This window comes from Vigna unguiculata, chromosome 9, assembly GCF_037176805.1.
Source record: "Vigna unguiculata cultivar grain cowpea cultivar isolate G323 ecotype 2 chromosome 9, ASM3717680v1, whole genome shotgun sequence".
Classification (NCBI taxonomy): Eukaryota; Viridiplantae; Streptophyta; class Magnoliopsida; order Fabales; family Fabaceae; genus Vigna; species Vigna unguiculata.
The window spans coordinates 9689644-9761732 of NC_140800.1; the positions used below are offsets into that span (position 1 = coordinate 9689644).

General features: G+C 33.3%; 5 protein-coding genes and 1 long non-coding RNA gene across 8 annotated transcripts in view; 2 read left to right on the forward strand and 4 right to left on the reverse strand.

Moving 5' to 3' along the window:
* The window catches only part of LOC114164093 (E2F transcription factor-like E2FE), a 6738-nt gene extending 3610 nt beyond the window's left edge, over positions 1–3128 (forward strand). The window contains exons 8-10 of one of the 2 annotated variants that reach the window (XM_028048607.2): positions 1–47; positions 195–611; positions 2848–3128. The exon at positions 1–47 is cut by the window's left edge and continues 15 nt beyond it. In XM_028048607.2, coding sequence (XP_027904408.1) covers positions 1–47; positions 195–611 — 464 coding nt within the window. In that variant the 3' untranslated portion in view covers positions 2848–3128. The remainder of the gene's footprint in view (positions 48–194; positions 612–2847) is intronic. The other variant, XM_028048606.2, reaches the window with a different exon arrangement.
* A 4067-nt stretch (positions 3129–7195) lies between these two features.
* Positions 7196–11552, reverse strand: LOC114162225 (uncharacterized). Its single transcript, XM_028046043.2, has 15 exons — positions 11300–11552; positions 10795–10892; positions 10583–10683; positions 10407–10485; positions 10196–10256; positions 9988–10034; positions 9801–9893; positions 9600–9690; positions 9377–9425; positions 8754–8870; positions 8527–8674; positions 7959–8051; positions 7816–7884; positions 7632–7674; positions 7196–7504 (listed from the first exon to the last, which is right to left on the reverse strand). The coding sequence occupies exons 1-15, from the start codon at positions 11355–11357 to the stop codon at positions 7404–7406; spliced, it is 1248 nt and encodes a 415-aa protein (XP_027901844.2). The 5' UTR covers positions 11358–11552; the 3' UTR covers positions 7196–7403.
* A 5061-nt stretch (positions 11553–16613) lies between these two features.
* LOC114164863 (aminoaldehyde dehydrogenase 1, peroxisomal) lies at positions 16614–20611 on the reverse strand. The gene is made up of 15 exons (XM_028049635.2): positions 20401–20611; positions 20115–20257; positions 19696–19776; positions 19454–19602; positions 19271–19363; positions 19068–19191; positions 18907–18972; positions 18764–18830; positions 18523–18599; positions 18243–18356; positions 17856–17933; positions 17622–17773; positions 17403–17463; positions 17207–17313; positions 16614–16900 (listed from the first exon to the last, which is right to left on the reverse strand). Exons 1-15 carry the CDS (start codon positions 20507–20509, stop codon positions 16810–16812), a joined length of 1512 nt encoding a protein of 503 aa, XP_027905436.2. The 5' UTR covers positions 20510–20611; the 3' UTR covers positions 16614–16809.
* An 11594-nt stretch (positions 20612–32205) lies between these two features.
* On the reverse strand, positions 32206–32672 carry LOC146883507 (uncharacterized). The gene has a single exon (XM_085666436.1). The coding sequence runs from the start codon at positions 32615–32617 to the stop codon at positions 32405–32407; it is 213 nt and encodes a 70-aa protein (XP_085522562.1). The 5' UTR covers positions 32618–32672; the 3' UTR covers positions 32206–32404.
* A 6889-nt stretch (positions 32673–39561) lies between these two features.
* Positions 39562–55668, reverse strand: LOC114163275 (alpha-N-acetylglucosaminidase-like). 2 transcript variants are annotated; one of them, XM_085666467.1, is made up of 19 exons: positions 55317–55668; positions 55138–55214; positions 53913–54127; positions 53700–53821; positions 52833–52921; positions 52461–52555; positions 52206–52278; positions 51895–52001; positions 51757–51787; positions 45219–45336; positions 45029–45076; positions 44540–44650; positions 44222–44323; positions 43402–43500; positions 42459–42569; positions 41392–41618; positions 41021–41258; positions 40861–40939; positions 39562–40065 (listed from the first exon to the last, which is right to left on the reverse strand). In XM_085666467.1, exons 1-19 carry the CDS (start codon positions 55533–55535, stop codon positions 39797–39799), a joined length of 2430 nt encoding a protein of 809 aa, XP_085522593.1. In that variant the 5' UTR covers positions 55536–55668; the 3' UTR covers positions 39562–39796. The 2 variants fall into 2 exon arrangements, with proteins under 2 accessions (XP_085522593.1, XP_085522592.1); XM_085666466.1 differs by having other exon boundaries at positions 52206–52287.
* Positions 50738–51562, forward strand: LOC146883508 (uncharacterized). The gene is made up of 2 exons (XR_014984572.1): positions 50738–50976; positions 51058–51562. It is a non-coding gene; the product is annotated as an uncharacterized LOC146883508 (long non-coding RNA).
* Positions 55669–72089: the final 16421 nt, after the last annotated feature.

The window sequence follows — 72089 nt, forward strand, 5'->3', positions numbered from 1 at the left end:
TATATGATATTGCAAATGTGTTATCCTCCATGAACCTAATCGAGAAGGTGATATTCTCCTCGGTTCACTTTAAATTTCCTCTTAGAATCTTAGAGAAGGAGTGTTTTACTTTTTCACCATTTAAAATTGGCTCTGCAGCTTTCTGTATTCCAATGAATTACAGTAATCTTAAGATGAGTTTGCTATGGATGCAGACCCATACAACAAATACAAGAAAACCAGCATTTAGATGGCTGGGTTGGAGAGGGAAAGCATGGAGTGAATCAGTTGACTTAGGTCACAATTCAAATTTCAACGAGCCAGGGAAAAGAAAGTTTGGAACTGACATCACAAACACAAGTTTTAAAAGGAGCAAAACTGATTTTCTCTTGGATGGCCACACCTGTAAAATGCAAAATCAACAAGAAAATATGAGTTACAGAGTACAGCCGGAGAGAAGCAACTTTGAAAAAGATGCAAAACAGACTTCAAAGGGCTATCAGTTTGGTCCTTTCGCTCCAGCTTATGTGCCAAAAGTCGGAACCTCTGAAGATAATAGCGGGAATCAGGTGCATGACTGGGACAGCCTCGCCCAGGTTCATCGTCCTCAGTATCAAAACCAAGGTATCTAGGTAATCCTCCCCTGCTTAATAGATATGGAATTTTGTTTGGTATATAGTTTGCATGAGAACAGTTGTATTAGATGTTAATTTATCCTTCATTTGTTACGGAAAAAAATTAGTGGACTCTAAGTGTAAAGTTGCAATTTTATTAGCTAATGCGAAACAAAGACTGCACCTGGACTACAGTATTTAGTTTCTTCTGAAATCATGTTCTCTAGTTTCTCATAATGTTAAGTAAATCTACTTCCATATTGGAGATTTACAAATCATAATTGCACCCGTACCCTGCTTATCCTCTGAAATGAAAACTGATTTTTATATATTTACTATGTTTATAAGAAAAAAAATCTAAAATATTTTCTGTCCCTTTGATTTCAAAATTCAAGTTAGTAGGTGAAAATTTAGAATGATTTGTATTTAACAAGTTCATTTATTGGCTGTGTTAATTATAAGCCTTTTTGTGGAAAAGAAAGAAAAAAATTAAATATTTGTTTCAGTTTGCACGTTTACCTTATAGGCAACCCTATTTATAATTTTTTTTAGAGGGTCAACATGTGTGGTATGCAGTGGGTAGATGTTTGCAACTTGCCAGTAGGTAGGTGCCTCAGTTCCAATAGACTTAAAGGGAAGAGCAGGGCAGGTGTTCTGCAATGATAGGAGTTCGATTACTATGGTTGTTCGATGGTCCACCATTGAGATCCTGATAGGGACCTGAATACTGCTCTCATCAACCAATTGTTTTGTGAACCCAAAGTATGGAAAGTTTAGAATAGTAGGTCCAAAGCCAGTGCAAATTTACAGACTGCGAAGAATGATGAGATGGTAGGAGAGATTTTTGGCACAGTTAGTGACGTGAACATCATTTTAGAGGGGCATTGATAGATTGGGTAGGATGAGTTTGTTGCAGTAAGTATCATTTTTGGAAGGGTGTGGATAATTAAGTCGGGTGCCCAATGATTAAATCAGATTTATGTAGGATAGAACTAAAATATTATATTTTAAATAGTTCATTTTATTTCCTAACTTTTACATTATTAGGTTTGTTATGCAAGGTTTGCATTGTATTGAGGTATTGTCAATAAAGAATTGCCATTCCTGTTCTTTTTATTATCTCTTTAGTTTTCTTCATAGTTTTGATGGTTGATTATTAGGAACAGCATAATTCCACAAGGATTCACCCTGTATTCCATGTTATCGCCTTGTATGATAGATACCTACTAATTAGTATTTTATAGGGAAGAAAAATTAGCATGCAACTGATTTGGTCTAGTTCATTTCTTTCTAACAATTAAATTGACAAAGCCTACAAATTACACTACAGAGGTGGTTTGTAGTTGAAGAGTCTGAGACCTTGTAAACTCTACATTAAAATCTCGTAAGCTTAATTTAGGAAGTCCTATAACTTGTAATAAGATTCTAATATCCTACCACTAACACTATCAATAAGATTCCAAATGATTTACATTTTTTAATGTTATACGGAAAGTCCATTGATTGCATAGTTGTCAAACTAATACAACATTATTGTTTAGTTTGGAGATGTGTCGTACGCATTAAATATGTGTACATGGATAAAAATTTAATCCATATCCCTATCCCTATCTCATGCAATTCAATTAATGATTGAATTTAAGATCAAATATGATTATTTCTTTTAATCGGTTTGATTTTAACTTATAAACTAATTTTTAAATTGGTATCAAACCATGAACTTGTTTTTAGGGAATGAGTCGAAGATGTCATAAATGAGAAAACCGAAATATACATTAGCAGAGACCGCGTTAAAGATATTTTAACTTTGATCAAGTTAAAAATATCTTGACTTGAGATTGAACCATATGTCTTGGTGTAGACTGAGTTGAAAATGTGATGCTTGAGTTCTTATTGAATATGACTTGACCAAGTCTAAATATTGAGATGCTTTGTTCGAGGTGAAGTTTAACATACTCATCAAGCTATCATCAAATTTGAATATGTTCAGGTTGAGTTGAAATATGGCCCGGTTGAGAATTTTACATTATGTTGTGATTGAAGCTAGTCATAAGATGTTCCAGGAGACCATTCAATTAAATAAGTTAAAGTTTTGATGTAAAAGTATAAATGTCTTTGATTTTTTATTTTTATAGTATTATCGAATTGGGTTACAACAATTGGCAGATTTCTGCTTTCCATTTCAATGTACCGTAATAGCAATTTTATTTTTGAAAATTAAATTTATTTGATGTTTGTGTTTCTTGTGATGCAGCTTTGAGAGACCTATTCTCTCACTACATGGATGCATGGAAATCATGGTACTCTGAAGTCGCTGAGAAAAAGCCAACTTTATAATTGACATGTCCGAAGGTAGTAAAAGATTGTGTAGCTTTCTCAAGTTGGAATGATCATTTAAAGAATCCATGTTCTCCATGTATTAAATGACTGAAGTTAGTCAAATTATTGTAGTTTTCTCAAAATGGAATCCATGATTCCCGTGTATTAAATAATTTTTAAAGTTATTAAATTTTTTGCAGCTTTCTCAAAAAGAAATGTCCTTTAAAGAATTCATGTTTTTCATCTGTTAGCATGTAGGTTTGCGTGTTGATTTCCCAGTTGCCTGTTATGTTGTTTAAGATCAATTAACCATTCTTGTAGATTGTCTGAAACTTTTATTTCATTTGTTGTTTATTAATCAACTATAATATATAAGTGAATATGCTTACATAAACTATCAATTTATATTTTCAATTATTAAATTTAATAATTGCACTTTTGTTACACATTTACTTAAACTAAAATATACCTACGTAAATTACCAGTCTCTTTTCTTTTTAGTATTTCACTTATTTACTTAAATTAAAATATCCATGCTGAAATTCAAAATAGATGTAGCAGCTCAAGCCGAACGATATGCATCAACATAAATTGAATACATTGAATCAGTGGGGTTTCTTCCTGCACCATCTTATTTTTTCTTCTACCCCATAAACCTGTAATTCTCAAACTATGTCATTAGAAATATAGTAGAAACCTAAACCCTGTACCTCATTTTCTTTTGAATTTAAAGTTTCAAAAAGTATTTCTAAATTCGTAATATATCTTTAGAAACACTTAACTCAGAATATATTTTTGGCTTAATTAATTATTTAGTCTTTTAATTTGTTATTTTAATTTATTTTGGTCATTTTATTATTTTTGGATTCAATTTAATCTTCATTATTTTAAAAAGTTCAATTTAGTCCTTTGTCTATTAAAATGATCAAATTTTGTCATCTTTAACTTCAGAGCAAATTAGTTATTAAGTTTAATTACAATTTATCTATACATGTTAAAATAATTTTTTTAAAATTTAAACATCAAATTATTCCACCTAATTTCAAGTGTAAAAAATTACAATAGAAAAGAAAAAGATAATATGAATATTTAGGGGATAATTTGATGTGTAAATAATAAAAAAATATTTTAACATGAATATATAAATTGTAATTAAGCTTAATTACTAATTTGATCTCAAATTGAAAAGGACAAAATTAAATCATTTTAAAAAATAAAGAAAAGAGACTAAATTGAATAAAAATTTTAAATAATGGAACTAAATTGAAAACAACCAATGATATATTGAAACATGACATGACCATGATTTGACACATGACATTTTTTTTAAATTAAAAAAATTTAAATAATTAAAATTTTCACGAATTGACACGTCAACGATCAACGTTAACATAAACTTAATGAAAAAGATTAAATTGAACTTTTTTAAGAAATTAGAGAACCAAATTGAATCAAAAATTAAGAAGAGGACAAAAATGAACCAACCTAACAAATTACAAATTAGATGATTAAATCACTAATTAAATCAATAATTTTTAATTCCTTTCGGAAGTTACTTCTTGATCTAAAAAATACTTTCTATAACACCAAATTGAAAGCATATTATTTTATACTGAGTATTCCAAAAGATATTTTTGGATTCAAAAGTAAGACAACATAGTGGTTGCAGAAGACGAGTCACTACCAGTCTTGAAGGTACATGGGGGAAGACGAAGCTGGTTGGAGTGAAGAAGAGGATTCAAGGAGTAGAAGAAATGGAAGATTCTCGAATGTTGTGAAGATGGAAGAAACTAGTGATGGGTGTTGATGATGATGAAGAAGAAGAAGATGAAAGAGGTGAGGAAGTAGCCAAACATGAGTCAACAAGTGCCTGCATAGGCTAAAGGAGGTTGGCGGCTTTTAGAGAGAGATTCTCCTCTCATTCCGCTCATGAGATCACAATGGCTAACATAAATGGAGGGAGACGTAGAGAGGGAAAAAAGAAGGGGGAAAATATGAATTATACCTAGATTTAGGATTTTTAATATATTTTTAATCAAGGGTAAAAGGGGATATTGCATTTTATGGGAGTGAAGAAAGAAAACAAGGGGTGTACGAAGAAATGTACTTGAACCATACCTAGAGGTAGAGGTGTCAATTGAGGCATAGTTCATGTCCAGTGATAATTCATTCTTAAATAAGCCCCTTTTTATACAACCATCAAATGAGTAGGAAAAAGAAAGCCCTAGCCCTAAAGTTCCCCGGTGTAAATGAGGTTATGATCAAAGCCAAAATGGGTTTAACCCCACTATAATACTTTGATTAACTTCTAAGTACCACCTTTGGTCTGAGTTAATAATCGAGTTGAGTTGTCTTGGTTTTAAGGTCGACTTGAGTAGACTCAAATTGAAGTTAGAGTTGAATCAGTCTGAGTTAAAGTTCGAGTCGAGCCGAACAAACGAAGGTTGTGTAAAGTTGGCTAGGTTAAAGGCCGAGATAAGAATGTCAGGTCTAAAGTCGAGATAGGCCAACTCAAGCAAATGGTGAAAGGTTGAGATATGTCGACCTAGGCCAAGAGTTGAGTCAGCTCGACCCAAGTCAAAGATTGAAAAAAACTAACCTTAATTGAAGGTTAAGATAGGTCAATCTAGGCTGAAGGTTGAGATAAGTCATTCCAATTCGAAGGTCGAGACAGACTGGCCTAAATCAAAGGTCGAGACTACTCAACCTGGACAAAATGTCAAGACGGGTTGGCTCGGGCTGAAGGTCGTGACAAACCATTTGTGGCCAAAGTTTGAGACATATCGACTTAGGAATAAGAGAAACAAGCTGGCTCTAACCAAAGGTCGAGATGAGCCGATCCAGGCTGAAAGTCATGAGAGACCAACCCAAATTGAAGGTTAATACATGTTGTCATGGTTTCGAAGGTCAAGATGGACCAGTTCAGATCGAATGTTGAGACAGGTTGTCCCAGACTGAAACTCAAGACGAGCCAATCCAAACAGAAGGTCAATATATATCGATCTAAGTTGAAGGTCGAAATGAGTTAGACATACAAAAGGTTGAAAAAGATTGACTTTGAATGAGGGTCAAGATAGACTGACCTAAACTGAAGTTCACTATGGGACAATATTAGTTTGGAGGTAAAGATTGACCTGTATAACTCAGTAAATTCAATAAAATGTTATCCAAAAATAAACATGGAATGTATCACAAGATTGCCTTGTTTATGAAAGAACACTAAATCCTAGCATTTTTCTTCTTTTTCGAATCTTCATCTTTTTTACATATCTTCTCTTTCTTCAAATATTGCGGTAGTCACAATGCAAGAGAATAATTAATTCTCACCCTAAACAATTAGTGTTAATAATTTTTTATTAACTAAAAATATTTTTAAATTTTTTATTACAAGATAAAGTAGATAATAAAAGTGATAAAATTGTTAGATATTTATCCGATCAATATTGTAATGTTTTATATTGATGGATAAAAGAATCTAACATAATACGGTTGTTTTTTCTTGTTGCTATTTTTTAGTATATATAATGTTGATAAACAATTAATTAAACCTTATATTTTGTTTAAGAATTTTATCTTATAATCATTTAAAAGTATCATAATTAGTTAAAAAAATATTATTTTTTAAAAATTATTTCTAAAAAAATAGTTTATTTTTAAATTATGGAGGTCAATCCATTTAATTCATCAATCTTAGGTGATCCATCCAAACCAACATTTTTTTAGTTCTCAAGATTAACCAAATTATATTAACGCAATTATTAAGTGAATAAACCCAACAAATAAACCTAATTTGTTTTTGACAAGTCTAATTAAACACACCAACCTATTTTAAAATCTCTAGTTAAAACACAACAATGACACATTGTAACGAAACAATCCAAAAGAAGCACAAGAAATAAGAAAAAAAAATACTCATCACAACAAATAAGTTTTATTCTTATTATCTGGGGTTTTATATCCATTTTATAGGTACAAAACCTAATGAAGCAACACATCCCGTTCCTAACCATAAATTTTTTTACCAGTAATTATTTCCATTGTATACCTACTTATATTAATCATATTATTGAAATGGAAGCTTCTTCTTTTCTTTCTTTTTTCTTTTTAAAGAACGGAATACTCTATAACTCTTACTACTATTGGTGGTCTCACTTTTCATACAATTCTCTAAGACAAAACATTAGTATTTCTGTAAATTGAATTACGATTAAAGCCCTTTAACATTATATCAGAGTTAAAAATAGAAAAGAGAAAAGAGAAAATGAATCAATGGTAGTGTCAAATGAGTATAAAAAACTTTTCCATGTTCTTATTAAAATACCAAACATTAAAGTGTGCGAATACAACAATGAATATATTGCAATTTTGTGACAAAATGGAGTATATCCACTGTTTTGATCAGTTTCCAAAATAGATATTAAATTAAGCACAAGTTACTGCAAATACAACCACAAGGGAAAAAAGAAGGCAGCAATGGGAGCCATAGAAGTTCTATAAAAGAATCTCATCTTGAACACCCACATTTAGGGTCTTATGTGGCAGAACAATGCTATTAAAAACCACCACCTCATCCTCAACTGTTACAGATTCACCTGGTCAAAGCAAGGGAACAAGAATTCCACAGTTCGTAATTTAACTTTACCTTCACATAGCAATAAATAAACAAAAGATAGGGTAGAAAAATAAGAGACAAAATGTAGACAAAGTTAAGAGAGGTACCAAGTATAGTTACTCCAAGCTTTGCATTGTAATCTCCACTAGCCTGATTCAGTGTATTCAATTTAGCAAACAAATTGTGAATGCAATCACATGTTTACTCAAAAATTGTGAATGCATCATTATAAGTGTTTCTGAGCAATTATTTTGAGATTTTTAGATATGTTGCAAGAAATTTTTAACTTGCCTGGACACGTGCCCATAGTCCAATAGAGGATTTCCATCCAACAATTGCATGACTAACAACAGCATTTTCCTGTAAGATGAAATATGAAAACATTGAGTTCCAAAAACACTTATGCAATTCAAACCAATTAACTGTACACCTACCTTGATCTCTACATCATCAAGGATTATACAATGTTTTAGCCTTGCACCAGCTCCAATACGAGCATTTGCAGATATTGATACACTTGGACCAATCTGTTCAATAAAATTCACACAAGTTATTTTCCATATCAGTTTGTTTCTTCATGTCATCTAGATCTTCTCTTGTTCTTTTTTCATTTGGGTGAGCGCTACATGATGTGAATTGAATAAAAAGTCTATGTTCATGACTCCAATCCAAAGGGGCAAAGTTATACAATTTGTAAATAAATGTTAAGTGAATTTGAAGTCTAATTCAACCCTACAAAACTGACTTGTAAGGTGAGGTTTGCACCTACTTATATATTATAACTTGTTTTATCTCTAATCAATGTGGAATTTCCAACAACAAAGTGAAATATGAATACATATTGATAGGCAAATTACATCTATCATGCATCAGAAGGAAACATAATATCCTTAAACTGTTGAAAATTTAAAAACCATCATGTCTATCAGGCTGAAACAGAGAAACTGAGAAGATTTTGAAAGCCTTTGATCAAGTATCAAGGGAAAACAGGTGAATATTCACCTTAGCAGATGGATGCACTTTTGCTGACGGGTGAATATAAACATCACCAGTGATGCTGGCTTTCTTAATACCATCACCATTTGCTAATAGATGTGGAGAGGTGTGACGAAATTGTGCAAGATACAAGCTAGAACATTTTATGGACATTCTGCAAGAATTAAGTCAACATTTATGGTAATCGCCATGGAAGAAATGACGAGAATGTGTAACATAATATGCAGGCTTACCCTGGAGTTTTGATTTGTTCCCAAAAGTCATTGGTTTCATAAATATATAACTGCTTCTTCCCTGCAAGAGGTGAGAGGATATCTTGATCCAATCTGACATAATTCGCTGGAAGAGTCCTGCAGAAGAACTATTCAGAATCAGATGTTACAGTAATTGTAAACTCTGCATAATGTAACTTTGGCTTTGAAATAAGAACTTCAGATGCAGGAAAAGCAGCATGTATCCCAGGTATGCAAACAAGAATTATAAAAGCCTCATTTTAATAACTTTTTTACAACATTCTTTGGTAAGAGCACAAGTTATGGGACTAATCCTCACTAGGGCGTTAAATACCTTGTTCTGTGACAACTGATGAGCATAACCAAATAAACTGATTACTATTAATCAGCGATTCATCAAGTATTTGTCAGTTTCAGTAAATGTTACAACTTCATTTTATGTAAAAGTTAAGAGTATCATACATTGTATAAAACAAGAAAATAGTAAAAGAATGATATCTGATTGCTAAAGTAAATACTTAAATAAGCAAACTGCATGGATCCTTGACCACAATATAAGTTTTAGCTCATTGCATGAATTTTTGTAGCTGATGTTAAATCTTTTAACTTTCATAAGTACAAACCTTGGGTCTGGCTGCATTGCTTCAAAGCTGGAAACGCGTCTTAGGTTAGCTGCAAGTAAAATGAGTTAGTTAATACACACGAGGACAAACTACATTATCTCCAATTCTGTATGGCCAGAACAATAAAATAAAATGAAGAATTTTACATTTTGATATTAAAGGTGAAGTTTTTCTTTTTTATCTAAAATAATCCATATGGTTCAGCCTAAAATATTTCACTGACCTCTGTCTTTGCGCTGAGTAGAAACACCCTCTATGGCTGTAAAGATATCTGGTGTAAATATGTACACACCACAGTTTATTCGATCACTTACCTGCATTCAAGTAAGGTGGTAATGTAAGAAAGTAAACAAAAGTGTGGAGGAGAGGAAAATTTTCAAATTTTATTTCAGCAGTTCAAGGCATAAGCACATGATGAACATACAAAAGTTTCAGGTTTCTCTGTATAATGCAACAGTTCATTAGTTGTTGGATCAGCAACTAGTTCTCCAAACTCGCTCGCTGACTCTGCAGAAACCTTCAAAAGGAGGAAGAAATGAAAAATATCAGATGCTAATCAACAAAAAATAATGATAAAAATACAGTGTATGCGTGTGTGTGAATTCTCCAACCTTTACAACTAGTATTGTTCCCATCCCACCATATCTTTTGTGAGCATCTGTAGGCATAGGTGAACCAAAAAGCAACAATTAATTGTTGTCACAGCCACATAACAGTTAAAATATACCAAGGATGCTAAAATTTACTATTCTGCAATGAAACTAAAGCATCAAACAGTTGCAAGTAGAAGAAAATAGTGTATTTCAGAACAGAAATTACCTAGCATTTGTGGCAGTGGAAAACTGCAGCATACATCACAGTTCAGCAAGAAGATATGTGACTGCCATAAAACATGGTCAAGACTATTAAAACGTGTAACACAAGCACTAGTGTATTAAACATTAAAATAAGTGAAATAGGCAAACTTTCTGAACACAAAAACAAGTAGATAAAATCAAGAATGGACAAAGTCATAGATAAAGATAAAAACCGGATCATCTTCCATGATCAGATCTCTAAAGTGGTAAAGGCCACCAGCCGAACCATGTGGTCTGTCTTCCTTCAAGTATCTAATATTACAGCAAAAATTACACAATAGACCAATCTTGTCTTAAAAGAAAAAAATTAAAGGTTACAAGAGATGAATAGAAAGAAAAGACAACAAACCTAACAGGGACTTTAAGCTCATTTGAGATAGAAGATACATATAAGGCAAATTCACGTTCTTCATAGAAACCAATCAGATAAATCTGAGCCAAATTAGGAATCTGGGACAAAAATAACAGTTAGGTACTTGGCAGATTATACATAAATACAAGATAAGACATCATTTATGATTATTATTAGTTTAAATTTTCACAATTGTCTATGGTATGTACCCTTTTACAAGCAGAAATTGGATGATGAACCATTGGTTGTCCTGCTAATGGAAACAGTGGCTTGGGCACGTTGAATGACAATGGCCGAAATCTAGTACCTGTACATGCAAACATAACAAAAACTATGGAATCATTCTCCAATACCACATTATACCATGATTTTAAGTAAATCTTCACAAGTTCAGTTCCACATCAAGGAATTGATTCAAGGTCCAGAAAGTTGAAACAATTTCCCGCAGCTTTCTGGGTTGGATCAAAACTTTTAACCGAATTACTAACTTGCTTTTATGGCGAAAACAGCAAACACAAATCACTAAACTTCAAAATATATTTGTGATAGCTTGGTCAAGCAAACATTTAATACAACTTGAAAAACCAATGTGCGTGGTCTCAACTTAAGAAACTAACAGGAGAAATTGAAATCAGTGAATAGTGAAATGGTGAAGTGGCATTGAGTGAATAAAAATTGTGGTGTGAATGAATGAAATGGAATGGAAGGGAATACCTTTAGTGGGTCCTCCAACCATGATCACAGCGACGACCCTCTCATTTGCAGTTACCATATTGGCAAAAAGAGAGAAACTTTGATGCCCTGAAACAGTTAAGACGCTAGAGAAGAAACAATAAGGTCTAGTTTCAGAGTTCAGACAGAAGAAAGAGAGGGAGAGAGAGAGAGAGAAAGTACGAACAAAAAATGTGAAATTGCAATGTAGTTTCGGGCCTTAGATTAGATGAGGTTGTCTTGGATTTGTTTATCAGATCACAAGTTTCGTTGTCGGTACATATAAACACACAACTTAGTAAATTTTACTTTGTTGGATTATTTCGTGCACTGTTTTTATTTTCTGTGAGTTTATTTATTTTGACTATGTTACAGTTAGGACAATATTAGTTTAGAAAGAAACAATCCGTTTATATTTAATAGGTTATTGGAAAATGTTAATCATGACACTGATTGAGAAGCTAATAATTAAAAGCATTTATGTATTATTTAATTAATATATTAAATACTGATTAACTAATAATGATGAAAACTTTGTGAAATATTAGTACAAAACAAAACTTTGTGAAATATTAGTACAAAACTTCGCATAGCAATGAGGATCATTTAATGACATATATTATCATTTTATCAATTTTATTTTAAACTGTTTTTTTTTTTCACTTTACTGTGATATTTTCTAAATTTTCATGTTTTACTGATATACTAAATATGAAACAACTGATGTCACAGAAAATAAAATAAAAAAATATAGTTTATTACAATTTTTAAGTGATATTATTTTATTTTTTAAACGTATTTTTTCATGGTGATCACTTTGTTAAATATTTAATAAATCGGTTAAAATATAATAAAATATTATAACAAAATGTAAGATAGTAATTTATAAATCACAATAATTAAATGATAAAATACAAATAATTTGTTGGAAAATGTTAAATTAAGAAAATAATAAATAAAAGTATGTATTATATTAATATTTACATCTTAACAATTATCAACTAACTTTTTAATAAATAAAAATATGTATCATATTAATATGGATTATGTTATGTTAACATTTATATATTAAAATATGGATGTGCATCTTCAAAATCTTTCTGTGCTTAATTATCAAGTAAGCTTTTGATCTCGACTCATAGAATTAATTATTTTAAGTATAATGTGATGATTAGTGAATTTTTTTGATGAATTTGAAAAATAGAAATCCACTTCTCGTCAATATTATGTGGCTTTAGAATTCTTTTTACCAATGTCTCCCGATAGTATCAAATGTTCGTAAAAGAAATTTAAGTTATCAAGAAATTAATATTTAAATTAGCCTCTAATTTAAAATTAAAAATAAATTAAAAATTAATAATAATAAATAATTAAAACTTTGATAATTTTAGAAACCAATTTAAAATCTAATTTATAAATTAATTATAATTTTTTATTTACAATAAAACTATTTTAAGTATAATTTTTAGTTTATAAAAGGTATATAACTTAATTGATATAAACTCTTAAAATTAATTGCTATTTAATAATTTTCTTGATATATTAATCGATTTATCTCATTTTGATTAAATTAATTAAAGTATAAGCCAATAGAAGTTGAGTTTAACCTAACAAAAGCATAATTGCATTGGCTGAAATTTTGCTATGAAATGACACAAATGATGAGGACAACAAAAGCAATGTAGAAAGTGGAAAATGAAAAAGTAATTAACTCCTTACCTGCTAATAACCCTAATAACATGTTCATGCATTCATCTATCATAATTTCAGACACAGGAAACAAAAACAAACAAATGAAAGACAACGTTATATATGTGTCGGTTGAAGTGAAAAAAGTAGTGAGAAAGAAAGGTTATAAGAAAACCAGATTGTTAACGAAGTTGCTTTCATGAGATCGGAAAAAGGGAAGTGTGGATTCTAAATCCTGAGAAAGACAAATTGGTACACCAATCATGTGACATTAATACCCAACCACACAATCAATTACTTTTACATCAAGATAGTGGAAAAGTAGAGATTAAAAAAACTTCCAAATATTTTTCTCTTCTTCATCAAGCAACCAAAATGCTATGGATTCCATTCTCTGCATCAAACAACGTAGCATTCATTTTTGTGGGTCCAAAGACTCTAACATTGTAGTAATTAATTAAGCAATAAATAAAGTGCAAATTGCATCTTCACTTATAGATGCACCCTCAAAAGGAACGACATTATATTCTAAACTACTTTAAGGAACGATTTTATTATTCTAGAAGCTACACAAAATTGTGTGTCTCATAAATTAATTAACCATTGACTTATAAGACTGCTGGATGTAAGTTCACCACTTCCACCAAATATCTACAAACTCAAGAAAAATTTAATCTACTTTTAGATGTAATTTGTAAATGAATGGACGAATCTTTAGAATAATTTTTTTTGAATAAAACTGAGGCCACATATTATTGATGTTGTTTTGAATTTTGTTATGTAATTTTATGTTTAATATACTTTTTGTTTGGATTTAAACTTTTTTATTTGAATATTTGCTGGTTTACACAATTTTTTATACTTGAAATGAGTTTAGTGATTATATTTTAATTAAAAAACAATTCTTTTGCCGTTTGTATATGTTGATTCATCTGTTTCATGTATTGTAGGGCGAACTTGATTTTAACGAAGTAAGGTGAAGCACATAGTGAAAACACAATGTAGTTCAGAATATATTGAAACACAATTCATCATATATATATATATATATATATATATATATATATATATATATTTATAAATTAAAACATAGAAGAATTTATTTAATTTTAACAAAAAGATTTCTAAGAGTGAAAGAGAAAGAAGAAATGATACAAAACTGAAAGCATAAGGGAAGTCTTTAAGTTGTTCATTTACTATGTGAGAAACTTCTTTTTCAGCAAAACCTATATTTGAATCTCTCGTGCACAAACTGCTCTAAAGAGTCTTAAAAAATCTATGCTCTCAAAAAATATACGCTTAGCATGTCTCACTCAACCTCTAAAATATGCTGAACTTCAATATTCTCAATATTAAAAAGGATACGTTTGACTTTCAAACTAAAAAATTGCTTTCACAATGAATTTGATTTATCCTTCAAAGGTTTTTCTACTTCAATTCTTCCTTTCTTTTTTCTGAAAAAATAATATAGAACCAAGAAGGTATTAGACCTCAATTATTACCAGAACCGATATCTAATACCCATTTTATGATTTGATTTGGGTTTTAACCGAAGCATAAAGTAAGCGTTTTTTAAATATATTATTTGTTTTTGTTTCTTTCTACATATTGAACCTGCAGAGAATATACCAGAAAACTAGCCCAAAAATAGAACATTTTATTTATCAAACCAGAATAAGTTACAATACTTAATGGACTATCATTACAATAAGATGTTATCCTTACAACAAATAAATGTACTAAATACTATTATACATTTGTATAATGTATTTTGTTTAGGCTATCCTTAAATACTTAATGGACTTATTAGCGATCGGTGTAGGAGGCAATGTGACAGCAACAAAACATTGTTTTGAAACGAAGGAGAAGAAGAAGACGACACAAAAGAAGTGGCCACCTCTGCAAACATTTCGCGATTTTGAGCCTTAGAAACACCTTTAGGTCTCTATTAAAAATCGAAGCCTAAAATCAAATCTGCTTCAGTTTTTTATAAACTCGAGGCCTAAAAAGGTGTGGCTAGTGACAATTTTGAAATGAACTTCTAAACCTCAATTATGAATGAACTAAAACATATATTGTCATTATGTCTCGATTTTGTTGGAACGAAGGTCATTTCGCATATAAAATAATTTATAAAATGACAATTTTGTGAAGCAAACTTATAGGTACCAGTTTTGAGTAAATCGAAGCAAAAACTTTTATACTTCATTTTTTGGGGAATCGAGACCTAAACCTCTATGCTCAAATTAAAAAATTAGAAAATACCAAAAATATTAAAAAAAAAAATTGTGAGTTATTAGGCTCAGGTTCTTTATGAACCGAAACAAGAAGGTCTTTATACTTCGGTTATAAAGATAGCTGAAGCATAAAGTTTGCAAAATTGTAAAATTGCAATCGCGTCCCTATATGCTTTGTTTTTGTTAGAACCTAAGCATATAAGATGATTTTGAATCTCAACTCTACACTAGTGATAATGATCATTGTTATGGGCAATAATTTGAAAACAATTATAGAGATGCAAAAGTTGATATAGATAATTTTTGAAGGGTAACTTAAATTCAATACATTGATAAATTTTAATTATTTAAAATCATTTATTAATTAACATTTTTTAAAAAAAAAAATAGGTTAAAGAAAAGTTGGGTAAGCAAGAAAGTCTATGACTAATGAGGTGAGTCTAAGGAATTTTTTTGTTCTTAAGCAATTTAATATTAACTGAGCTTCTTATTTGTGACATTTGAATAAGAAAATAGAGCCTTATTTGCATTATTAGCTAAATGTAAAGGAAAACTACATTTCAGTACATTAAATGAAAGGTTGTTGGTGTAATTTGCTTTTCACCATAGTTTTCATTCATAAGAATCATGACTTGTTATTTTATTTGTTTTTTTGTTGATTCTATATAAGTAGTTTGTTTCCTTTGTTTTATTTCGTTATATAAATTGTTTGTTAATGAACTCTATTTAATCAACGTTGTTTGTTAATGAACTCTATCTAATCAACGTTGTTCAAGGAAAATTAATAGGAAAAAGAGAACCTAAACCTAAAATTCATTTTGGTGATACTAACTTGAGTTAATTGAAAGCAGAGAAATCTCAAAAGAAGCATAAGTTTGCTGTAAGCCTTTTATTAGATGATAATAATGGTTTGGTTAAAAGCAATATTTATGCATTTGTTAGACTATTTTATCAATGTTAATTATCTTAATTTATGATTGTTAGATAGTCCTCATACATTGTTATCCTCAAATTAGTTGAGGAAGTGGTTTGAATAAGGTGTGAATGTCTTATATCGGATACATTGTTAGATAATTTTCTTTCTTTTGTTGGTTTTTTATATGAAATTTGTATTTTTCTATCCTTTCCTAGGTGTATTGACACTTGTCATTGTTAAATTGAAAGGATACAAAGAGTGGAAAATAGTTAATTTTTTTACATTGTTTTATTTCATACTATTTATTTTTCTTCAGAGAATAATATTTCTATTAGTAAGACACACGTGAATGTTTCTCCAAATTGTTAGTAGGTGATATTGGACCCCTCATTTTTCTCTCTTTTAACAACTAGACCACCTTTTATTTAAGTAAATTTTACTAAAAGGATCTGGTAACACTTTCAGCAACACTCAATTGATATGTAAAAATGTTATTAAAAATCATTAATAACAACACAAATTATACGTAACATATGATATAGTGTTACTAAATCATATTAGTAAGTATTTTTGTAATTTAGTAACATTGTTTTTATTGTTACTAATAACTTAATATGTGAAGTGGTAGCCCACGGCTTATTTCATGACAGACTTTAGAACTTCAATTTACTTCACAGCTTTGAAGGAGATTGATACCAGCCCCACGGTTCATCAGATATGTACTTGGTCACTTGCTTCACACTTAAATAGTTCTCCAGACCCCTGAAATAATAAAAAAAAAAAAGAAAAAACTTAGACCCAGATTCTTAGATTATAAAACAGTCTAAGATATAGCCTAATCAATATTTGTATTTGAGAAATGCACACAAGCAGTAAACAAAAAGATATAACTCTCATTCCCCATTTGGCATGTCTTATTCATAAACTAGTTTAATCCAAGCATATTCCAGCCGACAAAGAAAGTGTATTGAAAAGAGTATCAGAGTTTTGGTTTTTTCACATTTCAAAATATAGTTTTGAATGCAGTAAAACTGACCATAGTGATTTAGGAAGAAATAAGGGTCATACCATTCTCCTAATTCACGACCAAAGCCACTACGTTTTATGCCTCCCCATGGTGCTTGAATGAAGCTTGGTTGAGCACAATTTATCCATACAATTCCAGCTTTAATAGCCTGCACAAAAGTAATATAAGTATACAACATTCAATTACAGAAAATCCATATGTTTTGTCTGTTCTATGATAACAAAGGATGAATCTCACCTGAGATATACGTTCACATCTTTCTAGATCTTTTGACATTACGGCAGATCCTAAACCGTATCTGTGAGTAATAATTCCAAATAAGATATGTTAGGCATCAATCAATATGATCGATGAAATAAAAATTCATACACAACATTGATTAACATCTATGTACAAGTTAACAAGTAGTTTACAAGTGAAACTAATATACAGTTTCCAGAAAAATAGTCCACTCACTGGGTGTCATTTGCTAGTTCAATAGCTTCTTCTTCGGTACTGAATGTTTTCACAGAGAGTACAGGTCCAAAAACTTCTTCTCTCCAAATTTGCATTGAGGTAGTCACATCAGTGATGATGGTTGGTTCAACAAAGTATCCCCTTTTTAAATGCTGCCATAAAATTTGACATTTCAATCATTTCTGAGGACAAATCAAGAAATACAAAAACAGGACACATATCGTATAATCATACCTCTGGACGAGACCCTCCTGTCAAAATTGTTGCACCTTCACTCTTAGCTGTTGAGATGAAATTCAACACCTTTTTGTACTGAATAAATAATATAAACCATATTATTAGATACATCATCATCTTGGTAAAAGACAAGTTCATAAACAATGTCAGGATAATGGAGAATGCATTTGAATAAACACAATCAGAATTCAGAAGTCTACGTTAGCAATAGATTTCAGAAATACTTAACTTCAAACACTATCTTAAACCCAAAACGTATTAGGGGAAGAAATGGAACAAGGTGTAACAACCAAAAATTCACATATCTTTGTTAAAAGCAGAAGGAGGAGTCAGTAATCTAAGTTAAAATATAACAAATGCAGAAGTGATAAACATTACACATACCTGTCCTTCACTAACAATAGGGCCTAGCCTGCAGCCTTCTTCCAAAGGATCTGAAATTTTGATGTTTTTGGCCCATTTCACAAGTTTATCCACAAATTCTGTTGCTATACTTTCCTGAAACAGTAAAAGCATCTAACTTGGTCAATGTTCAAAACTCAGCTAATGCCGTTTCTACAAAGTTTACAGACAAAATGGTTCCACTATCAGAGTATATCTAAACCTTCCCATTTATGCAATAAAATAAGCAAACTTAGCTACAAATTCTAACTGTTACACTTACATGCACGATAAGGCGAGATGTTGCACTGCAAATCTGACCATTTGTAAAGAAGCAGCCAAAGATTGTCCATTCAGCAGCTGTTTGAATCAAGAAAAATACAAAAATAAATGTTAGATGGTGTATGACTCAGTATTGATTCTGTAATCAGTTCTAGGCACCCAAAAAGTTTACTCAACTACAAACAAACAATGAGTTTCACAGGAAATAAAGTTCCATAATGCAAAAAAACATAGACACGTACTCTTGTCAAGGTCAACATCCTCAAAAACAATGATTGGGCTTTTTCCACCAAGCTCTAGAGAAACAGGCTGCCAAGAAAAAACCAAAAATTTTATATTCCATGATCTCAGAAAGAATTTGCAGATAAAATTGATCACAAAATACCTTGGTTTGCTGTGCTGCAGCTGACATAATCTTGCTCCCAGTTAGAGAGCTTCCAGTGAAGGCAACCTGTTGAAAAATTAAATATCAGCCACAATTCAGCACTACCTCGCCAAAATCATAGACAGCACTTTAACAATACTAGAAAGAAATAGAATTAGAACCTTGTCTACATCAGGATGAGAAGCCAAAAGAGCACCAGCATCATTGCCTAATCCAGTAACAACATTTAATACCCCTGGGGGAAGGTTCACTTCTCTGCATATTTCAGCCAGCTCCAAACAGGTCCTAAAATTGTAAATGGTGTGCCAGCATAAGATACCAACACAACGAAAAATGGATGTTGAAATAGTTGTTTTTAACATACACAGATGCCAATTCAGATGGCTTCAATATTGCAGCACAACCAGCAGCCAGAGCAGGAGCAACTTTCCATGTAGCCATTAAGAGAGGATAGTTCCTAGCACATAACATAAACCACATCATTTCATCTGCTATAAGCAAGTAAATGCATAACTAGTTTGTGAAGAAACAGAAGCTGATCAGATACCATGGAGTAATTAATGCAACAACTCCAATGGGCTCCTTCAGGATATAACTCTTGAAAGTTTCCATAGGGAGGGATACAGGAGCCTTTTGCTTTGCATCCAACCCTTCTGCAAGCTCAGCATAGTAGTTAAAACATGCAATAACATCATCCTACAACATAGAATCACATATCCAAATAAGCAAAAAAGACTCATGAAACATCAGTTATTGCTTTTTTCAATGCAAATCAATGTCACCACTTACCACGTCTGCCAGTGCTTCATCTAGTGGTTTTCCACTATCGATTGCTTCAAGCTTTCCCAGTTTATCCTTTTTCTCCGTTATCTTTGAGAAAGAAAGCCACACACAGAAAGGTGAGACAACTCATGCACTTCTGAGTCAGTAGTATCCATGATTTTTATTGACCAATTTATTTTTAAAGGGTTGAACAACATCTTGATTATTTGTATTTAGTTTTGTGAAAATTAAACAAATATAATATATATTATATAATAAAAACTGTTTATGTAGCAGTGAATATTAAAATAAACTTATTCAACAAAAAGTCAATCTGGGTGTTGATGGAACTCGTAACTTCGATGTTTTCCCTCTCTCTTTACATGTCTGAGAAATGAAAACACATATTTAATCGATTAAAGCAAAAGTTGAATTAAAATTCCAACCTTTGAAGCGATGGCTCGAAGATAACCAGCACGAACAGAACCAGAAGCTGATGACCAATCTCTGCCTTTGTTCCGGGACAAGGCTCTTTTAGCAGCATCCACAGCAAGGTCAACATCTTCCTTGGTACCCGCAGGTATGTCCCCTGAACACCAATTACATGAAGCCACAACTTAGAAACACAAGTGCTTATGTAACTATGCGCGTGTCATGATCATAAACATTAAAAACTCCCATGATGTCGGAAAAGCCGAGACACATAATTAAGGAGAAGAAAGAAGAGGGAACCTATGATGTCTTGGGTTGCGGGATTGATGATCGGAATCCGGTTGTTGTGGACGGGGACTTTCCACTCTCCATCAATGAATAGTTGCCTACTGGGTACTGAGATGGCCATTTTTCTTTTTGCTTTTTCTTTTCTCTATTCTCACTCACTCTCTGCTATGTATTCTTGGCTTGGAGAGCAATGATAATGCTTCATGAGGTGGTAACATATGTTATATATATAATAATAGGATTGAAGCTGCATCTTGGTCTTCTGGTTGATGACTCACCACAGATCCTTTTCTTTTTTATTTTCTCTTCTTCCTTTCGATTTTTGCTTCTTTGTCGGTACCAACTCTTTTCCTTGTGCTCTTGGTTTGGTTTGGCTTCATTTTACTGTTTGGAAACATGTTCTGTACACATTCTGATGTAACCAGATTTTATAAGCTTGTGATAGTTACTTGTTTGAAATGGCAGGTTTGCTTTGTTCATTGTTCTACCTTTCATAATTCTATTTCGATAAAAGATAATAATTTATAATTATAATTATTATAATGTCAAACCATGAATGCATTATTATGAAGGGCATTATGATTGGCCCGCATAACAAAAAAACCACGGACCACGTTTTTTTAGGTCATATGAAACCAAATCTCCGTCACGCTGTCAGACAATAAATTGGAAGTTGCGTGTGTACATAATATCTCCCATGCCATAACTTTTGATCATCCGCACCTTCCAAAGTTAAACACGGAAGCTAAAATCTGCAATGCAAAGTGTTTATTAAACTTCTTTATTTTTAGTGTGCATGTTCTGTCGTTTTCGTTGCATATTCATTGTAATCCACACATGTTGTAAATTATTTTAGTTTTATAATAATATTTTAAATTATAATTTAAGTTGCAATAATAAAAAATTTAAAATAGATTCAGATTATTGAAAGAAATATTTTTCAGGTTACTAGAAATATTGCTTGAAATATCCTTATGTACGTAATGATGAAAGTGAAAAGAGGGAAATCTCCACGTTATAAATTGAGGTTTTAATCTAAAACTTGAAGTAAAAACATTATTATGTCATTATAAACGGGTAACGTGTACAAATATTGAGGGCAGATACGAGTATTATAATATTCATATTTGTGAATATTCGTACCCGTTATACTTTAATTTAAATTAAAAAAAAATTAAAAGAATATGATTAAAACATTAACACATCGATTTTGAATGGGTTGATTTTTATCAATTGATTTTAAAAAATCTTCATTTCTTTATAAATTGTCATTGAACACTATTTAAATGGATTATTTGCATTTTATTTAAAATATATGAGTATTATGCATTATATTATTTTTTTTAAATTATGGTTAAAATATATAGTTAAATATTAAATTTTTCTTTCATAAATATTTGCAGGTATCCGTAGATATTCGCGGATATTAAAAAAATATGCAAGTACCCCATAATAAATATCCGCACGAATATGGATACGAATACGAAATGAATATTTATTTAACGGATAAGATAATAACAACTACTAAATGTACCTTACCCGTCATGTTGATTTCATACTCGTGCATGTCATCTGATTGATTTTGGATTTTAGTTTTGTAAGAAAACAAAAAAACTGTGTTGGTTTTAATTCTTTAAAAATATAATTTTCTGTTCTTAGTTTGTTGTATGACTTTACTTCTTCTGCATATGTGACCTTTATTCCAAATTTCTACTGTTCAGAAGGAAAGAAAAGTTGTTTCCACATTTTTACTGTTCACAGGGGTAGTGAGTAGAAAGAAAGAGAAAGACAGCTATATGAATTATACCTTACGCTATTGGCCTTAATTTAATTTACTCTGCATTTGCATGGTAATGTACCGATCCCTTTCTCCATGGCAGAGACTACTTCTAATGACGTGAAATATAGATGAACTGTTATCAAAAGTTTATTATAATGAAGATAACATTTGTAATTATTGTAATATTTAAATATTGTAAGGATGAAAATAATGTTGTCTTCGTTCCCATCTGAATGTTCTTAATCTTTACGCGTCATCTTCATGTGTTTCGGAATAGTTCAAGTATGAGTTAAAAAATTTCATATTGAATAGAATAAATAAAGTTAAACACTATATAAGAATAAAGATCCATAACACTATTGTCTTAAGGTTTTGGGGTTAAAGTGGTGTCAAATATTTTATATGTGTAAGACTATAACCATATATGAAAGAATATATAACCCATCATCATGATCATCTACTTCATGATTATGTATTATGTTTGGGAATGATAGATCTAGAATCTTAAATCAGTTGGAATAACTAAAAATTATTTAAGTTTTAACCAAACAATTTTTTAAATTAAAATCGAAGAATTAAGAGAAACAAAATTGAAAGAAAAAATATATAAAATTAAAAAGATAAAATATTTTTTTAAAATATTTAGTAATAATTTTAACAAAATAAAAAAAAAGAATTTGTTCTCGTTCAACTACATGTAGGACTGATGTTTCCAAATTTTCGTCAATTTTGTTCAATTGGATCTTTTTTTACTAACACGGTTTAAATCATGATTTTATTTTATTTTTTTTAAATGTCCACGTGTCAACCCAATAGCATATCACGTGTCAAAGTCAATGTTCTATATTCAATTTGGTCCCTATATTTGTTATTTTTGTTCAATTTAGTCTTAATTTTGTTTAAATTTAACTAATTTTGTCCCTATCGAAAATGTGACCAAATTTAATTTTTATATCAAAGTTATAATGATGTGAATTTTAATATATTATATAAAAATATTTAATAAAAAATGTGAATTTTAATATAAAAATTAAATTTGGTTTCAATTTGGAGAGGGACAAAATTGGTTCATGTTAACAAAAATTTGAACTAAATTGAACAAAAATAAAAATATAGGGATCAAATTGAATATAGAACATTGACATTGACACGTGATACGCTACTGGGTTGACACGTGGACATTTAAAAAAATAATAAATATAAAATCAAATCAAATCAAATCAAATCAAAAAAATAAAAAAAAAACCACCACTTGCCAATCACTGTTCATGACTATTAATAATTTAATCGGTGTTAGCAAAAGAATACCAAATTAAATAAAAGTTACAAAAATTAGAACCTATTTGAACAAAAATTCAAAATTGGGACTTATTTAATAAAACTTGACAAAAATTGAAACAAAAAAAATATTTTATCCTTAAATTTATATCCAATAATTAATTGCTCTACCATCCAAAATACTTAATAAGTTATCCACCCTTCCTAGTTAGGCAGGGTAAGTTACCTAAAATCAGGAGTACTTCCTTAAAATGTCACATTAAATTTGTGGTTACTATAGTTCAAATCGGTTTTGTGAGATTTCAAGGTGTTTTCTAATAGGGAAAAGGGTTTTTATGTGTAAAGAATAGTTAACAGGATGTAGAGAAAATATTACAAACAATCGTATTTTGCAGTAGTTAGTTACACATACCAAATACCTTTTATTATGTAAATTCAAATTCATCGTCAGTCTTCCAACACACTTGCATCTTGGGATACGAAAGACTAATCTTAACATGTGAAATGAACTTCTTAACATTTACATATTAAGTCGATTTTGGGGAACTGTGACAAAAAATTCAATGACATTTTTCTTAAAAGTTTGATATGGCGTGAAGTGATTCATTTGTTTTTGTACGTGTTCAAATTCATTATTAGAATTGATTTTCTAAAACAATATCATGTAAATCAATTAAAAGATAAAAAATTTATATTAAGTGAGAAACAATTGATTCTTATTTCTACACTAAAGAATTGATTAAACCAAACACATTTGCAAGTTAAGTGTAATTTCTCTCGTAAATTTCATCAAAGCAACAAATTCTTTTTCCTATCACTGCTGTTCTTCTGTTCTCCTTTTAAAACCTTTACCTTTATTAAAAGATACATCTAATAATTCGGAATGCATTTCTTATTTTTTTTATTTTATATTTTAGATTGTATATCAAAATTGTATTTCAAATTATACGTTCTAAAATATTGGTTAATGCGTGAGATTAATCTGAAACTAATCTGAAAACGTCTCCAAATTAAACAATCTAAAATTGAAACTGAAAATTTAAAATCATAAAATAATTTGAAATTTATAAATTTATGAAATTGCGGGTCAGAATTATGGGATGCAGGAAGAAATGAGTTTTTTTTAATTGGAAGTCCATTATAACTCGAATTTGTAAAAAATATCCTTCGAATCTTTTTTTTTTTTTTTTGTGAAACTGGGGCCAAGTCGTTATGGGAGAGAACGACATTAAAGGTGAAGTCGTCCTCCCCCAACCGGTTTCATTTAAAAAAAAATGATGTCGTCAGGGACAAGTCCATTTCTGGTGGGTGAAGTCATCTTCATGGTTGACGACTTCACTTTTAAGTTTTTGTTTTTTTTTTAAATTTTTTTTGGAACAATAAATGGTAAAAAAATAATAATAATGTTGCTAGGCCAGTAAATGCATCAGTGAAACCTCACGGTTTCAGCCAATAAATGTTGCTAGGTCACCTCACGGTTTCAATTAATTGAAATCAATTGATGTCGTTAGGCCACCTGATGATTTCATTTAATTATCAACCAAAGTCATCGTGACATACACCGATTTTAGTTAATTGAAGTCGTTTGCATTAAATACGGCTTCATTGAAAATTTTACATTAATAAATAAAATAAAATAAAATTGTTACGTAAAAAAAAAATTGAAACAGCTTCCATTATGACGACTTCAATCTCAGATGCATAAACCGGCCTCCACCTTGACGACATCGCTTCTTAAAAAAAAATGAAACCGGCTGGGGGAATGACGACTTCACCTTTAAAGTTGTCCTCTCCCATGACGACTTGACCCTATTTCATAAAAACAAAATTCAACAGACCCTACTTTACAAATTGATAGTCAAAAGGACCTAGAAATACAAAAAAGCCGAAGAAATGCCACCCCAATTAACTCCAAACTAGTAAAGTCTTTGGTATAGATTCAATTTAACCTTTTATTGCTATATCATTCATTTTAGCTTAGCAAAATTAGGAGTGACAATATGGACCTGACCCATCGGTCGACTTGCATGCCCACAAATATAACGCAGGTCTAGTCAAGATAGTGAACCTGCAGACTTGTATTGGTCCGGCCCGTAGCCTGAGTAGGCTGACCCATGAACCCACATGAAAAAAAACTTGTATAAGAATTATGTATTTTTTAATGTACTAAAATTAAAAAAAAAAATACATCTTGTATGTCATAATACGAATATATATGTTGAAAATGTTAAATTATCAATTCATCATTCAACTCCCCCAAAGTCTTTACTTAATTTTGCTAACTTTTTAAAGTTTTTTAATTTTTTAAACATTAAAAATTTTATCATAAGAATTAAAAAAAAAGTGGCTGGCGTACATACTCAGTTATGCGGGACAGGCCAATCATTTCAATGCACAGTTGAAATGCGTAACGGGGTAGGCTGACTCGCATTGTGCAGAACAAATACAAGATAGATCTAAACGGATTGGACCAGCCTGCATTGTCACCCCTAAACAAAACCCAGTTAAATTCAACTTCTAGACTAAGTTACACCCAAATCCAAGTCCCAGCTGTATAATTATAAATATTTCATTCATAACAATTAAATTGTCAATTAAACTTTTGGTTATAAAATAAAGGTAATAAAAGAGAGAAAAGGAGAGGAAGAATAGAGAATGAGAGAGTATGGAGTAACTTCTGTTTGTATGTGTGTCTTATTACTGATAGGACGAGTTTTATTTATAGATACAACATGGTAACCCATAAAGGATATAAAATCAAATAGTAAATACAAAATATTACATAAAGAGTAATGAATTATACGATTATCAATCATATGAGTAATTGTATCAAATCAATGGACGACCATTAATTCATAACACTCCCCCTTGGGTGTCCATTGATGAAAGAATGTGTCTCGTTAAAACCTTCCTAGGAAAAACCCTTTGGGATAAAAACCTAGTGAAGGAAAAAGAGTACATCATTCTATATAATATTGTTTTTTGCATCTTCTATTTCTCTCCCTCATGTAAACTTACATCATCAAGATGACGGAGTCCAATCTTGTGAACCAATTGCTCAAAAGTTCTCCTTGGCAAAGACTTTGTAAATAAATCTGCTAGATTTTCACATGAGTGAATCTTTTGGATCTCTACATCACCGTTTCTTTGAAGATCATGAGTGAAAAAGAATTTTGGAAGAATATGTTTTGTTTTGTCTCCTTTAATATATCCTTCTTTCAATTGAGCAATGCATGCACTATTGTCTTCATATATCGTTGTTGGTTTCATTTTTCCTAAGGATAAACCACAAGTTTGTCGCACATGTTGAATTATAGACCTTAGCCAAACGCATTCACGACTTGCCTCATGTAATGCTAAAATTTCTGCATGTTTTGACAATGTTGTTGTTATTGTTTGTTTCACAGATCACCATGAAATCGTTGTGCCACCACATGTGAACAAATACCCTGTTTGTGATCGACCATTATGAGGATCTGATAAATAACCTGCATCTGCATAACCCATTAGATCTAATTTTGAATCATTTGGGTAAAATAAGCCCATATTCATAGTGTCCTTAAGGTAACAAAGTATTTGTTTTACTCCATTCCAATGTCTTCTTGTAGGTGAAGAACTATATCTTGCTAACAATTTACAGCAAATGCTATATCATGTCGAGTATAATTAGCAAGATACATTAGTGCTCCTATAACACTAAGATATGGTACTTCAGGACCAAGTAATTCTTCATCTTTTTCTTGAGGTCTAAAAGGGTCTTTATCAACATCTAATGACCTCACCACCATTGGAGTGCATAATGAATGTGATTTGTCCATATAGAACTTTTTAAGCACTTTCGTTATATAAGCTTCTTGATGTACAAAAACACCTTTGTTGAAATACTCAATTTGTAATCCCAAACAAAACTTTGTCCTTCTAAGATCTTTCATCTCAAATTATTTCTTTAAACAATCAATTGCCTTTGTGAGCTCATTAGGAGTTTCAACTATGTTTATGTCATCTACATGAACAACAATTATGACAAATTCATTCTCGGATCTTTTCATATAAATACAAGGACAAATAAGGTCATTTTTATACCCTTCCTTTAACAAGTACTCACTTAGACGGTTATACCACATACGTCCTGATTGTTTCAATCCATAAAGGGACTTATTCAATTTTATTGAATAATCCTCTTCAGAATTTGCTTTGTTGGGCAAACTAAATCCTTCAGGGAGTTTCATATAAATATCATTTTCCAAAGAGTCATACAAATAGGCTGTAACAACATTCATGAGGTGCAAATTCAGACCTTCTTGTGCAACAAGGCTAATTAAATATCTAAATGTTGTTGCATCCAATACTGGAGAATATGTCTCCTCAAAATCAATACCAGGTCTTTATGAAAAACCTTGAGCAACTAATTGTGCTTTGTATCTAACAATTTCACCATTCTCATTTCGTTTTTGTACAAAAACCCATCTGCACCCAATAGGTTTTACACCCTCAAGTGTGCGAACTACAGGTCCAAAAACATTTCGTTTAGCAAGCGAATCTAATTCTGCTTGGATTGCATCTTTCCATTTTGGCCAATCATTTCTTTGTTGAAAATCTTCAATTGTCACTTATAACATCCTTTGCTACATTATATGCAAAAACCCATCAATATTTACTTTATTTCGATTTCATATTTTATGATTCATGACATAATTTATTGAGATCTCATCATTTTCAACAATTTCAGGTACCTGAGGTTCTTCTGGAACCGAATCATTAATTATGTCAAAAGAATCTTTTGGGACTTTTACCCCCTCGATTAGGCCATCTTGCCTTTTTTCTCTTTTTCTCACCCAAGAATTTTTCTCTTTGGAACCAGCAGGCCTACCACGCTTCAGGCGTGTTTGAGATTCATTTGCTATATTAGATTGTCCAACAGGAATATCAATTCTGATTAGAGCATTAGCAGCGGGTATTTGCGACTTAGTTACCCTTTTTATGTCAGTAAAAACATCTGGTAATTGGTTGGCCAATTTTTATAAATGAATTATCCGTTGAACTTCTAGTTCACATTCTTTTGTACAAGGATCAAGATGAGATAATGATAATTCATTCCAACCAATATCCTTTTCCAGTTTCTTTCTTTCTTCCCCTAACGTTGGAAAAACTGATTCAACAAAATGATTATCAACAAATCGAGATGTAAATAAGTCACCTGTTGATGGTTCAAGATATTTTATTATCGATGGAGAATCATATCCAACATATATTTCCAAACGTCTTTGAGGACCATCATAGTCCTTTTTGGTGGGAAAATTGGGACATATACAACACACCCAAAAATTCTTAAAAGAGAAATATTAGGTTGCTGACCAAAAACCAATTGTAAAGGAAAGTATTTGTGATAACTTGTTGGTCTGATGCGAATCAATACTGCAGCATGGAGAATTGCATATCTCCAAGTAGTCATTGGAAGATTAGCTTTCATAAGTAAAGGTCTTGCAATCAATTTTAGACATTTTATCAATGATTCTACAAGTCCATTTTGAGTATGAACATGTGCTACTGGATATTCAACTTCAATTCCATCTGACATACAATATTCATTAAAAGCATGAGATGAAAATTCACCAACATTATCAAGACGAATTTTCTTAATTGGATAATCTGGGAAATGGGCTCTTAACTTGATCAATTGTGCTAATAACTTAGCAAATGCTTGATTTCGAGTTGATAGTAAATAAATATGTGACCATCTAGTGGACACATCAATTAATACCATGAAATATCTAAATGATCCACATGGTCGGTGTATTGGACAACAAATATCACCTTGTATTCGTTTTAAAAATGAGATTGACTCATTTCTAATTTTTTCTGGTGATGGTCTTATTATCAACTTTCCCTGCGAACATGCAGTATATGAGAAATCATTGGACTGAAGAAGTTTTTGACTTTTAAGTGGATGTCCACATGAGTTTTCAGCTATTTTTTGCATCATGATATATCCAAGATGACCCAACCGATCATGCCAAACAAGAAATTCATTCTTATTTGTAAGCTTTTGGCTTACAATAACATGCGTCTCAATCACATTAATATATGTGTAGTACAAGCCATAAGAGAAGGCTGATAATTTCTCCAATACACATTTTTTATTTGACTCAATTCAAGTGAATAAATATATTCAATATCTCCTTCATTATTTGTCTCAATATGTTATCCATTTAGACGAATATCCTTGAAACTTAATAAGTTTCTATTGAACTTAGGAGAATAAAATGCATTTTTAATATGTAATCTTGTACTTCTTGGTAGAAGTACAATAGCTCTTCCAAAGCCTTCAATTATATTTGTAGTACCAGAAATAGTATTAACATTGACTTTTCGCATTACCAAACAAGAGAAAAATTTATTACTCTTGAAAATTGTATGAGTTGTTGCACTATCAGCAAGGCACAGATCCTCATCATTAGTGTTAATGCCAATATTCATTCTTCATATAAACATAAATATCAATATTAGAGATTACTTTGTAAGAGGAGAAGAAAAAAAAATAAAAATAGAGGATTTATTCATAAAACCATAAAAACTTATACATAAAAAAAGCAACATGAATTAAATATAAAACATCGTCTTAAAATTTAATAACACAATATAAAATAAAATAAAACTATTTTCTAACACTCCTATCACCAATAAGGTGATCAATGCTTCCATCAGGTTTAGAAAAGAAATCACCAATATCAAGATGAGTAGTATTCATATGGCCATAATCAGAATCACCATCTTCATAAGCAAAATGTGTTTCTTTGTTCTTCTCATTATTTGTAAGATGCTTTGGTGTACAATAAGTACAACTCAAATGACTTTTACCACTATAATGATAATATAACTTTGATATTTTTTTTTCAATATTTTCACATTTTCCTTTTCCATTTTTCACAATATTGTGTCACTTTTGGTGACAAAATGTGTCTTTGAAATTTTCTTTATAACCATGCCCATAATCAATATCACGATCACGATCATGAAAATATAAATCAAATGTTGCTGCATTCACTTCTGGGAATGGAGTAGAACCAAGAACCTATTGGACATGCTTCATGATTTTCTATCAAAAGCTCATTGCTTTGTTCAGCCATACAAAGTCATGAAATAAATTCATAATATTTATTGCTGCATTCACTTCAGGGAATGGAGCAAATTAGGCAGATCTCATGATTTTTCATCAAAAGCTTTATTGTGTTATCCAGCCATATAAAGGTATGAAATAAATTCATAATATTTGTGAAATCTCTATTCACAATATTGTTCTGTTCTCGTAGAAACAAATTAGTTGTTCAAATACTTTATTTCTTTCTTTAATAGCATCACCCATACCCATTGCATTTAGATGAATTTCAGCATCTAAAATCCATGATAAATAATTCTTCCCCGACATATCAAGGATCGCAAATTCAACCTTTGCAATATTTGATATATTTTAGAACTAGCATATAAAATATTAATATAATCAAATTTCATGTATGAAATTACTGAAATCAAATAATAATAATAAGAAGAAGAAGAAAGAGAAAAAAATCAAACAATTATCATAAAAAAAAAATAAGATAAAGTTTGTGAATGAGAACAAGATTAGAAAGAACCTCGGTTGAGGAATGTAGAGCGTTGAGAAATGTAGAGCGTTGTTCTTATGGAAAAAAAAATGTGTTTTCACGCTCAGTTGAATAACGCTCGTTCAAAATATTACATAAAGAGCAATGAATCATATGATTATCAATCATATGAATAATTGTATCAAATCAATAAACGACCATTAATTCATAATATTGACAACTTTTTCTCGACAATTTTTTTTATACAAGTTAAAATAACACTTTATAAGTAAAAAGTAATTAAATTTTAACAATTTTTTTTTTCTGTACACTTAAGATGACGCATTTTAAATGACTTTTTATTTTTCTATTTTATTTTATTTTATTTTTATGTTTCAAAATCATTTAAAAAATATTATTTCAGGAATTAAATATATTAGTAAACCCTACTGTGTAAATCACGCAACATAAGTCCTTAACTAATCTCTACGGTGAACACCGCATCATCTTACCTTCACTAGATAAACAATATATACTTCCTTTACAACTAATCTCCTTTTGTTTTGTACTCAAAATAATCCAACAGGAAATTTCCAGATTAATAATACTTCCTTAACTATGTTGGACCGACTCATAACATCCTCATGTCTACTAAGCTATTTCCAGTATTCACATGTTCTCTCCTATACCAATTGATTTAATTCAGATTCATTTCTAATCAATGTAAAATTGTATTTTAAAATACAGCAAGCAATATAATTTATTTAAAAATCAAGCGCAATCGTGGCATTAAAATGTATTGATGACATCTTTATTATATTAACTTATATTAACTAAATTAAAAACGCATAATTATATCATAAATTCTATGCATTATAATTGACAAATGTGATTCACAGAGATTGTAAATCAAAACTAATTTACGTATTCAATTTGATCAGTTGGATAAAATTTCAGCCAATTTGTTTAATTCAGATTATTGGGACGGTGAGATTGATATGAATCATTGTAACTTCTTCCAAAAAATACTGTCTATTGAAAAAAAAAATTCTCAGTGGATTCATGACAATTTTATGGTAAAAGGAAGTATGAAGAGGTTGTTTAATCCCAACTCCAAAACCATGAAAACAAGAAAAAGCAGGAATTTGAAGGGAATTGAAGGGAAAGAGAGAAACACAATTAACATAAAAAAAAGAATAAAAGATTCATTATTTAGAAAAAGTATATATACATACAATCCAGCTAATCCACCAAACCTAAAACACAAGAAAGATGAGATGTATATCCATCAATGGTACAAAGTAAACACATGTTTACGTAAACTAATCTAATATCTCAACAATAAACAAATAGAAAAAAGATGTAGAAGGAAAGAAAGCTAATGTTTCTGAGTGGTTTTGTGGTACTTGGTCTTTATCCATTGGAGGCCAACGGAGGTACCCTCCTTCAACTTCTTGACGCCGTTGGATGCCACTGCCTTCGTCTTCCCGAGAGCGTTGTTGTTGCTTTTCTTCTTGGATTCATTGGACCCACTCACTGGATCAGGCCCATTATCCCACTGGTCAGCCCAAGATGATTCATAGGAAGCCATTTCTTGAGGGAGCAGAGACTTGTGTTGTTAGTGTTGAGAATGGAGAAATTGTGAAGGCTTGAATGCGGTTTTATAGGAGCAGTGGTAGTTCTAGAAGTTGGAAAAAAAGAATCGACCGAGTCCTAAAGCAAAGGATTATGCTTATGTTTTCACGTGGACTTTCGCACACCAAACCGCATCTGCAAGAAACTCGTTTTCCCATTGGTTCTCCGCTGGAACCTTCTGGAAACCGTGGATTTGTCTGAGTGTGTGCTATCTACTTCGCATCACGACGCGTGCGCTTACGTACCACCGCCACCCTTCACTTTTCTTAACCTCTCTAACACGTATTTTTAACGTACTTTTTATAATTAATGAAATATTTAAGAGAAAAAATATTTATAATTTTATTAAGTTTGAATTATTACAAAAATATTCGTTGGTGATGTGATCTCTCTCGGATATCAAATATTCCACGTAGAGTTATAAAAAAGGATAGTGGAAAAGTCAAAATAGAGGTAGACGTACTGCAGAATATAAAGTGGAAACGACTGCGTTTTGTTGGCGTGTGGAATAGTGGGATTCGCGGCACCACCATGGAGTAGCCACCATGGTTCCTGGGCTTTACACGTGTGTTGATTCCGCGGTTGATGTTGAAAAAGAAAATTATTTAATGATTTATGACAAAAGTTAGATGGTCCTTACAGATTATGCTTTCTTAGCTTTCTTTTTATTCAAAAGGTAACTTTCCTGAAAAAGATAAAGACTAGTTATCTGCACTTGTGAATTTTTTTCTTAAGATACATTCATTTTCTAAAAATAAATTATTCAAACTTATCTTTTTTTATTGTAAGTAATTAATTTTATTTAAAAAATAATCAAATATAAATAAATAATTTAAAACGATAAAGTGGTAATATAATTATTTTAATATAAAAATATTAAATTTAAATAACAATTTATTTAAAAGGTAAAAATAAGAAAATAATTTTTTAAAGCAAAATTACAAAAAGTTGTATACAGCAAAATGATAGAATCCTATTTATTGATTGCATGAATTAACTCATCTGAATTTAGAGTTTACATGTTTACAATTCGGTTCCAAGAAAATTGTGAATAAAATAGTCAAGTTTTTTTTTTTTTTTAATTAGATCAGGATTCAGTTTCATGAGAACTGGATTACTTTTTTGTAAGAGTCGAAAAGAAAAAGGAGTTGTAGATGTTTTGTGTTGAGAATTTAATATTTAGAGAGCCAAAATATGTATGTACACATCAAAAAAATGTTTAATTAATAACTAATTTTAGTGATTAAAAGTTGCTAATCACTGTAATAATTAATTTAGATACTAATTTAAAAAATAAAAAATTATTAGTTATTAAAATAGTTTCTATTATAAATAAAAAATTATAATTAGTCATTAAATTGATCATTAATTAATAAAGATCAATTTAGATATAAGTCATTTTGATAGTCAAAACTTAGGTAGTTAATTTTTAGTGACCAATATCCTTTGGTAGCCAAAACCATAGTAACTAATTTTAAAGACCAATTTAGTAACCAATTATAATTTTTTATTCATAATAGTGACTATTTTAGGAATCAATAATTTTTTACTATGTAAATTGGTATCTAAATTGGTCACTATAACAACTAATAATTTTTAGTCACTAAAATTGATTACTAATGATATATTCTTTTGTAGTGATAAACAATAAAGAGTATCATTTGAGACGTGAAAATATATTTATTTGATTTTTTTTTGAAATAAATGTATTTTGAGGGAAAAATCTCCACTTGAGTGATTATACAGCAACTAATAATATTACTGACGTATTATGTTCTTTAAAAAATAATAATATTCTCAAGTATTGTTTATATACATAGTTGTTGTAATAATCCATTATTTGTTATGTATTTGAGTTACTATTGGTATTCGTTTTATATTTTCACATTTTTTTATCACTTCCTAATTAAAGAAAATGTCATTTCACCTTTATTTGTTTTTATGTTTAAAAGCTTATTTGGTGGTGGTAGTTGATTAGCAACTGATAACATTCTTTGAACCAACTTCTCTATATATTTAAGTGTAGGTAAGTGGTCATCAAAGTTAAAAATATGAGTTAAATATTTTTAACTTTTGATGAGAATTGAAATTTGTCTTTTATTGAAACTTTAATATATTTTGATCTCAAACTCTAAAAATGAATGAAACTAATTACATTAATTTTTCTTTGACATGTCAAATGCATTTTATAATAACATTTGATTTATTTACATCATTTGACAAATTTTTGTCTCAATTCAATTAGAAAATGCATTTGACACGTTAAAAATATTTAATGTAATTGAGTTAAAAAGATTATATTCATTCATTTCTTAAATTTGGAGGCCAAAATGTAAAGTTTCAAACATGAACGAAATCTAATTTCACGTCAAAGTTTAGGAAGCACAAAATATATTTAATCCTTAAAATATTAATGATAGTTCTTGATATTAGTTTTAACTTTCTAGATTTAGTTCTGGAAAAGTTGTCTAGATGATTGGTTAGGGAGAGCCTTCATTCAGATTTGATCTTTCTCAAGTTTTTGGGTGTGCTTGGTGGTTTTGCAGGTCTGCAAGTGTGATCTTGTGCTGTGTTGAGATTCTTATGGGATTCAAGAGTCTTGGTTTTTGTTTTTCCTTATTTTGAAAGTGTAATCTCTTGAATTGTGTAAATCTTTTAAAATAGTACAAGTCATGCTCAGATTGTCTTGAAAAACTGGATGTAACTCAGATTTGAGTTAACCATTATAAAAATTATGTGTCCTTGTGCTTGATTCTCTCTCTTCTCTCTTGGTTTGTGATTTAAAGCTTCAAGAAATTTGATTTCAACAATCTTTTAACTGTTCTTGATTGATTTTTGACACAACCTGAGACTTTGTTTCTATTTGTACTTCTTATTTGAATCAATCTTGATAAGTCTTTTAAGTTGTTTCTGAATTTAACTTCAGATTTGAATTTGTACAGAATTCCCAATATTTCAATTGACTTTATTAATATTTTGATATGTTGAATTATGCTACTTTGTTAACAGTTTAATGAAATCAGTCTGTTATATATTTTTAAATAATTTAAAAATAATCAAAGGTTTTTATCAAGCCAATTCAACCTCCATTCTTGACTAATCACCCATTTCAATACTTCCAACTTAATGGATGATACCTTGATAGGATGATACTTGATCATCATATTACAGATCAGATGATACTTGATCATATTTAGAATAATACTTGATCATCTTTCTCCTTTAGGACGATATTTGATAATCTTTTTACTAATCTAATTATACTTGATCATCTTAGGATGATACACAATCTTTTTTCCAATTAATGAATCTTTCTCCTTTTAGATGATACATGATCTTTTTCCTTTAGGATGATACTTAGTCATCATTTCACTAACCAGATGATAGTTGATCATCATTTAACCGATCGAATGATTCTTGATCATCATTTGGGATGATACTTGATCATTTTTCTTCTTCAGGATGGTTCCTGATAATCTTTTTACTGATTGGATGATTATTGATCATCATTTTACCGATTGGATGATTCTTGATCATCATTTGGGATAATACTTGATCATTTTTTACTATCATAGGTTTCCTTTTTACCTTTGTTTAGTAGCATAAATTGTCTTATGTCACCCTTTTTCTTTATGAGCACCTTAACAAGTTGCCTTTAATCTTCTTTAGGCACTTTAAAAAGTCATCATTTATTTCTTTTTGGGTGCCTTGAAAGGTCGCTAATAATTCTTCTTGGGCACTTTGAAAGGTTTCCAATATTTCTTCTTGGGCATCTTGAAAGCTTAACAATTTTTTTAGTTCCTTAATAGGTCACTAGACGTCTTGAAAGATCACTAGACGTCTTGAAAGGTCATATAGATTTTTGAGTTTAGTGCCTTGAAAAGTCCCTTTGGTTTTTGAGTTTAGTGCCTTGAAAATTCGCTTATATTCGTTCTTGGATGCTTTGAGATCTTGCACCTTCGCCTGACGGTTTTGAACAATGATCTCAATCACCATGTGGAAACTCTTCCAATCCTTTGCGGCCTTCTTAGAGATTTCTATTTTAATGTTCTTCGAAAAGTCTTAATGAAACAAATATAATTATATTAGTTATTAATTATATAGATATTTTTATTAAAATGATGTAAGATGTTAATTCATGGTTGATCTCCTTGAAGTCGATTTCCTAAGGATGATCTCCGTACGACTAAGTTCGATCTCCTTGTGGGTGACTTCCTTGACCTCCTTATGGCAACTTCCCTAACCTCATTATGTCAGACCTTTTATGCTCGACCTTTGTGTGCAACCTTAAGGTCAATTTCTTTAAGGTTGGTCTCTTCGAGGTTGAGCTCTGTGGCCTACCTCTATAAGGTAAAGATTTGACTACGATTGATCTTTTCAAAGTATAACTTCTTACTTCTTTCAGTGTTGTTTTATGTTTCAATTTTTAGATTTAATTTCTCGATGCTTCCTTCCTGTCACTAGATCACCGTAATTTTTCATTACCAAAGCATGAGGGTTGGTTAACCTCAAATACAAATAAAAATATTTATATTTATATTAATTAGGAAAATAAATTAATTATTGTACCCTTATTCAGTGCATTTATGGAATACTTTTTCTTTCTTTCCTAAAGTATCTTCATTAAAATTTAATTTATATAAAAGAATAGTATCTGAAAAGTATTTCAAAAGTTAATTCAGGAAAAAATTCAATAAGAACATGGTAGCAACTTAATTGTCAGGTCCACAGAATTTAAACAAACCCATCCATATTCTCAACAATAAGACATGGCTGTCTTCAAAACTTCAAGTCCATTGGTAGCATATAGGGATGGCAACGAGGCGGGACGGAGACGGGTTTCGCTATCCCATACCCATCTCCACACAAAAAATTCATCCCCATCCCCATACCCAAACCCAACGGGTATCAAACTTTTGTCTCATTCCCATCCCCACCGGGTAACGGGTATAATCTCGTACCCATACCCGTACCCGTGTTCTAACAACTTCAATATTAATTTTTATAAGAGAAAAAAATTATGGTAAAGAAAACATAATATTATCAAATATTCAATATTAGGAGGATGATTCTTTTTTCCATATCAAATACTTTGAAATAAATTATAATTGTCTACATTTTATATTTGAATACCAAATAAAATTTTATGAGAACCAAAACATTTATTAAATTTGCAAACTACAACATTAATGAAACTTATTTGATAAAATTAAAAAATATTTCAAAAAAATATAAAAGGAAAAAAAATATTCAAATTAAAATATATTTTAAATGTTTGTTTAGTTCAATTATTTAAATTCAGATGAATATCTTTTTTATACACTAATAAAAGTTATAATACATCACTTGATCAAAATGACACAAAGAACAAATAATAAACACAATAATAAAATTTTGACATAGATTTTGTATCTTTTGAACTTCAATATATGTTGGATACTGACAAAAAAATATTCATAGCAATTACATTAAATTTTTATATTGTAGTAAATAAAAGTTGTTTATACAATTAAAGTGAAAAAATTATAGTATGATTAATAATGAGTTATAAAATAATAAAAAATAGATAGAATATATCAAAATATTATTCTACATGATGAAAATAAACAATAAATAAAAATATTAAAAAACTAACAAATGTGTATTTTAAAAATAATTTGATAAACTATAAAAAGAAATCACACAAAGGAAATCAAATGTATAATTAAGGTATGATAAGATGAAAAATACCTTAGAGAACAAATGATTAAATTATGTTTGAAGTGGTTAAAATTAAATAGAAATATCATTAGTGCCCAAAAAATTTGTCACTAAATTACAAATAAATTAATAATTAAATTGGTCACTAAATCAAGTATCGATTCAATCACTAATTTAATCACTTATTTAGACAATAAATCAACTACTACCACCAATGACGAAAAATAGTGATTGATATGAGTTATTGACTAAATCAATCACTATTTCATGTTTTTCTTGTAGTGAATTATCATACATTATTCCTAAATATCATTATATATATATATATATATATATATATATATATATATATATATATATATATATATATATATATATAATTTTAACCACTTCAAACATAATTTAAAGTGAAAAAATTACAGTATGATTAATAATGAGTTATAAAATAAAAAATAATTATATAGAATATATCAAAATATTATTCTACATGATGAAAATAAACAATAAATAAAAATATTAAAAAACTAACAAATATGTGTTTTAGAAATAATTTGAGAGAATATCGAAAGAAATCACATAAAGGAAATCAAATGTATAATTAAAGTACGATAAGATGAAAAATACCTTAGAGAACTAAGAAAACTTCTCAAATATCAACATATATACTCAATAGTTGAAAAATAACAAAAATTATTTTAATGAAACAAAAAAGTTCTTCAAATTAAACAAAAATTAATAGTAATAAGTAAATAATTCTTTTTATATTACCTTAAGTATAAACATTCTCATGTGAAAGGAAAATATATAATAAATAAAAATATTAAAAAATAATAGAAATATTCAAATGTGAGGCATAAAAATATTTTAATGAACATAAATCATTTTAACATAATTACATAAAGGTTATGATAAGATAAAAAATATATTGGAGATGCGAATGAGTTTCATGACAAACCAAATAATTAAAAGAAATAAAAAATAGAAAGTATATATATATATATATATATATATAGTTACTTAATTAATTATGAATATTTTAATAATTTAAATAGAGACGAAGATATGGCAGGGACGGGTATTATGGCGGGGATATGTACATCCCCATACCCATTCCCATACCCAATTGAAAAAGTCGGGGATTCCCCATACCCATACCCATACCCAGTCAATGCGGGGATTCCCCGTTAAAACGGAAATGAGTTCGGACAATACCCACGGGGACGAGTTTATTTGCCATCTCTAGTAGCATAAAGGAATAACTGGCACACTTGCCTGATGTTTTGCAATTTGCAGGAACTGGAAAACTATAGTTTCCTTTCCGCATTGGCAAAGTAAGTTTGAAAAAGAAATTTGGCAAGAGATTATGGGAATTGAAAATCTGGAGAAAGTCTTGGTTTCTTATACATGTAAGAATAGCTTGTTGAGATTTTATTGTTTACTCTTGTATAAGCTTTGTTTCAGGATTGGTGAGGTTCAGGTATTTGTTAAAGAGCCACCGAGAAGTGATTAGAGCATCTCCCTTACTTTCCACTGGAAAAATATTCCTACTCTTTTGCCATTCATTTGTAAGGTTTATCCACTCCCTCCTCCATTCAATTAACTTGAAATCTTCATCTCTCTCTAAGCTTTCTCTTAAATATTTAAAGTAAATAGCAGCTCTGGGGCCATAGTAATCATGCAGAAGCCCGCTCCAGTACTTGTTTCCTGCGTTGATGAAGGTTAAGTAACATTACTATACATAACATTTCTATTAATTGATTTATTTCCCTTTTCTCTGTGGGTTCCAGAGAAGCTCTTCATTAAGAAAGGGGAGTGCTTACCATTTACAAAAGCAAAAGCAAAAGGTATACAAGCCTTAACTTTATAAATCCTATCTGTGTAATCCTTTGTAGAAGTACTTATACGAAGAAAGAAAAAAGAGTTAAATATGTTTAGACCCTAAACTTTGACGCAATATTGAAATTTGTCCCTGTTTAATATTCAAACTTTAAAAATGAATAAATATAATCTCCTAACCCAACTGCGTTAAGTTTTTCTGACATGTCAAACAATATTTAGACCGGAGTTTGAGCTATTTATACCATTTGACACTTACCAATTCAAATGCTAACCTGAAATGCCATTTAATACGTAAAAGAAAATTTTAAAGTTAAAAGGACTGTATTCATTCATTTTTAAAGTATGAGACTAAAGTGTATCAATGGGACACGGACGAATACCAATTCTTCGTCCAAGTTTAAGGATTGCAAACATATTTAGCCCAAAAAATATTATAAGTTAAAATAATTCATGTATAAGTTAAAAATAAACTTTTGAATAAATAAATGACAAATTTCTATAAATTAATAAACTCAGTTAAATTTAGAAAAGAGATTGTTCATGTTTTGTTTTCTCTAGTTTATTCAAACATGGCAAAATGTTGCTGTAAAAAAGGCTAACACATCCTACCCAGTGAAGCAAGGTTTAATAGCATAGCAAGTAATTAATTGTTATTCATACCGTAGTCACGAAGCAGACTGGCTTCTTCCTTTGTGTTGTCAAACCACATGGTGATTTGCGTTCTAGCATTCCACTCAAACTACAAACATTTAGGTCACATCAATAGAAGAATAGAACAAGGGAATTTTCAATTTTTTGTGCCAATTACAGTAAATCAAACCTGTCTCTCCTGTTCTTCATTTTGAGCTAGTTGCTTTGCACTTTCTAACCAAGGTCCCAGAAGAAACCCATCATGGCAAGCCAACAGTGTGTCCAAATCCTCCACAAGGTCCAGAAATCTCTGGCTGAGAAGGGTCATTCTATGGAGATCCTGTGATTTATATGCCTCTATGACCTCAGAGAACAATTCATTTGCATATTTTGCCAAGACTTGTCTAGTCAGATCAACTAGGTCATACCTGGGTAAAGAATAAACATGATGGATCTGGATAAAAACCTCGACATATAGTAAGACAAAACAACGAGTTACATGTAGCTAAGTGCTGAAACAGGAGAAAAAATCATAATACAACCAACTTCTCTCAGTCTCACCTGTAAGCTTTACTTCTAGAAAGTTCATCTCCACTAGTTATAAATAACTCCAATGCATAGATTACTTCAGAAGTTGAATACCATAAATGTGGTCGATCAAATGTATCGGTCGTTTCCTTGATAAATGTTGCTGAGGGCCTGTCATAGTGATGAGACTGATCATGCTGTACTGAAATTAAGGAAGGGTCAACATCAGGGAATGCTACGATGACATCTCTGTTTTTGTCCTGTTTCCACACACAAGAATAACTGGTCAAACTTTTATTTGATATACGATACGAACTTATGCATTACTGTCTAGGACTAGCATAAGATGTACAATTAAGGTTGTCATTTATGAAAAAGTTTATTAGAAAATAAACTGGCGAAAAATGTGACGTATCATTTGTTTTCCTGCCTTATAAACATGTGAAGCACAGACACAGTCCATTGATGATTAAGATTTATATATTTAAAATCATTTATAAAAAAAGTTAGTCAAACATAAAAATAGGAACACATTATTTCTTAATACAAAAATATATCTAATTCATCGATTTGAAATTTAAAAAAAAGAAAAAATAGGGTACAATTCATTTAAAACATGCCACCAGCTTGTTGAAGATTATTATCGAACAAGATACCCTCTCAATCAAGTTCACCTAAAGTAACTCGAGTTCATCTAAAGACAATTTTAAACAGAAGAGAAAACTAAAAAGTCGCGGTCAAGAGAAACTGTAAATGCAAAATAGACTGTTTGCTTGTATAAAGGAAAAATAGAAGCTTACACAAAAAGTTTGTGACTTTAACATCTGAAAAAAATCATTTCTGTCGTCTTTAACATTAACATTAACATTGTGTTAGAGAAGTGTCTAAGAAGAAAAAATTCGACACTTTAGTGAAGTGTATGAAACGTATTATCAATCTGGATGTATCATACAATGAAAATGAAGTATGTATAAAGGGGAAGGCAATAAATGAGGATCAGTAGAAGTTGAACACAATCACATAGAAGGTCTTCTTTTCCAGGATTAACTGGAAGAAATTGTTAATCCGAGGAAAGTTATAAGTTTCGATCAAGTACTTACATAGGCTCCATCTGTGCAATTATAAATGGTGTGATATAAGACATTCCATCCCTTTTGTATTAAAGGAAGTGATTGTCCATATCGTCTAGTTGAATACAAGTCAACCCATGCCTGAAAAAGAAACGTTCATGTATTTCAATCTAAAAGCATTACCAAGTTAGTGAAGACTGAAGATAGATATGAAATAAAAGAAGCATTTTTCTATGAACCAGATGCACGGGTATAGGGAACAAAAGTAGATAGATGATAATGGAAAAGAAAACATTTACAATGTTGGAAACACAGAAGTCATATAATGCATGTCTATTTAGTATTTATTTATTGTCCTACATGTTATAAAACAAATAAAAGAAAATATGGATTCAGTGGCAGGTGTGCAGTGCTTACAACTTCAGATATTAACAGCAGAGACCAAACTCACTAGTAAAGGACAAACGACAGAGCTATGGTAAGCTAAATGGGCTCCTACCGTTGTTGTATCAGAGCACTAATGAACAATACATAGATATAAGCATGACAAAAAGTATTGCCAAAGGAATATACTTGATTTCTATATTGTTTCCATGGTTACGCTGATTTTACTCGTGGTTAAGGAAAAGATATAGCTATGGATCAAAATTATCAGCAACATGGGGTTCATAAATATTCTGTTGTTCTGTAAACATGGATTTGCATGCATAGGAGGAGAGATAGAAGACAACAAGTTGGAATTATGTATAAGTCCAAAAAATTACCTAGTAGAGGTGGATAATGAAATTGGTTTGGGAGAAAGTGTCTCCAGAATGAAACTTGCAAACAATAAAAGTACATTTCACATTCAACAGAACTGGTCACCCACATTATGGGGAGTTTCTCAGGTTACATGTGATCCTCCTAGCAGAATATAGGAAAACCATGAGTAAATAAAGGCAACCTCTTTACACCAAAGATTCTCTCATTTTACCTTAACATCAATTTTCTTGTGCTGAAATGCCATTTCAGACATCAAATCATAGACAATGGGATTCTGTTCAATACCTTCCATAGACATTCCAACTCCAACCTTCATTAAATCAAATTGGTAATAATAAATATGAAAAGTTATTAGCAGAGTGACTTTGTGAAAGTAATTATAACATAGTGCGTGATTCAAATTTTGATGGGAGTTGAAAAGATAAGAGATTGAGAATATATCTCTCACGCTGGGCAGCAGACCACATTGAACGAGAAATGACATTTTTCAACTCAAACCATGTTTGAACAGTAAACTACACTGTAGATAGTAGATCTCAAAGAGATTATATTTATTATGTTCATAGATACACCAACTTCTAACTTGGAAAACGTAACTGTTCATGAAAAATGCCTAAACATAAACGTAACTGGATTTAAATTATTTTTCTTTCAAAATTCAGTTTTTAAATTAATTTAAACCGCTTTTGAAGTATTTACAAAATAAATTTTGGTTTCAAAAACTAATTTTAAATGGGAAAGCTTAATTTGCTTTTGAAAATATGCTAAGAGTTTAGTGTTTATTGCTTAGACTAAATTGAAAGATAAATATATATATATATATATATATATATATATATATATATATATATTTTATATAAAACCGTAATCATATATACTACAGGACATCAATTTAATTTAACATTTTATTGTTGAGAAATATTCATTTTTGTTATTGTTTTCTTTATCTATCTATCCTCACTTCATTCATATAATTCAATAGTGAGAAAGTAAATATAAAATTGAGTCAACAATAAAAATGAATAACTTGCCATTGTTGAGTTAATACTTGTGCGTGCATCAATTGGCCCAGATGCTATCGCGTCTAATACCCCATACATTTCAATGTTTCCTGCAAAATTGTGCAGCATACACCTGTGAGGCATAACACACCAAGTCAATAATAATAACATTACATAAATTTATTTATACATCAAATCAATAAGCAAATAAATATATCTATCTATCAAATTAATGAATTCCAAAGTTTTAATATCCTGTTGCATAGTTATAGACAAAAGTTATAGCATGTCACAGCCAGGAATGACACCATTATATTTATTTATAAATATAAAATGGAAAATGACTTTCCAGATGTAGGGAACTCCATAAAACTGTTCTGAGGTAACCCAAATGGGTTTTACTTCAGCAAATAGGTCTAGAACCACCAGCTTTCCAACAGGAACAGAATGTAAAAGGGCCTGAAAATAAGAATCACATATGAATCATAATTAATTAAGAAGGAACAACCAGAGTGAACACTATTCTAGAAAGAATTTATACTGTCTAATAAATACATTTGTCCACACATGTATATGGATTATTCAAGCCGTTGTCTTGTACAAGCACAGATGGAAGAAAAAGGAAACTAACTATAGTCTCTATGCATAATGGAGATTCTAAGCAACAATCAAATTTTAGTTGAGAAAACCAATATAATTGAAATCCTTGCAAAGGACAAAAATAAACTAAGTTGGAAAAAATAGTTTGCTTAGACAGATCTAAGACAACTTTGTTTATTTTAAGCTTTCGGTGAAAATATGCAATAGAGTTCAGAGGTCAAATATTATGAATATAACCTTCATTTGAGGAGGTCTCCAAAAGGGATCATATGAAAACAGCCACCCCTGTATAGAAGCAGTAGGATCCATTAAGAGTTGGTGGATTCACGAGTCTACTTCCATGAAAATCTTAGCTTATATACCAAAGCTAGCACTTAGCAGCATCAAATCAAGGTTAACTAATAAAAAAAAAACTCATTTCTATTACCTGCATCAGCCAAACAGCTTCATCATCACCACTCTGCAATCCTTTAAAAATTGCTGCACCTAATGATGAAATGTACTCTGGATCATCAATTGGTGGGGTGTTCTCGTCAAAAGTATCACTGGGATTAGTCCAACATACTCTTTGTTAATGAAATCAGGGTTTTCTTTATGAACAGCCGATAGTAAGATGAAGCATATGCATATAAATCACAATCACAATCACAATTCAAAATACACTGATAATTTTTAATGAACTGAAAAGATATTTTAATGATAAAATAAAGTAAAAGTACTCGTGTCTTCAAACTTCTGTGCATTGAATGTGATTGTTTTTAACAGAAAAGAGTAAGAACAGAAGAAACACTCTCAACAGAGGAAAACTGAATATGTTGACTAGATGTTACTTACTTTTACAATAGAGTAATAACACGTATTTATACACAGCAATACTAAAAGATTAACAACAGATTGACAGTTGTATATCAACTAAGCATAACAGAATGACAACTGTTTAAAGAGTAACAGCTGGCTCTACACTAATAGCTCCCCACAAACTCAATGGGGTTGAGAATTACAAAGTGAATCAACAACATTGAGTTTGGAACATAAAAACAGAAAACGACTAGGAGTCAGAGGCTTAGTTAAGGCATCAGCCCACTGATCTGTTGCATGTATATGAAAAACTTGAAGCTGCTGAGTTAAGACTTTTTCCTTGACAAAGAAAACATCTATTTCCACGTGTTCGGTGCGAGAATGTAAAACTGGATTGTGAGTGACAGCAACCGCACTCTGATTATCACAATATAAAGCTGACACAACGGAGGAAACAACTAATTCAGCAAGAAGAGTTTGGATCCAGGTAATTTCTGCTGCAGCACTTGCTAAAGAGTGATATTCTGCTTCAGTGGAGGACCTAGCAAAAATAGTCTGTTTCTTCGACCACCAAAAGACAAGATTGGGTCCAAAATAGATTGCAGCCCCTGACGTAGAACGTCGATCATCAAGATCAGAGGCCCAATCCGAATCACATATAGCTTTGATGAGAAACGGTTTGGAGGAAGGAGCTGCTTGAATATGTAAGCCATGACTAACAGAGCCTTTTAAGTATCACAAAATACGCTTGACAGCAACCCAATGCGAATCCAACGGAGTAGCCATAAACCAGCACACTTTATTAACAACATAGCTTAATTCGGGGCGAGTTACAGTAACATACTGAAGGGCACCAACAACTGACCTGTAAAGAGGGGTCATGAAAATAATATGTCCCATGTTACTGAGTTTGCAATGCGTTGTCATAGGTGATGAAGCAGATTGAGCTTCAACCATTTTAGTCTTTTATAAGAGATCTCTAATATACTTACTTTGAGTCAAAACAAGAGAGCCATCAAGAAGAGACTTAACCTCTATACCAAGAAAGTAATCCAATTTACCCAATTGTTTAAGAGAAAAGTTAGAATGAAACTGAGATATAAAGCGTTGAATCAGAGAAAAGGAGCTGCCAGTAATTATGATGTCGTCCACATATATTAAAACATACACAGTACTCTTGTTATCCCTGTAAATGAACAAAGAAGGATCACACTTGCTATCAAAAAACCAAGTTGTAGCAGAATCTGTTTTAGACGTTGAAACCACTGCCTCGGGGCTTGCTTAAGACCATATATGGCTTTATTAAGTCTGCAAACTAGAGATATATCACCACTGTCAAACCTTGGAGGTTGTTGCATATATATAGTTTCTTGAAGAGAACCATTTAGGAATGCATTATTAACATCGAGTTGAAACAAATCCCACTTGTTAGTAGCAAGAGTAAGTATCAATTGAATGGTAACAGGTTTTATGACAGGAGAGAATGTCTCAGTAAAATCACAACCTGCAACTTGATGGAATCCTTTAGCCACTAAGCGGGCTTTGTACCTGTTCACAGAATCATCATCATTTTCTTTTATTCGAAAAACCCACTTACAACCCACTGGTTGTCTATCATTCAGAAGAGCAACTAACTCCCAAGTATTATTATCAATAAGAGCTTGAAACTTTTGTTTCATAGCAGCAAACCACTCAGGATCAGCAAGGGCCTGTTTCACATTGTTGGGTTCACAGGTTGTTAACAAAAGAGAAGGGTGAACTTTGGCTTTAAGAACTCTAGCTTTAGACCTGCATAGGATGTATATTTTGTGAGAGGAATGAGGAAGAGGAGAATGACTCACAGAACCTGGAGACTGACCAGAAACAGGAGCAGTAACAGCTGGCTCATGAGGAATAACAACAGAAGTAGTATTGGTGGGTGGAGAAAACTGACTTGTTACACCTAGAGTAGAAGGAGAAGACGAAACAATGGGAATATTGGCATTGGGCAAACTATCCACAATGGGAGAAACAACATATTTATTACTAATGGTGGGAAATAAGTCATGAAAAGGATACTTCAATTCATTAAAGACAACATCCTTGGAAACATATAAATGACCACTAGGTGACAAACACTTATAGCCCTTATGAGAAGGAGAATAGCCTAAAAATATACATTCATGAGACCTGAATTCCAACTTGTGTTTGTTATAGGGACGTAGAAAGGGATAACAAGAGCAACCAAAGTTTCTCAAAAAGGCCTAATTAGGAGATTTGTGAAACAGGACAGTGTAAGGAACTTGAAACTGTAAGGAGGATGTGGGCAACCTGTTGATTAAGTAAACAGAGGTTTGAAAGGCAAATTCCCAAAACTTGATTGGAAGAGAGGCTTGCTTAAGAAGAGTCATTCCCAACTCAACAATATGTCTATGCTTCCTCTCAACAACACCATTTTGATGATGTGTATGAGGACAGATAAGCCTATGAACAATACCATGAGTTTTACAGTATGAAGACAGAGGTAGTAGTAAGGTTTGGATCCTGATTTTCAAAGTTAAGGAGCATGGCACTTGGAACAGCATCTTTGGTCTGTGACACATTCTGTCGAACATCTGACGTGCTTGAAGAATTGCAAAACACAGGCTCTTGAAGGATTAACGTTGAGTTAGGTTGATAATCAAAATCAAACCGATAATGACACACAACTGCAGTATGGCCAAATTTCAAGCAAACTTGGCACTAGAAGTTTGCATAACGACCTCTTCCTCTGCCGTTGCCTCCACGACCACGAGTGTCATGACTAAAACCACCACCTCCGCATTATATACAGTGGTTATTCGATCAAAATTGCCAGACCGATTAGAATTGCCAATATAGCCAGGATTGTCTCTATTAACAGAGTATGAGTTATTGAAATGCTGGACCAGAGAACGGAGTTGTTTGGAGATTGTAACTGGATCCGTCTTGAGCAACGTTAATCGAAGGAGATTCGAGTAACTTCTTTCGAACAAACTTTTGTGAACGGGACTCATGCGCAAGGAGCAGCGCCTCAACCTCATGAATCGGAAGAGGATCAAATTTGCTTTCGATAACCGATATAATCGGTCCATAATCTTCTGGCAAACCTTCAAGAATAGCATCTAGATGTTCGCAAGGCAAAACAGGATCACCGGAAGTGCTAAGAGCATCAACCAAACACTTAATGCGAAGAAGAAACTCAGACATTGATTTTTGCTCAAGCGTCATGGTGCGAAGTTCTGTTCGTAACTATCTAGCTTTCGCAAGCGTTTGTTTTTGAAAATAGTCATGAAGTTGATCCCAAACTTCATACGAATGTACACAACCGATCAATCAAGACAAGATTGAAGAAGAAAGCGTTGATTGAAGCCACGATAGAAGGACTTGGTCTTGCTGTTCCCAAGTTGAGTACGTTAGATTCTCACTGCTTGCTGCACGATCATCTTCAGTAACAAACCGCATAGGAATAACAGGACTCACAACAAATCTCAGCAGTTTTTGTGCTTTGATCACCGGTTCAACTTGGTGCTGCCATAAAAGAAAGTTGGACTCACTCAGCTTCTCAGAGATGGGATGAAAAGAAGGAATGGAGGAGGTTGAGAAAGTAGGATGCGACAACTCCATTAATGGAGATTTTGGGCTCGTGATACCATAATAGAAAAGAGTAAGAACATAAGAGGAGAAGCACTTTCAACATAGGAAAACTGAATATGTTGAATAGATGTTACTTACTTTTACAATAGAGTATAACACGTATTTATACACAACAATACTAACAAATTAACAACAGATTGACAGCTGTATATCAACTAAGCATAACAGAATGACAGCTGTTTAAAGAGTAACAGCTGGCTCTACACTAATAGTTTTCAACAAAAGTATAAAAATAAACTTTTCCTGTAAAAGACGTAAATAAGTTCCAGAAGTTGTTAGTTTTGACATTTATTTACAGTAACTGCATGGATTCTGAGTAAAACTCAACCATTTAATGGTAAGAGTTTACATATTTCAAAATGTCAGGTAAAAAGCATCTAGCTATTCAAACATAATTAGATAGCATATTATGTTTCTCTAGATAGATTATCAGCTAACCATAAAAGTTCATCGTTAGTTTGAATTTTCTTGTTTCTAACACTATTACTGAAGCTTTGACAAAGCAAGAATGGAGAGATGCCATGAAAGTGGAGACGGATGCATTGGAAAAGAATAGTTCTTGGGAAATTGTTGACAAACCCAAAGAAAAGGATATTGTTGATTGCAAATGAATATTTATAGTAAAATATAAGGCTAACGGATCTATTGAAAGGTACAATCGAGGATGGCCGCCATGGGATGCACTCAAGCTTATGAAATAGACTACTAAAAAAGACTTTTGCACCAATTGCTGAAATGGATATTGTAAGGATTCTTTTGCCTTTAGTTACAACTTTGATTGGAAACTTCTGCATTATGATGATAAAAATGTGTTTCTCCATGGAAACTGATAGGTCTATGACAGCAAAATCAATTCAAAACAGAACAGAAAATGATAGTGTATGGAAACTGTATTATTGAATATGTGAAAATGAGCAAACCAAGTGTAAGACAATATAGTATCTTTCCAGAGTCTATGACTCCTCCAGAGAGACCACTCTCCGTTCCCTATTTCATAACAAACTCTCCGTACCCACCTCTCTCTTTCTTCCCCTCTCAAATACTTGTATTCTTTTTCCACGTCATTACCCTTCCTAACTAATTAATATTCTCTGGGTCTATTTTCTTCCTCCTAGAGTAAACCTTCCATATTTTGGGCCTTCCACTAACACGGTCTTCTTCACTCTTTTTTTCCTGCTGTATCAGCCCCTCCTCCTCAAGTGTTCTATCAGAAACCTAGGGGAAATCTGCATGAATATTCAACTGGTTTGAAAGAGAAGAAAAAAAGTATGCAGACTACGAAAGACTCTTTATGGAGTGAAACGATCTCCTAGAGCTTTGTTTGGAAGATCCACAAAAGCTATGAAAGGATTTGACTACAAACAAAATCAAGGAGATCACACTTTGTTTACTAACATTCCGGGAAAGAGGGGGTAACAGTACTTCTAATTTACTTTGATGATACTATAGTGACTAGAAATGATGAAAAAGAGAAGGAAGAATGAAACAGATACTAGTCCAATAATTTGAACTGAAAGAGCTAGGAAGATTAAAGTATTTTTAGGGATTGAAGTAGCCTATTCTAACCTGGGAATTTTCATATCTCAGCAAAAATATGTAACTGACTTGCTGGCAGAAACTGGGGAAATTCGGTGCAGACCGGTATCAACTCCAATGAATCCCAAAAGATGTATCAAAGACCGGTTGGAAAACTAATATATTTGGCTCACACACAGCCAGACATTGCTCATTTAGTAAGTGTCATTAGTCAATTTATACATGAATTGAAGGAATCTCATGTTCAAGCTGCTTATAGAACTCTGTATTACTTGAAGGGCAACTCTGGAAAGGGAATACTGTTCAAAAGAAATGGAAGACTAACTCTTGAAGCCTACACTGATGCAGATTATGCAGGTTTTCTTGTTGATAAAAGATCAATGTGAGCTATAATGTCTAAAAATTTAGAGGACTCGAAGATTAATTTGGAGGGACCCAAGAAGTTTACTATGATAATAAATCAGCAATAAACATTACACAATCCCATTCAGTATGACAGAATAAAACATAAAGGAATAGATAGACACTTCATTAAGGCAAAATTAGAAGAAAGTTTAGTATGCTATGTCATAATTCCATCCAAGCAGCCAGTGGCTGATGAGTAGACAAAAGAACTTAATACCTCAGACTTCCATAATCTCATAACCAAGCAGGGAATGGAGGACATTTATTCCTCAGCTTGAGAAGGAGTGTTACAATACGGGTGTAGATATTGCACATTCAATGTACTATAAATATAAATTGATTTGAATAATAAATATGGGATTACAAGTTTATTTGGTAGATTTGGAGCTCATTCAGATTCTTTATTTCAGAAGATTTATTTCCTTTTATTAGGATTTCGTTTTTCCTTTAAATACCAATGTATTGTTTCTTTCTAAAATCAAGAAAAATAATTTCACAATTATGGCTTACTATCTGCACATTTTTTCACAACATATATTAATATTAAAACAGTCGAGTGAAGAAAGACTTACCAGTTATATATATGGCTGGTTCTTCCATACTCTGGGTGAAAACATAATAAAAAACATCACATACAATTAAATTCGTATCTGGGTATTTATACAAAACAATTTCCGTTAACATTTTATTGTGCCAACAACTCTGCCCACCTTGTAGTTGTTTCTCAATGAATGCTTTCCCAATCTCAATGAACAAAGAATCAGTTGCGTCAAGAAGATAAGTGCAGCACCATTTGAGGTCGTTCTTTACAGAAAACCTATGGCACAATGGAAAAAGGTCATAGGCATATTGCTTTTCGATGACACTTATCAAATTTCCAATATTCCTACAGAAATATCCTAATTATATATTGAGTGAGAATTGAAAACATTGTCAATTAAATTCTTAGACCAGTGTTATTGCTTCATAAATAGACTAACTAAATTCAAGTTTAACTCAACGCATACACAGTTGTACTCACCAATTTCCTAAGCGTGTTATTTTTGCTGATGGAAATATATATTTTAGAGCAGCAGGGACATTTCCAGAAAAAGCTGGCAGCACTGAAAGTTAATTTTCAACATTTATAAATTCTACTTCCACAGAAGGACTTAAACCAAAAGAACAATATTAATTTTCAATCCAGGGCCATTCAATAGTTTGCATAAAGATCGAAAAATAGTTTATTGCTGTTAGGTGGAGGAGTCAATAATAATAATAACGATCTAATGGGTACCTGGTGTCATTCCAAGCTCATACATTCTGGCGAGAATTTTCTTCTGTAAGATTAATTGATTATCAAACCAGCTCTGTGGCAGAGGTCCACCCCATCTGGAATTGCATTATCACTCAAAATAGTTACACATTTCACTAAAACTATGACATCCTGAAACAGGAAAAATGACAATCAAGGCATAGAGAAAGGTTTTTCCAAAAACCTCAAACTCGACAATTTTGCAACGAAACTGAAAGGTTTAAGCAGTTACATATGCACTATGCTAGTTTCAACCTAAATTTTTCCAATATTGATATTTCACACATCAACATTAAGCTAAAAACATGTGAACTGTAAAAGTGGAACTATATGCTCGTGAATCCTTCCACTCACCCATGTAAATTCCCCATGCGTGACCATGCCAGAAATGCCGGACCTCCGAAGAAATCATCCAAATCAGAAATACTCATGTTAAATTTCTCCTGTAGGTTGAATATAAAGTCAGATAGCTATCTAAGCAATACTTCATGGAACAGAATAAAGCTGTACAATACCTAAGATTATTGAGCTCCTGATATTATAATTTGAATAAACAAATTACAGAATTAAGGCCTAAATCAAGATATTCATCTACATTTCATCATTAGCATCAAATGGTCAAAGAAGCTGACATCAATTTAGATGAAAAAGATGATTGTTTTGTCCTTTATACGAGTTATGAAATCAACTTTAGTCCCTAAAAGTGTGTGCTTCAGTGCACCACCAATCCATCAAGCCTCTTCCTTCTAAGTTTCATGCACCGGAAAGTGGGATTCTTTTTAAAAGGCTGTATACGAATTTACAAACACGATCAAAGCGCATGTTTTGATTACAGTTTGCAAACTAATATTTGAATGAACTTTATTTGCAAACTGAATTTTTAAAAACAACCTTGATATCACATTGTTTTCAATAGAAACTTGGTTTCAAGTCAAATGTAGGAGAGCAAACAGACTTTTGAGGGAGACCAAACACATTACTTAACTAAGTTTACCGGACAAAAACATAAGTTGAACAAGGCCAAACGGTAAATCAACCACAGCATATCGATCAACATTTTCAAAAATGGTAATTTCCATTTTTCCAAAACTAATGAAACCAACCTCAAATCCTTAATGGTAATTTCCATTTTATCAAACTATAAAACAATCCTCACAAAGACGCTAGAATAGCAAACACATACCACAAACTTGTTTTAATGCAAATTGGTAAGAAAGCGACCTGGAACACTTTCTGCCAGATAGCCTCTTGTCCCGTAAACGCAAGCGGCAAGTTGACACCTTGCAGAGCCATCCAGTCAATTTCCTTTTCCCATCTTTCCCAGTCCCACCAAGCGAAGGAATCTTCCACACCCAGATAAAGCAATAACATCACACCACACGAACACGAAACAAAATCATGTAACATCAAATTCCACACAAAGAAGTAACTTACAGCTAGAAGTAACTGCATTTTGGTAATAGCTCCACGGAATAGGCCTCTGAACAGAGACCCCTGCAGAGTGGGGAATGCGAGGGAGAAAGCCCGTATCGGGCACGGAAAATAGTTGCGAGCCACCGGTTTTGTCCCATGATATGTGGGAACCGCACCAATGCTTCAGATACCAGTGCAGACCCGACACTATGTCCACTCCAGTTGTGCCTTCAATCCTATTTAAGGATTCAAAATCATCGCAACAAATTCCACTCCATCAGTTTCCGATTGAGTTACAGAGAAATGCTAGCAGAAAAGCATTGGTGTGTTCAACTTTGTCTCGGGAAAATTCATATTGACCACTCTTGAAAGAATTCATGTTTTCAATCTAAAAAAATTTCAATTGAAATTGAAATTACCTCTTTTTTTTATTTTTTTTTTCTCTAACTACAATTTTTAATTTTTTTTTTTTTGAGAAGACAGTTTTATTATTTTATTAAGTATTAAGACTCTACTTTTTTTAGGATAAAGACTTAGTTAAATATTCTTCCTTTTATTTATATTTTATTTCAGTTTATTTTTTAAATTTTAAAGGTTTTATTTTAATCTTTTAAAGTGTACCTATTAAATCAACTTTATTTTCTATACTTTTTGTCATTAACAGAGTCAAATTATAGTTATGATATCGTCTTTGTGATCTGACACCACTAACAATTTATCACGCATTTTCACATTAACAAAATTAATGTAATAAATTAATAAAGTTATAAATTTAATTTAATAAAAATATTTTTAATGATTAAAATTAAACTTTTAAAGTCTAGGAATAAAACTAAAACAAACAAAAAATTAATTAGTTATTTAAATATAAAATAAAATCTCTATATAGTTATTTAAATATATTTTTCATAAAGTTAAATATTTCCTAACTATAAAACAAAATCTATTTAAATATATTTTTCCACTAATAATGCATAAGAAGTTTTCATATTTTACTAATACTTTTAGAAAGTTAAAAATATATATAAAAAAGTACTTTAAAAGAGAAAAGAGAATGACTCAGCACTCTGCTAGTAAGTTATGATTGTCCACTGAGTAAGTTAGGCTATCAAACTATACATCAGAAATCATGGCGCCACCGATGAATTCAGCCAACAGAATAATTTTCAAATGAATAACGGAACACAAAAAATTATTCCAATCGAAAATCTCTCGCACGCTGTTAAGAAAATCACAAGAGACATACAGAATTTGAGGATCCCCTAGTGTCCCGAAAGAAGGAAGGTTTTTGATAACGAAGCAATATTCACCACCGCATTGCTTCTGTTAATAGCAAAACAGTAGAAAAAGAAATCATTAACGACTTCGGTTAGATTAAGAATCAGCGATAAGCTACGGCAAGAATAAAAGAATAGATATGTATTCCTTGGAGATGATCTGGAAGTGGAAGCTAGAGGAGTGAGAAGGCAACAAGCGGAGGAGGACGCCGCGCGCGGCGGCTTCCTGGACGGAAGGAGAAGCCCTTTCGCGGTCTTGGATCTCAATAAGGCGGGAAATGGCGTCGACGCCGACGCCGGCGGCGGCGATGGATGAAGGGATGGAGATGATGAACATGATAAAAATGGCGGGAAATGGAAGGTTCATGATTGATTTGTTGGACTGGGAAGTGGGAACAGAGAAAGAAGAAATAGAAAAGAAGAGATTCTGTCTGGTGGAAGGAACTTCTTCCGTAACAGACAAGTTTTTAGTTTTTTTTTGGCCGGCCGAGACAGAAGAAACTCATGTTTTGCTATGAAACGACAAGTTTTAAGGTGGCAATTTTGTTTGGATAAGGATGCTTTTTAATTTGTAAAGATTAAAATATTTAAATTTGAGTGAAGCAATAATAGAACCCAAAAGATAATTAGCCTAGCATTGTCATTGATTGAAATTTAAAAGAGAACAGATTTTAAACAATAATAAAAAGAGTACAGAAAAAAACAATAGAAAAGTGTTGAATAAGGTTGACTATCAATAGAAATATTACAAAAAATGTTAGAAAAAGTGTCATTAGTGCTCTTCTTGTTTATGTCTTTTGTTTTATCCCATTTTGGAGGTACGTAATAAAATAGTAATGGAAATAAATTAGTGAGTTTTGAATTAGAATGGTTGATTAGTCCAATTCACAGTTTAATCCCAATAACTCTTGCAATAACGTCTAAAATAAAAAAGAATATAGGCGCAAAAGATCAGTTTAGTCTTTGACACGAAGTATCATTCTTTTTTAATTTGATATCCAAATGCCAACATCTAATCATTATCAGGATTTGGTTAAAGCGACAAATCATTAATTTACAATTTTAAATAGTTTTATATTTAAGTCTAGTGAAAAAAAAAATGGAGTTGGTTCACTTTGTTGTCATTGTTGGTTTTTGTAGCGGTAGGCTTTGTGAATGAGGCCCATTCTACTCTTTTTATGGCTTGGTAAAGATAGCATGGGGTTTTCTTCCAGCACCCCTGATATTTCTTCTGCACCTCCAAAAATTTGTAGTGTTCCATTTATGTCCTTTGAAAATTAAATTAAAATTAAAAAATAAATAATGAAAGAGTAATAATTAAGCATTGATGAAGTTTCGGAACTTGGTGATTGGTTCAACAAACGAAATAAATGATAGTAAATGTTATAATATGACCATGCACTCCGAAATCTATTTGACCAGAAGTCGACTTTCGAAAACTGTCACACTTTCAAAAATATCAAACATAAAAAATAAAAAAATTAACATAAAAACTAAAAAGAAAAACTAAATACAAAAAAACAATTGCCCCCACTTATGGAAGTCAACTTCCGAAAAGAGATAACGGAAGTCGACTTTCAGAATTCAGAATTTTTTAATTAGAGATTAAAATAAGTATAAATTAAAATAAATACAAATTAAAATTATTAAAAATTAAAATTAATACAAATTAAAATAATTACAAAGTAAATTATTAAAAACTAAAATTACTAAAAATTATAATTAGTACAAATTAAAATTAATTACAATTTTAAATTTAAACGTAAAAACACTAAAATAATTAACATAAAAACTAAAAAATACAAATAAAAAAATTACTTAAAAAATATATATAAAAAAAATCATTTGTACCCACTTTCGAAAATTATTCACACTTCCGAAAATACCCACTTTCTAAAAACAATAAAACGGCACCCAATTACAAATTAAAATTATTACAAATTAAAATTATTACAAATTAAAATAATTACAAATAAAATTATTAAAAATTAAAATAATAACAAATTAAAATAATTACAAAGTAAAATTATTACAAATTAAAATTATTACCTATTAAAATTAATTACAATTTGAAATAAAAACATAAAAATACTAAAAAAAATTAATATATAGACCAAAAACTATATATAAAAAATTACTTAAAAAATATTAAAAAAAAAAAATCAAAAGTTGACTTCTGAACATTCACTTAACCACTAAAGTCGACTTCCGAAATTCACCAATTTCACTTGCCTCCACTTCCGAAAAATGCCCTATTTCCATAAACGTCCCATTCACCAAATTATCTTTGTTTTATATTTATTTATTGTTACAGAAATATTTTAAATTTTTTTTTATATTTTTAGTTTGATAAAAGTGGTATTGAAAAAAATGGTATTAACAAATTTTAAAATATATTAAAATTATAATTATTCAAAATTATAATTAATCAAAAGTATAATTAATTAACATTATAATTAATTAATTTTAAAATTAATTTAAATTAAAATTAACTAAAAATTAAAATTACAACGTAATCCTAAAAAAATTTACATAACAAAAAAACATTAATAAAGTATTAAATATTAAAAAATTTATATTGGAAAAAAATATATATCATAGAATCGATTCAAGCTCAAAACGAAAGTGCACTTCCGAAATTATTTCTTATTTATGGTAGTGCACTTTCGGAAACCATTCGTTTACGGATCTCGTCACTTCTGGAAATTAGTTGAAAACGGATCTCGTCACTTCTGGAAATTAGTTGAAAACGGATCTCGTCACTTCTACAAACCTGTTGTTTACAAATCTCGTCACTTTCGGAAATCACTTGCTTACGGATCTCGCCACTTCTTGAAACCATTTGCTTGTTTACGAATCTCGTCACTTCCAGAAACGACTTGCTTAAGGATCTCGCCACTTCCAAAAACTAGTTGCTTACGGATCTCGCCACTTCCAGAAACTAGTTTCTTACGGAAGTCGTCACTTTCGAAATCTAGTGTGTTACGGAAATCGGTTTCCATAATTTAATCACTTGTGAAAGTTGACTTCTGGTCTGTGGTTCAAATTTTTGGCACCTTTTTTCATGTACATCTATCCTCGAATAAACTAAATAATGCCTATAACTATCTATACATGCATGACAAACATGACAATAACTACGAAGAAGGAAAAAATACGACGAAGGCATATGAACATGACCTTAATGTAGAGGAATGTGGGAGATGAGAAGTGGAGAGACCACAAAGGAGAAAAACGAGTGAGGCACGAGGAAGGAGAGTGAAACCAGAGAGGTGTGAGGAAGGAGTGACACAAAGCTTTTCGGGGTGAGGACGACACTAGGTTAAAAAAAGAGTGGAGATTCGTTTTCAATAAATAAGAGAGAGAATGCGGAGATTCAAAATTTCACATTTAATGTAGCAAGTGGTCAAAGGGCAGGTTTGGATTTTTAAAAATACTTGGGGTGCAAAAGAAATATTGGAGGTGCAGGAAGAAATCCCCAAATAGTATATGTACCTGTGTTCGACCAGTTAGATTTCAGATTTTTTTTATTATAATAAAAAATAAATTTAATTAAAGATAAAATGATAATAAATAGGTTTAATTAGTCATTTAGTGATAAGTTTAGTTAAAAAATTATAAATAATTTTTTAATTTTTGTTTTTCTTTTCAATTAAATTAAATTTTTGAAAAATTGATTTAATTAGATCATTGTTAAAATAGTTAGGCTAGTCTTTCACAACCAAGGGGTGAATTGGTTTTGACAACTTTAACTAAATTTTTATCTTTTCTAAACAATTTTCAAAAAAGTAGTTTGTTAAAACAATTGCAACAATGTAATATGATGCTTAACGATTATATTGTTTATACCATGACCAAAATAAAGAGAAGAAAGGATAGAGCATACACAAAAGATTTATACTAGTTTGATTTCTTGGAATCTACATCCAGTTTCCTGTGACAAATCACAATTAGAGAGTCTTTTTCACCATATCTCATTACAAGATTTACAAAAACACTTAGAAAATCTTAACTTTAAGACAAGGAAAACACTTAAGCAAGGCTATACACACACTTGCGTCAAACACAATCACTTTTACAGTAAGTTTTAGCAAATAGCAGAATACAAAATTCACAGCTCACTAATCAGATTGAATACACCTTGTTCAATTCTGATTTTCCTTCATCTTGCCAAGCCAAGATCTGTGCAATTGATTCCAATCTTGAGGGATCTTGATGAACTTTAGTTGGTCCCTTCTATGTGCTCCAAGAATGTCTTCTCTAAATAATTTTCCAGAATTCAGTTGCTCAAAAAATGTAATGACAGAATACTAGTTTTCATGTTTAAAAACTTGTGTTGAAAATTGTAATCAATTCAATTAATTTTATAATTGATTAGGTTTCTAATCAATTATCTTGTTGACCTAACTGATTAATAGTTCAGTTTTTAAGTTACTTTTCAATTTTTTCGCGTCATATTGAATCATAATAGACTATGCTCATGTTAGGTTGATTTAGTATGTGTTCTACTATGGCCTAATTCTAATCTACCTTGATTTCTGTCCTAACCATAAGAAGATATGCATGGCATGATTTATTTTCCTATTTCAAGGACATTATCAAAACCACAACTCTGCCATACCAAACAAATCATACATATAACACTCCTAGTTCAATACTCTAGGAGCAATAATCATTTCTCTTAATAAAGTACCAGTATCCTATAAACCACTCTCACATGTTAGTTTATAGTGTTTTTTTCTTTTTCGAAGTTTTTTTAAATTGTTTTTTGTTCACGTGTAAGGTCCATGGCGTGTCATGGGGCATTATTAGTGTCAAGTGGTAATATCAGTACCATATGTAATGTTAGTGTCAGTGTCAAATGTCATTGTTTTATATCCAATCTAGTTTCTATATATGTCTTTTTAACTTTTTAAAATTGGACGATGTTGTCTTTCTCTAAATTGAGACCAAATTTATTATTTGTATAAATGTTATATTGATATTTTTATTAGAATGAATTTTTAACATATTAAACTAAAATAATTAAAATAATATATATTGCATTACAATATTATTATAAGGATAATTATAATTAAAATTTAATTTGTAAATATTAATAATTTAAATTATTGTATATTTTTATTTTTTAATCATATAATAAAAGTTAATTTTTAAAATTATTTTTATTTAAAATTTTAATATTTTTAAGTCAGACAAATATTTATTTTATATTTTATTTTATTTGAAATCAGACAATACTTTATTATTTATTATATAAATATTATTATATTTATTAAATAAATCTATGTTTCATTAATAAGTGTTTAAAATTACTATATTATTAGTTCACCTTTTAATAAGATTAAAAGTAATTTTTTAAATGGAGTGAGTTAGTCTACAAATAATTTTAGAAATATTTAATAAAAATTTTAATTTTAATATAAATATCAGTGTAGCTTTAATACTAATAATAAATGTGGTCTTAATTTGAAGAAGGACTACATTGTTCAATTTAAAAAAAGTTAGAATTGAAAAAGAACATATATAAAGACTAAATTGAATATAAAAAAATTATTTGATAATTATATTGACACATAGCATTATCTTACCATGTTGCCATGGACTTGACACGTGAAGAACAAAAAATTTTACAAAAATTAAAAATTAAAAAAAAAACTACAAATGATCGTAGTAATGACTTAAACGTCATTGATAGTACTAATAGAAAGGACCTAATTAAATCAATTTTTCAAAAATTATACTTTATTTAAACAAAAATGAAAATGGGAACCTACTTAAAATTTTTCAACCAAAATTGAGACTACATGACTAATTAATCCTAATAAATAATAACAATGTATAATAAGTAACCTTTATGAATTTTCAAATGTATACAAAAATACACATAATGAACTTATCACAAAGTCTAATATTAGTTGATTATTCATAATGTGTTGTCCTCTATTGACTATATAGAGAAATTGATTTGCATGTTAGTAAATTTCTTGTTAGAGATAGAGTAAGAGTTGTTTACAACTTCATAATGTAACATTGAATAGAAATTTGACCTATTGAGACATAATTTCTAATCATCATTCATAATATATGTCAAGTAAGAAACAATAAACAACCATAAACACTCGTAGTAGTGAGTAAAGAGTACTTACTTGAACAAGATATTGAATGTGAATAGTTGCAATATGTTTTGATTTAATTATGTCTAACAACAATGGTATTGACATTATGATGAATATGTGTTTCACAATTGTCTTTGTTGTTTTGAAGAATTTTATTTGAGTATAAAGTTCCTTATTATTTTAAAAAATGAAGTTTTTTTAAGCCAAAATTTGTAAAGCAAGAAACATCACTTACTCCAACCGAGCTGAGACAATAATGCTTTGCTATTTTGAAGGTTATGCATGCTATTACGAACATCTAAAAGGAATTGTTTAATGGAAGTGCAAAATATCACTTCACTTGATATTTTATTTAAAACATGTATGTTATTTGGTCTAAACATGTAAATGTAGAACTTAGCATAATGAACTCATCACAACTAAAGTCAAATACTAGTTGCCTATTTGAATGTTGTATGGTCCATTCTTTATATAGAGAGTTTGATTTCTATTAAATTAAAATTCATTTAGAATGTTACACTTCAAAATAATTCTAGGAAAAAAATATATTGGCACTCATTGTATGTGACATGTTACTACTTTGATTTTTTTTTTGCAACATGTTGACCCAAACATTTAATTAGCATTCAAAGGTTATTTCAAATGTGAATGTAGAAATCAATATAATCAACTCATAACATTTGAAGTCAAATATTGATCCACTATTTTGAATGTTATTCAATTTCGTGTAAGTAAATCCGCTTTCAATGTTATGGTTAAAAATTAATTAAGGCCAAAAATATACCAATTGCCAAAAAATATACATTTAAGATTGTTGTTATGTGTTTTTGTTCCAGAGAACAAATAAGATAAGTTAGGCACAAATGTCACCTTACCATGTAGTCCGCTATCTCCTCAGTTGACCTCTCCCCGGTTGATACATGTCAGCGTGAACCCAGGAGGGGTTACCTGTAGAAGAGTCTCCGAAGCTCAAGTAAGTCAAAGCTCTCAGAAGGTCAAATCAGTGATTAATGAATGTGTACCTTTAATTACTGGGGTCCACGCGTATTTATAGAGCATTAATGATGTCTGGTTATCCCATGGGCCGGACCTTGACTTGGGCTCTAGCTTGGGCTGTGAGTGGGCCTAGGCCCTAATCCAGGCCCTTAAGGCCTATTGAACGCGGGGGCTTCCATTTTACTAAGTCTTCAAGAGCGGTCTGATCCGTTTACTTCTTGACTTGTCAGATGTCGTCCCTGGCCGCACACTGTCCTAGGTTAGCCGCTTTGTTGTTACTTTAGCCTTTATTCGGTTATGAGTTTGAGTCCATGGCAGCCCAAGTCGTGTACTTGGGTTGTTTTCGGCATATATGTGAGGGTTGTCATTTATATGGTTAAGTTGACCAGGTCCGGTACAAATTAGGCTGACTCGGCCTAGGCTGAATACTTGGCTGCCTTGATGCATTGTTTACTTATTTGGTCGAGTTTGGTTAGGTGTGGTACACCAGTCCCCCAGCCTTGTCCGATATGAGTTGTCGGTCAAGGGTGATATGTGTTGGTATACTAGCGGAACTGGCTAGGTGTGATACACCAGTCCCCCAGCCTTTAAGTGTGATGAACAGTGTTAAGGCTAAAAAGTGGTAACCGTTTGAAGGTAGGTGAAGGGGTGTCAGGGGTCAAATCAAGAAGTTTTGGCGCCGTCGTTTTTAAAGGTCATATCTTTCGCAATGATGGTGTCGATTGGTCTGGGGTATTATTTTGGCGAGAAGGGTTTTCGTCGTTTGGGATCCTGGACTATAAATATAGGTTTCAAAACGGGTGAGGGGTTACTTGGTTCATTTGCAAGAGTTTCGAATTCAGAGATCTTGTGCGCATCATACTGTCCGACTAGTTTCCAAATTCAGCCGACATCTCCCCGTAAACACGAAAACAGGTATGTCTAGTAGCGATAGTATATTGTTATCTACGTCTAGTAGTAGTGAGAGTACGGAGTCGGAGAGAAGTAGGGGTAGACAATTTGATGAAGAGGGTACAAGTTCTGGGGGCATGACAAAATGGAGACTGTGAGGGAGGTTCGAGAAGATCCCCCCGAAGAGTTGGCGGAAAGCAGCTGGCCGGCAAAAGGTGGCTATGGATGGGCGGTTGCCGACGTCCGCAACCAATCATCTTTGTTCTGGTGGTCTCGTATACTGAACTCCTGGTTAAACTGCACACCTGTCATCTCCAAGGGCGTCAGTGGGGACATTGTTTCCCTGGAGAGGGTTAGTGCTATCGATCGGGTATGTCATGGGCAAGAGGGTGCTACCGAGAAGTTTTTCTACATGTATATTTGCCATTTTTCTCAACTTCATGTGCGATTACCGTTAGACGGTTTCACTATGGGCGTATTGCGGGCATTGAATGTGGCACCTACGCAGCTACATCCGAATAGTTGGGCCTACTTGCAGGCTTTTCGCATCTTGTGCCAATCCTTATATTTGGAGCCCACTCCTTATGTTTTTTTGTATTTTTACGACACCAGACCCCGCCAGTCGGCTACTTGGCTATCTTTGATAAGTCGCCCCAGTATCAGCAGACTGGATGCATTTTCCCAGTCTTTCAAACATTTCAAGGACAGGTACTTCAAGGTTGTCGTTAAAGAAGGAGGCAAAGCTCATTTTTTGAACGCAGATGGGAGCACCAAATTCCCTTTTAGTTGGACAGGCAATTCTTCTCGGTATAAGGACATTGGGATGGATGAGTTGTCGGCTGGTGATAAGGAGGTGGTGGAGATCTTGTTGAAGTTTGTTGATAAGTTGCCCACTAAGGGCCTAGTTAGAGTTTATAATTCGGTGCATCCGATAATAGATATCGAAGGTATCTATTTATTACTTAAACTGTGTTAATAATTCTAAGTTGTTTTGATCCGAGTTGTAATGTATTGTTATAGGGCATATGGCACAGTCTGAAAAGAAAAACTTAGCACTTTTCCAAACGCTGAGGAAGGAGATGGCCGCTAAGGCCAAGGCAGTTGGGAAGACTGATGTTCCCAACTTGCAGGAGTTTGTGGTGGAGGTGCATGTGCACGGCGGGATGAAGAGGAAGGCTGAGTTGCCCCCTCGACCCGAGAAGGGAAAAGACGTGAAGAAAGTAAGGGTGGCCTTGCTCGGAATAGGGTCAGCTAGTGGAGCAGGGTCGGCCAGTGGAGAGAAAGGGCCAGAATCTGGGTTGATCAAATTGCCAGAAATATCTATGAGGAAGGACATTTCAATTACCCTCCCAGATACCATTGTAAATTCTATTGACGACATGGATGCAGACCATATTGTGAGGACAATGGTCGAGTTTGGAAGCAAGGCTTTAGTATTGAGTTGGCGTGTGGGGTCTCTATACAAGAGGGAAGTGAAGGAGGGGGTCAGGAAAAGGTGGAGGAGTTGCAGAGGAAGGTAGACAAGTTAGAGGAGGAAAAGGTTGCGCTGGAGAAGGCAAAGGAGAGTTGGGATGTAGAGAGAAAGAGGTTGGTGACATGGAGGGTCCGATGTTTGGATTCTGAGGAAAAATTAAACAAGAGAATAGGGGAATTGAAGGAAGATTATGACGATTTGAAGGATAAGTATGAGGGAGCTGTTGGTGAGCTCGATGATCTGAAGAATAGCATCATACAGGAACACATTAACGGTTTTGAGAAGGGATTGCGCCAAGCCGCATTTTTCCATAGGGAGGTGGATGTTACGGACGTGAAGTTTGATGTCAACAAGGATGTTATCGACAGGAGGCTTGTGAATGAAGATGATGGTAGTGCTGGTGAGGAAGCGGAAGTGAGGGTGGAGGAGAAAGCGGCTGAAGAGGTTATTGAGGCGGTTGATTCTGGAGAGGTGGGAGCTGACGCGACAGAATAGGACCTTAACTTTTATTGTTTTGAAAATATTTGAGCCTATGTCTGTAATAACTGGTACATTATGTTACGTTGGTATACTTTGCGTTTATGTTTAATGCGATTAATGTTCTGTATGTTATTGTGTATGCCGAGTTGTGATTATATGTGGTGTATGTGTGTCGCGATAAGTTGTATGTTAAGGGTGTTCGACCCAGGCCGCTTACTTGGGGTAAGGGTGGGGAACTTAAACGAATTAAACACAAGATAAGGGTGTTCGACCCAGGCCGCTTACTTTGGGTAAGAGTGGGGAACTTAAACGAATTAAACACAAGATAAGGGTGTTCGACCCAGACCGCTTACTGGGGTAAGGGTGGGGAACTTAAACGAATTAAACACAAGATAAGGGTGTTCAACTCAGGCCTCTTACTTGGGGTAAGGGTGGGGAACTTAAACGAATTAAACACAAGATAAGGGTGTTCGACCTAGGCCACTTACTTGGGGTAAGGGTGGGGAACTTAAACGAATTAAACACAAGATAAGGGTGTTCGACCCAGGCCGCTTACTTGGGGTAAGGGTGGGGAACTTAAACGAATGTGAAAGAAAACACATGGGAAAGTCGTATAGTTGGGAAACCTTCTTTTTATTTATTGAATAGGGGTGCCTCGTTAAAACCTCCCTAGCCAAAACCCTCCTTAGGGAAAAAAGACCAGGTGAGGAAAAAGAGTACACCCGGGATTACAAGTATTGGTTCGATTACAATATACATTCAGCTGAAGTAGAACTTGAGGTGGGATACATTCCAAGTGTTGGGAATCTCTTCCCCAGATAAGTGTTCTAGGCAATAAGCTCCTCCTCCTACATCTTCGCGTATGCGGTACGGGCCGTCCCAATTGGCGGAGAACTTGCCATCCTTCTTTCTAGCACTGCTGGCCATTCTCCATACTAGGTCTCCGATGATGAATGATCGTGGACATAGATTTGCATTATATTTCATGGCAGCTCGTTGTTTGGCAGCTAAATTACGTATCTGGGCTTTTTCTCTGAGTTCGGGTAGAAGGTCAAGATGTAAGGCCATGTTTTGGTGATTGTGGGTTGGGTCGTACAGTTCTCGGCGCAGGGATGGTTCGCCAATTTCTACTGATATCATGGCGTCTGCACCGTAGACTAGGCTGAATGGAGATTCATTTGTTGATGATTGAGGGGTGCATTTGTAAGCCCATAGTACTTCTATTAATTCTTCGGGCCATCGGCCTTTGGCGGTATCCAATCTCTTGTGCAGCTCCACGAGGATAACTTTATTTGTCGCCTCTGCTTGTCCATTGGTTTGTGGATGTTCTACAGAACTTGTGATGTGCTTGATGCCTAGGCCAATGTAGAATTTGGCTAACTCTTTGTCAATAAATTGTCGGCCATTGTTTGTGATGATGGTATGTGGCACACCATATCTGCATATAATGTCCTTCCACACAAATTGTTGAACTTGCTGGGCCGTGATGGTAGTTAGCGGCTTGGCTTCTATCCATTTAGTAAAGTAATCGACGACTACAATTAGGAATTTTACCTACCCCTTGTCGGGTGAAAAGGGGCCGAGAATGTCCACTCCCCACTTAGAGAATAAGGTTGTCGTGTTTCTGACATGGTTTGCATTTTCTAACATAATCCTGGCAATCTGCTTCTATGGTCGGCCAGAAATATCCGGCTCTAAGAACTCTAGTAGCCATGGTGCGTGCGCCGGAATGATAACCACAAATACCTTCGTGTAGTTCTTTGATAATATATTATGCTTGCTCTACCGTGACACACTTAAGGAGGGGTTGACCATATCCGCGTTTGTAGAGGTCATCGCCTATCATGGTGCACCTAGCGGCCTTAGCCAGCCAAGTTTTGGTTGCCGGTTTTGAGGTACTGGATGTAGGGGCTGGTCCAGTTTTGGCTTTGGGAGGGGGTGACGTTGTTAGCTGAGGTGTGGGTTAAATTTTGACAAGTGTGTGTGATAGAAGGCATGGATAGTGTTTGCTGTAGTAAGGATCGGTGACGGTTTTTTAGCTTGGTGCTGGCCAATTTAGAGAGAATATCGGCCATGATATTGTCGGTCATTGGGATGTGTTCGATGCGGACTTGGTCGAAGGCGGATTGAATGACTGCACGGACCAGATGGTAATACTTTAGAAGGATGGGGTCTTTGATCTGAAACTCGTCATTTAGGTGAGCTTGGAGTCGGTTTTGCACGTTAATCTCTTGACACCTACCTCACGGGCTAGGGAAAGGCCGGTGAGGATGGCTTCGTATTCGGCTTGGTTATTTGACATTTTGAAGGCAAAGTGAAGGGATTTTTCAATGAGGATGTCGTTGGGGCCTTCTAAGACGATGTCGGCGCCGACACCCCTTGGATTTGAGGAATCATCTACATGAAGCGTCCACTGGTCCTCTATGGGTGTTTGCTGTAGGTCGTTGACGAAGTCTAAGAGACACTGAGCTTTGATGGGGCCATAGGGTTCATAGCGGATGTTGAATTCTGACAGTTCGACGGCCCACGATGACATGCGTCTGGCTAGATCTGGTTTTTGTAATATTTTTTGGATTGGGTAGTCGGTTTTAACGGTTATGGTGTGGTTTTGGAAATATGGGCGTAGGCGGCGTGCCGCGTGGACCAAAGATAGGGTCAGCTTTTCTACCATCTGATATCTGGTTTCAGGATCTTGCAACGTTCTGCTCACAAAATATACAAGATGCTGTGTGCCTTCTATTTCTTGGACAAGCGCGACATTGACGGTATAATCGGTGGCTGTGATGTATACAAGCAGGGGTTGATGGGTGTCCGGCTTGTGGAGGATAGGTGGGGAGGTTAGGGTTGTTTTCAAGTTTTGGAAAATTTGTTCACAATCATCAGTCCACGTGAACCGGGTGGATTTCTTTAGGAGTTGGATTATGGGTTGAGTTTGTTCGGCTAGTTTGGATAGGAAATGGGAAATGGCTGTGAGACGGCCAATGAGACGTTGGACCTCCTTAATAGTAGTGGGGCTGCGCATTTCGATGATGGTCTTGATTTTTCAGGGTTGGCCTCTATGCCGCGTTGGGTTAACATAAAACCAAGGAATTTACTCCGGTCAACGCCGAATACACACTTGTCAGGGTTGAGGCGAAGGTTGTATTGGCGTAGTGCGGAGAAGACTACTGACAGGTCCTCGACATGTTGGCGATGACTTGGGGACTTGACAACCATATCGTCGACGTATACTTCGACACAGTGTCCCATTAGGTGGCTGAAAACCTTGTCCATCAGCCGTTGGTAAGTTGCTCCGGCGTTTTTGAGGCCAAAGGGCATGACCCTATAGAAGTAATTGACATCGTCCGTGATGAAGGCGGTTTTGTGCATGTCTGATGTAGCCATGGGAATTTGGTTATATCCAGAATATGCATCCAAAAAACTAAGCACCTTGTTCCCTGCCACGCCGTCCACGAGTCGATCAATGTTGGGTAAGGGGTAAGCGTCACGAGGGTAAGTCTTGTTTAGGTCCGTGTAATCTACGCACATCTGCCATTTGCCATTGGCTTTCTTCACCAAGACAACGTTAGAAAGCCAAGTGGTGTACTGAGCTTCTTCTATAAATCTTGCGCTTAGTAACTTGTCGACTTCAACCTTGGCTACTTGCCGACGTTCTTCGCCAAGCTTGCGTTTTTTCTAGGATACATGGCGGGCTTCTTTATATATGGATAGTTTGTGGGATGCCACTTGGGGGTCCACGCTAGGGAGGTCGGCGACTGACCAGGCGAAAAGATTGGTGTTGTTGATGAGGATCGGTGTGATGGGACACGCTCGTCAGAGTTTAAACCGGTGCCTAGGTTAATAGAGTGACCATTAGGAAACTCTAGAGGGAAGGTGTCCTCAACTAGTTCGAGGCGAACATCCCGGCCTATTCTGGGGTCAAGATCTTCGCCGGATAGGGCTATGCTGGAGCCAAGGGGTCGTTCGATATGGTTGGTTTGTTGGATTAGGAGTTGTGGTCGCAAGCTGGCCATGTAGCATTCGCGTGCCAAGTGCTGGTCGTAGTGGATGGTAAGGATGTCGCCGGACGGGGCAGGGAACTTCATGGCCAAGTGAGGGGTGGAAACGACGGCACCAAGGGTATTGAGGGAAGGACGGCCTAGGAGGATGTTGTAGGATGTTGGCGCGTCGACGATAAGGAAGCGGATTGTGATGGTTTTAGTTTGGGTCCCCTCTTGAAAGACGGTATGGAGGTCAATGTAGCCCCGGGTGGATACCTGTTCACCAGAAAAGCCATATATTGGCTCGCCATATGGGACCATGGCGGTGTCAGGAAGTTGAAGTTTTTGGTAGGTGGCCTAGTAGAGGATATTAACGAAGCTGCCTTGATCAACTAGGACTTTCTTGACAGCGTAATTTTCGATTTCAACAGTGATAACCATGGGGTCATCTTGTTGATGGTCGAGGCCGTGAAAGTCATCATCTGTGAAGACGATAGGAGGCGTACAGCGTTTGTGGTGGGAATGGGTGATTGTGTTGATAGATTGGATATGGCAGAGGTGTCTTTTTCTGGCAGAAGAAGTGGATCCTCCGCTAGCGAAGCCACCAGAGATGGCGTTAATGGTGCCACGTAGGGGAGGGTCGGCAGGGGTGATGTCGGTGCGGGCCGACTCTGGTTCTTGACTGGTGGGTTGAGCGGGGTGTTTGTCGTGACGAGAGTCATGTGGAGGACATCTGTGATCAGATCAAGGGGGTGGCGGGATCGAGAGGAGGAGGAGTTGTCGTCTCTACGGATGAAGCGGTGAAAGTGGCCAGGACGAACCAGTTCTTCTATTTTATCCTGGAGTGCTTTGCATTCTTCTGTAGTGTGACCATGGTTGCGGTGGTAGCGACAATATTTGGTCATATCGGCATTGGGAGGTGTGGTTGTCTTGCGTGGTGGAGGGATTAGATCGGCTTGTAGGGCTTCGTCGAGGATGCGGGAGCGGGCTACGGTAAGAGGGGCGCATATGGTGAAGCGAGGTTGGCGGGGTTCGCGTGGGCGGGTATCAGGACGTGGGTTAGGCTGTGGGGTGGGGTTGGCGGTGGTGGCTGCATAGTCGTTGCAGAATTTGGTGTGGAGGGTTTGCATTTCCTCCATGCGGACATAGTCAGCTGTACGTAACTTGAATTCGTGCATAGAGGCAGGTGGGTGGAGATAGACGTTGTTGGCGAAGGGGTCGGGTTGTAAGGTAAGGGTCATGCACTAGAGGATCATCTCCTGATTGAGGTGTGGTGTACGAAGAGCTGCCTTACTGAAGCGATCTATGAACGCTTTGAGTGGTTCATTTTGTTCTCATCTGATGCCCAAGAGGGATATGGTGGTAGTTTGGTGTAGGCAGCTGCCGGCGAAATGGGTGGAGAACATGTGGGAAAGGACGTCGAAACTGTCGATGGAGTAAGGCGGAAGGGTTGTGAACCATTCTAGGGCAGGGCCCTTGAGGGTGGTGGGGAAGGCTTTGCAAAAGACTGCGTCTTGGGATGTGTATAGGGCGACATGGGTGATGTAAACTTTAAGGTGCTCGTCAGGGTCGGTTTCGCCAGTATAACGATCCAAGGTGAAAGGTTCCCACTGGGCCGGAAGGGGGGTGTTGGCGATAAAGTCAGTGAAAGAGTGACGGCGTCTGGGCTGGTGGAGGGGGGGAGCAGGTGAGGTGGGATGGGATGGTTGATCATAGCGGGGAAAGTGGAGGTTAGGTTATGAGGGGGGATGTGGGTTGTCGGAAGGTATTGTGGGTTGTACGGTGGAATATGTGTGGTGTGTAGGGTGGTGGATATGTTGTAGGGGATTTGGGTGGTAGGGAGGGTAGCGGCAGGGGTTGGGGGTGCGGTGAGCCCCGGTTGAGTAGATGGAAAGTGAGGGGGATGGGTAACAGGAATGGGTGTTTGTTGAGAGGTGGTGAAGGTGTGAGGAGTGGGGTTGTACTCGCTTTCTTCCTCTGTAGGCTGGAAGGCCGGAGACTTCGCAGCTTCAGAGGTTTCCTTGGCTTTTCCCTTCAGATTGGGATCAGCTTCGATCCTTCGCCTCAGGCGAGAGTTCTCTTGTCTTAGTGCCTCCATTTCGTCAACGTTGCGTTTCTTCAAATCTGCGAGTTCAGGGGTGATGCCAGGAGGTCCAGAGGGACCAGCATCCGCCTGCTTGTTCACTCCAGCTTTGCTACAGGTGGAAACCATCTTCAGAGAAAAACGGGTACTAAAGGTGTTCGTCTCGTGCCCCACGGTGGGCGCCAATTGTTCCTGCAGAGAACAAATAAGATGAGTTAGGCACAAATGTCACCTTACCATGTAGTCTGTTATCTCCTCAGTTGGCCTCTCCCCGGTTGATACATGTCAACTTGAACCCAAGAGGGGTTACCTGCAGAAGAGTCTCCGAAGCTCAAGTAAGTCAAAGTTCTCAGAAGGTCAAATCAGTGATTAATGAATGCGTACCTTTAATTACTGGGGTCCACGCGTATTTATAGAGCATTAATGATGTTTGGTTATCCCGTGGGCCGGGCCTTGACTTGGGCTCTAGCTTGGGCTGTGAGTGGGCCTGGGCCCTAATCCAGGCCCTTAAGGCCTATTGAACGCGAGGGCATCCATTTTACTAAGTCTTCAAGAGCGGTCTGATCCGTTTACTTCTTGACTTGTCAGATGTCGTCCCTGGCCGCACATTGTCCTAGGTTGGCCGCTTTGTTGTTACTTTAGCCTTTATTCGGTTATGAGTTTGAGTCCATGGCGGCCCAAATCGTGTACTTGAGTTGTTTCCGACATATATGTGAGGGTTGTCATTTATATGGTTAAGTTGACCAGGTCCGGTACAAATTAGGCTGATTCGGCCTAGGCTGAATACTTGGCTGCCTTGATGCATTGTTTACTTATTTGGTCGAGTTTGGTTAGGTGTGGTATACCAGTCCCCCAGCCTTGTCTGATATAAGTTGTCGATCAAAGGTGATATGTGTTG

Excerpts from the sequence above, each read along its gene's own strand:
- LOC114164863 (XM_028049635.2), bottom strand. The coding sequence starts at position 20,509 with ATGGCCATCTCAGTACCCAGTAGGCAACTATTCATTGATGGAGAGTGG. Across the intron at positions 19,777-20,114 it reads TTCGAGCCATCGCTTCAAAG|ATAACGGAGAAAAAGGATAA; the intron begins GTTGGAATTTTA and ends TCTTTCTCAAAG. Across the intron at positions 19,603-19,695 it reads ATGAAGCACTGGCAGACGTG|GATGATGTTATTGCATGTTT; the intron begins GTAAGTGGTGAC and ends TCTATGTTGTAG.
- LOC114163275 (XM_085666466.1), bottom strand. The coding sequence starts at position 55,535 with ATGAACCTTCCATTTCCCGCCATTTTTATCATGTTCATCATCTCCATC. Across the intron at positions 54,128-55,137 it reads CTAGGGGATCCTCAAATTCT|GATTGAAGGCACAACTGGAG; the intron begins GTATGTCTCTTG and ends ATCCTTAAATAG. Across the intron at positions 40,940-41,020 it reads ATGAAGAACAGGAGAGACAG|TTTGAGTGGAATGCTAGAAC; the intron begins GTTTGATTTACT and ends AAATGTTTGTAG.
- LOC146883507 (XM_085666436.1), bottom strand. The coding sequence starts at position 32,617 with ATGGCTTCCTATGAATCATCTTGGGCTGACCAGTGGGATAATGGGCCT.
- LOC114162225 (XM_028046043.2), bottom strand. The coding sequence starts at position 11,357 with ATGGTAACTGCAAATGAGAGGGTCGTCGCTGTGATCATGGTTGGAGGA. Across the intron at positions 7,885-7,958 it reads TTGATGATGTAGAGATCAAG|GAAAATGCTGTTGTTAGTCA; the intron begins GTAGGTGTACAG and ends TTCATCTTACAG. Across the intron at positions 7,675-7,815 it reads GACTATGGGCACGTGTCCAG|GCTAGTGGAGATTACAATGC; the intron begins GCAAGTTAAAAA and ends ACACTGAATCAG.